The 72,089-nt window shown below is 38.9% G+C and overlaps 2 long non-coding RNA genes across 2 annotated transcripts; one reads left to right on the top strand and one right to left on the bottom strand.

The window, feature by feature from the left end:
• Positions 1-29,196: 29,196 nt before the first annotated feature.
• Positions 29,197-39,865, bottom strand: LOC115418069 (uncharacterized). Its single transcript, XR_003935243.1, has 3 exons — positions 39,852-39,865; positions 38,568-38,572; positions 29,197-29,570 (listed from the first exon to the last, which is right to left on the bottom strand). It is a non-coding gene; the product is annotated as an uncharacterized LOC115418069 (long non-coding RNA).
• A 7,263-nt stretch (positions 39,866-47,128) lies between these two features.
• On the top strand, positions 47,129-65,905 carry LOC115418072 (uncharacterized). Its single transcript, XR_003935246.1, has 5 exons — positions 47,129-47,140; positions 49,904-49,913; positions 50,199-50,203; positions 61,870-61,873; positions 65,750-65,905. It is a non-coding gene; the product is annotated as an uncharacterized LOC115418072 (long non-coding RNA).
• Positions 65,906-72,089: the final 6,184 nt, after the last annotated feature.

Raw genomic sequence — 72,089 nt, 5'->3', positions numbered from 1 at the left:
CAGTGTCGGAGTGTTGAGCGTCATGGTGAAATAGTCTTCAGCACCAGAGATGTAAAATGAAAACAAATGTGTTCCACGTTGATGAGACAGAACAGGTTGTAGCTGTTGACAAATCACCATCTCTTCACACACACACACACACACACACACACACACACACCCACACACACACACACACAAACACACACTACATTGGAAGTTTCCAGCAGATATGTTGGGAATGACATCTTGTCTTACAAATGTCTGTAGAAAACCAGAAGCGTGTGTCTTATCCAGAGGCAGTTCAGTAAAAAACGATGCCTGATGTTGCGCCTCTGTTTGGACTCACAGCTGTCACATGGTACGGTCAAAGAGACGGATATGTAATAACAGAATTTTTCCTCTGTGCATAACAGGAATATTAGCAGGCTTTTTACTCAACAAAAGCAGCCATTATGCCCATCAGTTAAGCCAATAAACGTCTGGCTGCGTTCATTTAGGTCTTCATTGACTGATTATGGCCATCTGGAGTAGAAAGTGCAGAGCAGCCTCAGGAACATTGATATGGATGATTTTATGAACACGTCTGTGCAACAAACAGTCAAATATTAAAGGTTTTTGCCTTTGGCTAATTTGTTTAAACAGCAACCCAAGGTTCCCAGGGCAGCAGTAATAACTCCATCTGTTGTGTGTGTGTGTGTGTGTGTGTGTGTTGTATGGGGAAAAGGGCTAATCACCACAACATTCACTCTCACTAGAGGCAGAACAGATTATAGATGTGTGAATTAACTCAGCAGTTAACAGTCAGTAAACTGAACAAGTACGTAAATACAGGTCACTTTAAGTCACAAGTTAACAAGGACCCACAGTTTGTCACATGTGTGCTTCTGTTTACAAATTTTGGACCAGAAGCAAAAAGTGCAATGAGAATGTGAAAAAAAATAAAGTCTGCATTCGATCTGAAGCAAATGAGCAAGCCAAAGGACTTTCCAGGTGTGAATATGCCCTAAATGACATCAAAGGGCGGATAATGTTGATTTTGTAGTGTACAGATCACAAAGCGCAAGTTATAGGCTGAATCCCAATACACCCCTTGGCCCCTCCCCCTCCGTTTTGTGCATCCACGTGAAGGGGTAGTGTTGTTTAATTAGTTGGAGGAGAGGGGCTAAGGTGGAGGGGGTGTGTAGCCCTCAAAATGGAGATTTTTCAGGACCACACTATGAATGGAAGGGTAGGAGAACTCTCCCACACTTCTGTTTGAATCATGGGTCAGATGGAGGTAAACACAGCAAAAAAGTGCAGCAGTGACGAAAGAAACACAAATGTACGGATTTTCTTCGTAAACAACTTAATCATTTGATCGTCCGTTTAATGCTGTTTTAATGTGTTATAGATTGCATTTCTGTGGTTTGTGGTTGATAGTCGTAAACCGATGACCAAAGCCCATAGAACAGAGACAGTTCCAGCTGCTGATGACACAGAGAATACTGTCAGAAACAAAGTTGTCGCATCTGTTTATAGCTGCATCGATGACTGATGATGATGTCACAGGTCTAGAAGGGTTGGACCATTTCATAGGAGAATGTTTACCCCACTTCCCCTTGCAGCTCCGTTTCACGGGGTAGTGTCAAGTGCAAGGGCCAAGGGGTGAATAGGGACTGGCCCATATTGTTTGGCCCCAGTGGTACACCTGACACTCTCCTTGCTGATCTCAGTTCCTTGATGCCTTATCTTAAATCCACTGTTGCCAACTTCGGAGTGCAAAATGAACAGTGATCTTAAACTTGACCAACAGATGAGCTTGTCACATCTGTCCCCAGACGTTAGTCTGGTTTTGTCTGTCTTGTTCATCTTGTCTGTCATTTCCTGTTTTATTTTGTTAAGTCTCCTCATGTGTCATGTCTGGTGTCTTTGCTTCCTTTCCCTAATCTGTGTCACCTGTGTGATTACCTGTCCCCGCCCTGATTTGTTCCACCTGTGTCTCATTGTCTTCCCTCCCTTTTGTGTGTTTAACCCCTGTGTTTTCCCCTGTTCGTTGCCAGTTCGTATTTGCCTCCGTGCCTATACTTACCAGCGTTTTTTGGATCCTGTCTGTCTGTTTTTGACCCGGTTTGCCTTCTTTGACTCCTGCTTTTTGCCTGACCCTTGTCTGTGCCTCTGCCTCCAACGATTCAACGTGTGTTCGACCATTTTGCCTGTTTAACTGGTACGTGAGCTAGCCTGTTCCCTATGTCCTGTTGCCCTTCTGTCTGCCTTTCCGTGTATGACCTGGTTCTGTTACTGACTTCCCTCTGCTGTCCCCCAGTCGGATTCCCGACGTGTTTTTCTGGTTCGTACTGTGGGGTTCCGTCACCGGTCCACTTCACAAAGCCTGTGAAGAATCCAGAACTCTGTGTCCTCAAGATTCTGTTTATTAACACTGTCAGAGATTTGTCAGTTAACCTCGTGTTAAATAAACACTGTATATTTTTACGTTTGTCTCTGGGTCTTGCATGTGGGTTCAGTCTCCGTACTAAGATCATTACAGAGCTGTGTTTTAAAAAGCAGCTTTTTCCAGGTCTAACCCAGCTGATAAATAGGGTTCAGAATAGAAACAATAATAAATAGAATAGGTCTTAATTTTGATAAGAAAGTTCATTAGGAATTAAGGTGTCTTAAAAACATCATTTTGATAAAGTAAAACCTTTACTGTGTAACTTGCATATAGGTGCTTTTATTTTGAAACATTGATAGTTTGTGATGCACTCTAGTTGATTTCCTGTAGATGGAAGCAGATGAGAGGAGAAAAATGGACATTTTGAAAACTCCAAGTTTAGCTGTTTTCTGTGAGACTGAACTTTGTTAAAAGTGAGGAAAAAGTTGATAAAAACATTCAGAGTTTTTGGAAAAGAACCTGCAATAGAAGAACTGACCGAGTTTTCTAGTTTTCCCTCATTCGGCCAAGTTTTTGTTGGATTTGAAACTCCTTGAAGATTCACTGATCTCATTAGATGCTGAGCCGACCCAGACTGATTTCAGAACCAAGGTAATTATCGTTAAAGAAAACTAATGAAATAACGAAAATGAGAATTGTAAAAACATTTTCGTTAACTGAAATAAATAAAAACTATAACTAAAAAAAAAAAAACGATAACTCACTGAAACTGTATTCTGTGCTTACAAAACTAAAACGTATAAAAATTGTGGATAAAATTCCCTTCATTTTCGTCTTTGTCAGTGTTGGATGGATACAAAATCGATTTATTTCGCTCAAGCAATTTTAGCTAGTGGCACCATACGACACTTGACGGTCCTTCACTTGTGGTTCACAGTCGTCTTCTGGTCCCCACTCTACCTGGAAACATGGAGACTGAGAAAACAGAGTCCTGTCTGGGATTTATTTGAATACGACAGAGAAGAGAAAAGATACAAGAAAACTAAAATTAATACTAAAACTAAACTAAAACTAAGAATTTACCAAAAAAATGAAAACTAATAAAAACTAGCAAACCTGTTCTAAAAACGAATTAAAACTAACTAAATTAGAGAAAAAAGAGTCGCAACTAAATAAAACTAAACTATAATGAAAAATCCAAAACTATCAGAAGCTCGTTCAGAACACTGAGTCCTCTCCACTGAGGAGTCAGATGTCCTGTCTGTCCAGTGGTGGGACTGTACCAGTCACTCCACTGGTCCAACACAAATGTATGAAACCGGACTCATCCAGATAATTTCAATAACTAACCTAATCTCTCAAGAACAACACTAATGAGGCCTTACACTGTCAGGGGCTGACAGAAGTGGTATACCCCCCCCCCCCATCCTCTGCTATATGAGACTGATCTCATGAAATCGCGTTGTATATCACACCAGTTCTTATGGCATTTGACACATTATACGTACGCATTTTCAACCTTTCGCGTGTTATTCAACTCCATTTGATCATCTGTGAATTTACACCAAGATCTCAGGTTTACATAACCCTGACCCTAACCTTCAGTGTGTGGTATCTGACACCGTGAACATACACACAGAAAGCTTAGAATGCGTACGGATAACACACCAATTAAAAGTGGCGTGTATATTTACGTGAGTCATATCATGTTGGCTGTAGGGATGCACTGATCCGATACCAGTATCGGGCATCAGCTCCGATACTCAGTGTGTGTACTTGTACTCGTCCTCGTAAAAGTAATCTGATACAGCTGCACCGATACCACTTACAGTCGTGTGACATTCACAGTTCAGTGCAACAGGTACGCAGTGGTGGAATAATGTGACGAGTGTGGAGATTTTTCAAAATAAATGATGGTGATAAAAGTAACAGTGACTGCAAATAATGTTAACGACACAGACAGATACGGACGCAGCGTTCTGTCCGTCCTCTGCGTAAATTCCATCCATTTTCCAGGTGCTTGCGGATGCGTACCCAGACAGAGAATACCAGCGGGAACCATGGAGGTAGAGGATCTGTTCAAAGAGCCACTGTGTGAGTTAGAGAAAAACTACTGACACATTTAGGACAACTACCCAGGGCTGGGCCGGTTTCCATCCTACTGATAATACTATGGGGGTATGGAGCAGTGTGGACTGCTGCCAACGGAAGGGAAAATTAAACTTATCACTCATTTCTCTTTTCTCTTCCTGCTGAAGTTAAACTTTTAAACCTTACCAGCAAAAACGCTGCAATATTAACCTCACAGTAGTGTTACCTCTGTCATCTCCATGTTTGTTATTACTGACTTTCTTCTTCTCAAAAAACTTTACTCTTCTTTGTGGTATTTGTCCAGTATGGTTAATTCAGAGCGGCACCCTCTGGTGGATTAATTGAGAAATGTTCATTCCAACACATTAAATGTCAGTAGCAGCACTTTGTTTCAGTCAGACTAATGACAACGACAATAAAGCACATTTACAAAAAGAACTAAGAACTGGAATGGGATTATTAAGTACTTGTATCGGTACTCGGTATCAGCAAGTACTCAGATGTAAGTACTGGTACTGGTACCTAGTCTGGAAAAAAGTGGTATCGGTGCATCCCTAGTTGACTATATATAAGCGTATCCACGATAGTTGTTAGATAATGGATCTGAACTCAGTTTGAGCTCCATGGACCTGATCGTGTCAGAATAATGAACCCATTTAACCCTAAACTCCACCTAGTGAATGAAAATGAGCCCATATGAACTCTGGATGGTAGACAGAACATGGACACTTGGAAGAACATCAATATGAACCACATTTGATCTGAATCGGGCTATTATTGACAATTTATGTCCAAAAACCTGATGTTCAACTACAGCGCCCCCCTGTGGATGACTGATAATACTGATAGAAGCTGAAATCCATAGGGTTCTTCCACCAGGGGTCCACTATGGTGGTTATCAAGGAGAAGAAAACAACACTGCAGTAAGTTCAGGTTCTTATTCATCCATATTTCTGATTCACTCTCCTGGTCTCTTCACATCAGCAGCGTCATCAAAAAAACACACCAGAGACTGTTTCTTTTCTGAAAATATCGTACGTCAATAAAAATACTCATCACCTTTTATTGCAGCACAATAGGATGCCTCCTGACTGGCAGTATACTGGTATGGTTTGGAATATTACATCACACTCCTGATCAGAACAGTAAAATCAGCATTTAAATCATTGGAGCACCATTATTACCATCACTGCAGGACATCTACACAAACTGCAGCAGGAAAAAGGCTCTGGGCATCAAACAGGACACAAGTCATCCCACACACAGACTCTTTCATTATCTACCGTCAGGAAAGTGCTTACAAAGCATCCAAACCCGGACTACTCGGTTCAGAGACAGTTTTTTTCCTCAGGCTACACGTCTGCTGAACAGCAGCTCAGCCACAAGGAGGGAGCTGGAAACCTGCAGTCTGACGAACAGCTTTTAGAATTATATTTATTTATTTAGTGTTTTTGTATGAAAATAGTAGGGCTTGTGTTATTTATGGTTAAGTATTTTTATTGTTGCTGTGATTGTTATTTGTTTGTTATTTATTTTTTGATGTTGGGTGGAGACAGAGCCAGGGCACACTGGGTTCATTACCACGGTACTTGTAATAATACACTTTTCTATGAACGCATACTCAGGGTGCATACAGTGAATCCATTATTCATTCACTCTCACATTCACACTCTGGTGGTGGTAAACCACATCTGTACCCACAGCTGCCCTGGGGCAGACTGACGGAAGCATGGCTGACAATTCGTGCCTATGGCCCCTCCGACCACCACTGAACATTCATACACCAGTGTGGACTGGATCTATTAAAGGTCTGCATGTATTAAAATGTGTGCAAACTCATTGCACACCTAAAAAAATGTACAAACTGATTTACTAACAGTGTATAATACGGGTTGCGTCTTTCAAAGGTGCGTTGGCATCCAGTTAGTACATTTGCCACAATGAATCTGTTATATGGGGCTTTTACATGCAGTTGTGTGTGTGGTGGGAGGAGAAAATGTAAATATATTAATTTAGCACACACAAAGTGATTTATCAAACCTGAAAATACTTTTACTCATTGAAACTGCGTCTATATTTAACACGTCTCAAAGGGAGGTGCAAACGGTTTGGATGCGTAATTGCGCACTGATGGAAGTGGTCGTTGTTTCAAGAAGGAGACATAGAGAACACATTTTCGAATGAATGAGGAAACACTCATTAAAAGGTATCTCCTATCCAGGCCTACCATTTTGGAGCTGTTGGACGAAATCAGAGCAGATTTGGAAGCAGACACAAGAAGGAGTCACACAATACCTGCGATGACAAAACTCCTGGCAAGTTTACACTGTTTTGCATCTGGGTCTTTCCAGTGTACGGTGGCTATCACAGCTGGGATCTCCCAGTCCTGTATTTCAGATGTGCTGTCTGAAGTCCTCAATACCATGTTGCACCGAATGGCCAGGTTTATTAGGTTCCCTCACACTCGGGACTCCTTAAATGAGACCAAACAAGGCTTCAACAAGACAAGCTGGATTCCCCAGGGTTACAGGAGTGACTGACTGCACCAGTGTGCAGCTTGTGCCCCTGCAGACACTGAGCATGTGTACAGAAATTGTAAACACACATATTCATTGAATGTGCAGTGCGTTTGTGATGCCAAAGGAATCAAAACCGATGCTGTGGCAAAATATCCTGGGTCAGTACATGATTCTTATTTTCTGAGAAAGTGTTCTGTTTTCCAAGTTGCGAGATGTTGAGTTAAGAGATGGCTGGCTTGTAGGTGCATCAAATTGTAAATTCCTTTGTAAAAGATTTAATTACATTAAAAACAAGGACATGTCTCATATTGATTCATATATTTTTTAAGGTGATAGTACATACCCCCTACACCCCCTCTCGACACCTGTTCTCAACCCGACCACTGCTGCAGAAAACAGGTACAACGAGGCCCGTATATGCACACAGAATGTTATGGAGCACACCTTCGGAATCCTGAAGAGCAGGTTCCGTTGTTTGGACCACACTGGAGGAGCACTGTTGTACAGGCCAGAAAACGTGGCACAGATTGCAGTGACCTGCTGCATGCTATATAACATCACCAAGCAACACGGGCTGGAGCATGATGCAGTGAAGGAAGAGAACACTTCCATGTGGAGCAACAAGCCAATGCTGCAGGGATGCAGACACGCACCAGTCTCCTTCAAAGTCACTTCACGTGAGGTATTTGGGGTATGCATTCATTTTTCTATTGTCATTTAATAATAGGTAATGCAGAAAAACACTTTGATAAGAATATGAGTGCGAGACCGTTCCCTTTGGCTGGTGTGACCCAATGAAGAGCATTGCAAAGTTAAGCAAATCAACATTTATTGAAAAAGGATGATTTAAATCACTTTCTAAATTAATATAAATATATCATCAAATGAAATTTTCAGTCTCATAAACGTCAAAATATGTTAAGCCCCGCAAAATTGACACATTGCTCCAGTCACAAAACATATTAGACTAACGTTTATATGGCAAAAAATAAATACAAAAAATACAACTCTTTATGATGTAGCTTATGCTACGTTTCAGGCAACCCGTAACTCATGTTTTTCCAACTTTCTACTGGTGAAAATGCACTGGAACGGTAGTCAAACCTGTGACTTCCCACCTGTGAACTCGTACGAGATCAATGTACTCCCAGATCTGAGTACTGACGTCACATAGCAATAGCAGCCCCCATGGATGCAGTGTTTATGCAGATTATTTATTAAAACAAGGTATTGCTCTGACATTATTTATCTGCAAATGTTCTGCATAATCAGCAGCTGCTCTAGTGTTAGCTAGTTTTCAGTCCATTGAGTGCAAGAATAAATTAATACCAAATACGTATCCAAATATACAACTACTGTAACATAAAAGGTAGAACAGCTTCTTTTGCCTTATGCTCTGTTTTTCCTCCTCTGTTTCCCTCAAATAAGCAAAGAACAAACACCTTTGGTGATAGAAATGATTGTAAATGAGCATAACGTACACTCCACCATGCTGATTTGTTTACATCTAACTACCACAATTCCTTGCCCTCAGGCAGTTTGGCGTGACTTGCCTGGAATTTTACAAAGTCTTAAATCGTGGTTTGGAAGTCGTGACTTACAGGCTCAAAAACCAGCCTGGAACGCAGCATTATTTTACAGACAAAATAAATATTTACAGCCAGTGTAAGAAAACTTAAACTTGACAAGGGTGAGTTTTATTTTCCTCTTTTCTTTAAAAACGTCACCCGGCCGTTTTCTTTTGTGCAGGTGGAATTTGCCCGCCTTGTGCACCTCTCCATCCTGCGGCTGCCTTGCTGTTTCTGTAGGACTTGGCCGGTCAGCATTTACTCCTGGATGGAGAGCAGTCATTGCCTGTAGTCCTCTTGCCACAGAATTGACGGCCATTGTCAGGGCAGATACTGCGCTGACCATTTGTCTGCAGTGTGGCAATGGCCTGAGTGCCAGTGATGACGCTGCTCGCATCTCCCACGCAATTGTCTGAAGGGCTAAAGACTGTTTCTTTTGTTCTCTCAGCAACTCCATATCAATGTTCTCTGGGCCCTTTCGAGGCTCTGAAGGGGTGGCGGCTGCTTTGGTGGGATTTGGGGGGGGGGCTGAACTTCTGATGAAGACTCTACATATAAAAAAAAAAAAGAAATGCTTTTTTTGTTGGGGGATTTAACTTAAAAGACATCAAAATGTTGCCACGGGAGGTACATTCATTTGTCATTTAGTAAAAATATATCTTTTCAGATGAAAAAGTGTGTTACTGTGCTCCTACTAGGGATGGGAATTGAGAACTGGTTCTTTTTGAGAACTGGATCCCAGTAGCTCGATTCCTTGGAATCACTTGCCTGCTTATCGATTCTGCCTTCGTTGCACATGCACGATGATGTCACATGTATGCTGCATTGTTTTGGTCAGAACGTGGCCAACATGGCGTTGAGGCAGAAACGGTCTAAACAGACGACACCAGGTCCACCAATGTGGACCCTCACTCAGATTCAGACAGAAGACAGGAATGGACTGCACTTCAAACCAGGGCGTAAAATTGACTTTTTACCTCATCTGCTATTGGTTAGTGACCTCCAAAAATGTACTGGCCAAAAACATTTTTCACCAGCCAAAAAAAAAATCACATACCTTATTTGACTTAAAATAATTACCATAGGTTTTTGTTATGTAAATCCAATTTAAGCATCACTGAAAGGATACAGTTATGTACAGGTAAAATTAGATTATTGCTATTTTATTAGGTTATATTTCATTTCAAGGTGACTGCTGCATCATCATGTAATAAAAATATTCAAATGTGCAATGTTTGACATTGACTGAGTCAAACGTCTGTCTGACAGCTTTGACTGGAACGTTCTGTTTAATCCGCAGGGAAAGGGAAAAGAATTAAAAAAAAAAAAAAACATCAACTGGGACTGAGTCTGAATGAAATGAATTCCACAGATCAGAGACATTTGTCTAGAACGCTCTATGAATGCTAGGGCTGGGTAGAAAAAAATCAATTTGATCGATTTTGGATCGATTTTATTTTAGTTTTGCATTGTGGGGTAATAGTAGATAAGATCGATTTTTCAGAACTGTGAGTACCTGCCCTGGGTACCGCCACACTGAGGCGTGGATGGGTCCATCTCGCTGGCCCCAAGGGGAGATGGGTGTCTCAGTCTCGCTCGTGCTGGTTCTGGCACAGGACGGGTGCAGAGGACGGATGGAAAAACCCCTCTGGGGGAGGTCCTCCAGGCCTCAAACTCCAACCCACACACAGTGCAGAGGAACTGGCCGCCCAATCAGAGGAGGCTCTCCGGTCACGGAAGCCCGTTGTTCTCACATGCAATTGAAAATTTTCCATCGGCCACTGGTGGGTGTGTGTTTTTATTTTACACGCCAAACAAACTTTTACCCACCACTGGTGCTTAATTTTCCCCTGGTTCAAACAGCAAAGCATATAAAAGTACAGGGACCTGTGTTTTCTATCCACATTCATATCATTTCTGGCTGTTCTAACACTGGACTCAAACCTGACCAGTGGATCCATTTATTCTACCCGCTGAGTTTAGACTGTTTTTAATCCAGTGTCTACGGCCACAGTACTGTGGCACCAAATATGGGTGTGTCTATTTCCACAGAGCCAATCAGATGTTCTCATTTGTCCTGTGCCAATCAGCAGTAAGGACATGTTGTTGTGCCAGATCCACTCATGGACACTGTTCCATAAACTCATTGTCCTCTTGTGTCCACAGTACTGTGCTCATACATGGAGTATATGCCGCCCCCCCCCCCCCCCCCCCCCCGTACACACCACAACCACATTATGTCAATCCACTACAGTTTACTATGGTTTGGGCCTTGGGTCACATGACACTACTTTATGGAAATGATGGTGCCATAGTACCACATGACCAGAAGAAGAGGACATAAGTGTGGCATACGTATGACACTGTTTAACCCAGTTTACCCGTTTCCACCTGGACGCAGATATTTATGGAAACCATACGTGTAGGGACACAAAACTTTTAGAATCCACTAAAAACAAATATCAGTAAATCAGTAATATCATAAACATTAGTAACATGGAGGAACCATTATGTGCTGTCTCTGTCAGCTACAGAACCAGGACAAAAGGACTGAATGTCCTGCTTTGTTGTTATTGTTGTCTTGTATTTCATATAACTGTAGTTTTTTGTTACGAAGCATGAGAGGATGAGTCAATTAAACCCCTGAGCCTCCTGAACCTTTGGTAACATTTTATGTACTTGAGCTCTTTCCTTTAATGATCTCAGGACCAAGAACATCACAGTGACTGTGTGACTGTTGTGTAATCAACATGTTCTACTAACACCTTCCTCTGCCCCTTCATATGGATAAACAATTATGTAGAGAACATTCTCTCCTCCTGCACTGCTGCCAGGATGGGGTTAGACATGCACTGCAAACAAGGAATATCTGACTTCGACAAACTGACTTGAATTTGGAATGTTTATTTTGAAAGACCATTTTTTTTAGTTTTTTTTTTCTTATTGAGACTTAATCTTGTTAACAGTATATGACTTGTTCCAAGAATTTTTATCTTGTTGTACCCCACTGAGATATTACAAGTAATTTTAAACAATATTTATAATTAAACCAGCTCCACTGTTGGAGGATGAGTATGGAGGACACAGGAACTGTTCAAGGAACTTTTACTTGTTTTATGCAGTTTTGCTGATACATATACAGTATGTCTGTTGAGTCATTACATCTTCATAAGACCATAATAAATAAACAAATAAATAAATAAATAAATAAATATACCATAGATAAAAAATATCTTACTATGAAGATTTGAAACGTGTATTCTGCTCAAAATAATCTATAATCCTTAGATAATATTTTCTTATTTTAAGAAAACTTGATCAGTGCCATTTTGTTTCTGCACTGGCAGATAATTGTACTTTAAATAAGACATTTTAACCCAATTATGAGTTTAATTTTCTTAGTTTTGTACAGGCTTTTTTTGCTGTATGGATTATTTCTGAATTGAATAATAGTGCAGTTGTAACTATGTCTACACCTGTCCAGAGCTAACTTTAGCGATGTGACAGTTTTTTGTTTTTTTTTTACTCATAAGATCTTTATTTGTATTTAAATTTAAAACAGAAAAAAGAATATTATCTATAGATATTAGTCTTGAACCATCAAATTACATGCATGGACAGATGAGTCAAGTACACTGAATACTGAAAAGGATTTAAGTTGCTCTGTGACATTTTTTTTTTTCAAATCTGGTGTTATCTTTAAGCATCTCTTCTAAGCGTGGACTCCTCAAGGACAATAACTAGAAATTATGAAAAGCAGTTCCTATAACAGATGATTCAAATTCATATTAATAACTGAGTTCTCATTAACCAGGCCTTATGAAGCCAATAATATCTGCTCCATATCATCACAGTTTTAGTACAAAATTAAAAGAATTTATCACAGTCTCGAAGGAAACGGTTGGCAACAAAACTATGCAGATGAAATAATATCTTTGCTGATGGTGCAGAATATGAGCCAGGAGGAGTGTCAAAATATTCCATATCAGTGCAAACATATATAACAGAGGTAACTGAATCCACATCAGATTCAGATTCAGACATTCTTATTCATGCACTGAGAAAGAAAAACATATTGTACATGAGCAGTTTACAACAGATGTACATGAAAGGGAAACCCAAAGAAGTTGGAGTGCTTATCGACATTCAGCGATGGCAGGAGGCTTTCATCAGACTGAAGCCATCAGCAGTCATTTGGTTCATTCACTGGATAATTGGAATTCAGTTCAGACTCAGGGGCATGACACCATGTTCTGAGTTACTGCCAGCAAATGCAAGCACGCAAAGAAAACAGGAATTTATTCAGCGTGTTCTGTTTCATAATTTGCTGCACAAAGTATGAGTTATTGCAGAAGTTAAAGTCAGAAAAAAACGATACAGAAATGACAAAGGTAATATATTAGACATAAATAAATGCAATTAAGTCAAACAGATAAATCATACAACCATTAAGAGACAGTAAAGGTGTGTGAATCAAAACCATTACTAAGTCAAAATAAAATAACATTAAACCAAGAAAACATAAATAAAAATCTGTCATAGTCAGAAGTGAGCGGAGACGCTAAGAGTACACACATAAATAAAGATACAGCTTAAATTAAATTAAATTAAATACAGATATTTGTGTTAAAATAAAAAATGTTACATCCAATGCACTCTAAAGCACAGATACAGGTACAGATTTGGGCCATTTTCCACTTTTATTTGTCCAGTCTGGAATATTCAAATTGTGTCAAATTAAAAACTGTCCTTGATGAAGAACCTGGACCAATAACGTCAGCGCCTTAAATCCAGATCAGGGAACAAACAGAAAACAGGAAAGGCCACAGTCATCATGGTGCCGCTTTGAATCTGTGACATACGTCCTTCATCATATCGATGACTTCATATCAAACCAATATGAAAACATTTACACCAGTTTAGAGCCATAGAGAGAGAGGGTTGTGATGCACTTTGGTGTCATTGCTGTGGTGATCACATGGTTCATGTAAGCCTCAATAGTTCCAAACAAACCATGCCCTGTCATGTTCTTCTACAGACAACAGCGGGTATGTTAATGCAGGTAAATATCCAAATAAACCACACACTAGTCTATTTATGACTGTTGTGTCACTACTGTGTGTATGTTAGTGTCAGTTGTGCTTTTGAGCAGTGGGGTCGGCCCAGGAGCACCACCACCAATTGTGGGCCCCATGAAAGCTAAATGTTGTGGGCCCCTTCATAAAATTCAGCATCTTGTCCATCTGTCGGAGTGTGTGTGGGGGGTATACAGGGGTGCGTCCATATATAACATCACTTACGCTAGCGTGAAAACAAAACTGAAACTTAACATACTTTCAACATCCAATTCCCGACTTCTGTGCCTCTATTCTACAGCGGATTTTACACGAAATTTTCACAACTTCTAGCTTGTATCCACTGCAAGGTTATAATAGTTTTGGATTTTTCATGATAGTTTAGTTTTATTTAGTTTTGACTTTTTTTTCTCTAATTCAGTCAGTTTTAATTGGTTTTTGGAACAGGTTTGCCGGTTTCTATTAGTTTTTGTTTTTTCCTAAATGCTTAGTTTTAGTTTAGTTCTAGTATTAGTTTTAGTTTTTTCATATCTTTTCTCTTCTTCACTGTCGTATTCACATAAATCCCAGACAGGACTCTGCTGCTTTAGTCTCCATGTTTCCGACTCTAAACCAAGTGATGAACTGTGAAATACCGTATGGTGCCACTAGCTAAAATTGATGGAGTGAAATAAATCAATTTCATATCAATCCGACATTGACCAAAATGAAAACAGAGGGAATTTTATCCGTAATTTTTTTTTTCCGTTTTAGTTAGTTTTGTAAGCACACAATACAGTTTCAATTAGTTATTGTTTTTTTTCTTTTAATTATAGTTTTATTTATTTCAGTTAACGAAAAATTTTTCAATTCTAGTTTCCGTCATTTCGTTAGTTTTTGTTAACGATAATAACCTTGATCCACTGAACCCCCTCCACTGTTCTATGGGCCCCCCACAAATGCTGGGCCCTATGAATTTGTCATGTTTACCCCCCCTTATCAGCACCCCAGGGTTGACCACTGAAAGGACGAACTTTATTACTCTGAAAACTTTTACATTTAGTCGTAGGTTTACAAAACGAGCTCAGGACAAATCAAACTATTTACAGGCATCACATGAAACCATGATGAAACATTAATAAATGACAAATAGAATCAAATCAGTGTCAAAGTGGACCCATATTTGTACCACAGTAAATGACACTAATGATCACATGACCTCAGCTGACAAACTGAACCCAACAGCACCAGGTTCAACAAAACAACTCCAGTCAAACCCACAGAACCACATTTGGACTAATGGTACCTTACCTTAGAACCTCCATCATTCTAGTTCTAGTGGTTCCATGTGAACAGCTGGATCAGTCCAACTATGGAACTATCGGATTACAGCTGAAAATCCAACAGAACAGTTGGATCAGATAGAAATGGATCCAAACGCCAACATAGACCAAAGAAAACAGAATTTACAACAGAAATGTCACTAATACAGGAAATATATTGGATCAGTGGGAAGATGACCATATTTGATGAACTTAGAGCTAGAGTTGATAGATGAGCACAAATAGAAATGAATGTGTTCAGATGGCACCATACTCAATATTTGGAACTATTGCCCCCCCCTCCAAAGCCCGGAAGTAGGTCCAGTGGTGTAGTCCAGGGTATACACCATTATATAGAGTATACCTACTTATTTTTCAGTCATTGCGTTTACCCTCTTCTAAATCCCCCCCCATGTGCTCCATTCAGTCGTATCTGAACCAGATTGCCCATTTTTTCCCCTCTGATGGTGAAGCCATGACCCGCCCTACTCTGCCTCCAATTGGCTAGTAAGTAAGTGAGTAAAGCTTTATTTATATAGCACTTTTAAAAACATGTTACAAAGTGCTTCACAAAAAGGAGAGATAGATAAGAACAAATAGGAAAGACAAGAATAAGAAAACAGTTTCAACATGCAGATACAAACTTTCTGGCACAAGCAACACATACTGAATGAACACCATGGCCACATGTCACAAACAACCCCTAAGACAGACCCAGAACCAACACTGAATACACCGATACACAGACTACACCGATACACAGACACAATATAGATGTAAACAAACCTCCAAACACAAATATATGCATACGCACACACACTACACTGTCCTGATTTAATGAATGCTTGTTTATAAAAGTGAGTTTTTACGAGTTGCTTGAAGGTGTCTGTAGAATCTGATGATCTGATGAAACAGGGAAGACTATTCCAGAGGGTTGGGGCCAGAACTGCAAAAGCACAGTCACCTTTTGTTGAGTGGTTGGAGCGGGGGATGGATGGGAGGTTAAGGTTTGATGAATGGAGTGATCATGAGGGTGAGTAGGAAACTAGGAGGTCAGAAATGTAACTGGGGGTGAGGTTGTGTAGGGCTTTAAAAGTAATTAGGAGTATTTTGAAGCGGATGCGGAATTTTATTGGAAGCCATTGTAGGGATGTGAGTACTGGAGTGTTCTCGCTGCCTTCACTGATTAGATTGGTTAACATTAGGCTTGAGGACTGATGAGCCAATCAGAGGCAGAGTAGTGCGGGTCATGCTGAGGAAGATATTGCTAAATAGCGATGGTCTCCTCTGGAACCTGATTGGACACCTCTTCAGGTGCCAGTGCCACCCCAGTTGATTGACAGGTCACTGCACGTCTTGTTGAAAGATGCGTGATTATTTAAAATGCGAATGAAAAAGGCAGAATAAACATATTTCAAATGAGTGACACACATTGAGAGAACCTACTTTCATGGAATACATAATTCAGAGGGAAGTTTTAAAGTGGTTTCAGAATGAGTCACTGTTTTAAACTACTGGACATATGACTGCACATTTAGACAAGAAGAGATGGTGTCAGCAATAGTTCAACTGTGTGAGTAGGCTAACGTTATGAAAGGCTAACATTATGAAAGGCTAACGTAATGAAAGGCTAATGCTATCCTATGTTTTCCTCATGTTGAATCCATTTCCATTCATGCAGCTGCTTATGTGTCCAGTAAAACCTACAAACTGCTCCTGAACATGTCATGATCATTTAGTGAGCAAATACTACTGATGGATTTTTGGGTAAACTAAATAGCGTAGTCTGTCATGTCACTGTTTCTAAAACAGGGCATTTTTCTGGACTGCTTAAAAAAAAAAAGGCAAAATTGAGGGTGTACTCACTTCTCCAGGGACCACTAGACCACTGAGTAGGTCCATGTTTCATCCACCATTTTTTACACCAGGAGTCTATGGAAGTGTCGTAACTGTTTTCTCTACCGCTCAGCACCAGTTCAACTCCTGATCTAACATGGTGAGATCAGAAGTTTGTACAATGATGAAACCATGTGACTTTCTCAGTTCAGTCTTGAGTTGTTGTGCTGGTGATGGATGAGGAGCTGTCACTGCTGTGCTAATGAAATCCCATTATATAAAATCTATTGTACATTGTGTAATTACAGCACTGCTTATTTATTTATACTCTACAGGCCGGTTCAGTATTGATTTTAGCTTTCATGGCGCTACAATTGCAGACTGTGACATGATGAGGGGGGTGTTTGGGCTGGAGCAGCACTGGACCCCCACTAATGGGAACACAATAACTACAGTCAGTGGCCTGTGCACCAGGCCAGCGCTCTGTTTTTAATGCAATTGGGTTATGATGTACTGAAACCTGGCAGTCACTTACAGCCTTATACCTAACGTCTTCTTATAGAAGACTGTTCTCAGCTCAGCACCAACTCTAATAGCCTTTCTATCACAAGTTGGACGTGTAGGTTCTATATAAGAGTTTATTGATTTATCGAAGTAGCTCAAATCAAGATTCCATTTGAAAAGTCAACTCACATCCACATGTAGTAGTCCAACCTTCAAAGGCTGAACCAGTGGTTTTCAACCTTGGGGTCAGGACCCCACATTGGGTCGCCTGGAATTCAAATGGGGTCGCCTGAAATTTCAAGTAATTGATAAGAATAAAATAACTAATAAAAAAAACATATGGTGAGTTGAGAGAGACAATGCCAATACATAAAAGACATGACAAACTCTGAAGCTGAAACTGCAGCAGTGCGGTTCTGTTTATCTGTCAAATGTTCATTGTGGTCAGTTTCAGATGCTGCAGCTCCTTCATAATTCATAGTTTGAGTTCTTGTTTGTTCAGTATTAATTGTCAGCCTTGTAAATCCAAGCTGGACTGACTGTACATATCCTGACCAAGGAAAATCAAATTGTCCTTTTGTTTAGTAATCTACACTTTCTGCCTCCATCCACATTATATGGCCCTAAATGTCGTCTAAAATTAGCATTTATTTGCAACATAGTATAGCAAACTATTACATGATTAAAAACAAATTAATTTTAGCAAAAAAAAAAAAAAAAAAAAAAAGTCCCAGTTTTGAATGTCTGGGGTCGTCAGAAATTTGTGACGTTCAAATGGGGTCATGAGTCAAAAAAGGCTGGAACCACTGGGCTGAACTGTGTCCTCTTAACATTGGTTGCCAGGATAAACAGGGTTACTAAGTGAGGCTCAAGTCCAACAAAGTACAAACATTGTCCATTAAGGCCACGTTCAGTTAAGCCTATCTGTCCGTACAGAAATTATACTACCATTCCTGCTTATCTTACTGTGCTAAATGGGTCCATTGACAGTCAAATTTTCCTGCTCTGGGAAATCTCAGCAATCTCCAAAGTGACAAATGGTCTCTGATGCTAGACTTTTCCACACCGCTGAAACAGGCTACGGAGGCTTTTAATCTGAAAGATCAGGAGCCTTTTGTACAAACAAAGCTTCAGTCTGTGCAACAGTGAGCAGAACATGCAGCAAATGATAGAGGGAAATAAAACATTCTTCCAGGAATTCCAACCTCAGAACCTGAGCTTAACGTAAAAGAGACTCCCCTCTTTCCCCACTCCCAAAGAAGACCAGTGTTACATGAGTTTGCAGACCAACATAAATCATGTATTTACAACATTAACCCTTTCATGCATAGTGGTCACAACAGTGGACAGCTGTTCAAAGGTGTTCTCTCATATATTCAAGTGTTTTATTGTTTAAATTCCATATCAGCCAACACAGTGGACACTTACACATCATCCCATACACTGTAATTCATACCATTACTGTAACTTTTCTGTTCTAGATAAACCTGATCTGCAGTAACATGTTTGAACGTAAAAAAATAAATAAAATAAAATTGTTGGTATTGTTATTATTATTATAAAATAAGATATAATTATTATTATTATTATTATTATTATTATATTATATATTATATTATTATTTTATTATTATTATTAATATTTTATATTATTATTTTATTATATTATTATATTATTTTTATATGATCTTACTGATACGATATTATTATATGATTATTACGATCGTGAGATCATGCAATGATTCAATGATTGAATGAATGGCTGTGAGTGTTTGTTTTTATTTTTATAATTATTTATTTACTATTGTGATGTTTGTGTCTGTGTTGTTGTAGTTTTTATTATGCACTGACTGGTGGACACTTTTTAATTTCGTTGTACATGTTACAATGACAATAAAGACTATTCTATTCTATTCTATTATTATTAATATTATTATTATTATTATTGTTATTATTATTATTATTATTATTAATTAATTAATTTTTATTTATTTATTTATTTATTGGCATATCATCTCCATGAAGTGAGTAATAACCAGTATTAGACTATGTTAAAATGTGAGAAAACATCAGATTAGCAGCTTTAAAAATGTTTTTATTTCATAGTTCACACACAGTATATGCCTGTTTCTTTGCTTCTATAATTAAGCGCATGATGTCCAGCGGAGTGGACATTTTTGTAACTCCGTGAAAAATAGGTTCTTAAAAAAATTCAATCGCATTGTTTTTTTTTTTTTGTTTTTTTTCATGCCTAAAGAGGAATAAAACACTCAGGAAAAAAAATCATGTTTATGGTTTTCCTAATTCCTGCATGAAAAGGTTTTAAAGAACAGCTTCAGCGTGAGCACAGACAAAACACTGTTTAAACTACTTACTTGGACCAAAGGGATGATTTGCTGCCATGTTTACGCGAATGAAAGAAAAACTATAGTGCATCCACTGTGATTTGCTTCTAGTGTTGCTTTCGCCAACGAAAATTCTAACGAAATACCTTCGTCAACAAACTTTTACTGCGTGACGAAAACGAGATGTAACAAAAATGGCGGTCAGGTGACGATAACTATAATTAAATATGTAACGCAATATTGTTGACTAATAAAAACGAGACTAAATGTAGTTTACAAAACAAAAACTGTGATAAAATGAATTAATTTTCGTTAACGAGACAAGACAAATTGACGTTCTAATCTTTAGTTGCATTAGTGTAGGTGTGTCTGAAACTGGGAGGTCCACAGGTTAGCAGATGGTTCGCCTCCTCCAGTTCACACCTGAAGTCTGGATGGTTCTCCTTCCATCTCATGCTCCAAACGTCCAGGGTTCATAAAGACCTGCTCAATGCTTCACTATGTAGTACCTGACTGGCTCACTTCAGCAAAGTTCAGTAAAGGTGGTACTAAAAATAGTATTTGACAGTAGATGATATCATATACTGGAAATGGAAAAAGTGCAGAGGAAATTTGAGTGGAGCTGATTCTGTCAGTGGAAATGCACTTTTACTCATTTACACAGACTCATTAACAGTTTCCACTGCTGCAGTCACATTATATTTGGATCTATGAAGCACTTATAAATCACCCTGTCAGTGTCAGGACTGGTACCCAGGCAGCTCTGGGCCCAGAAAAGGTTTGAACTCACCAGGACTGATGCAGGGCAGTAAAATAGTTTGAATACCTGATTAGCTGATTGAAACATCTGATGGGAACAAGTGAAAATTCTTCCATTACTGCATATGAGAAACAGATTTCACATTTGAGTTTTTAATTTTATAATGTGTTGTACATGTTTAACCCTATTAAACCATTTGTATCGTATTTGCTACATCAGGTTCTGAGACCTCTATCTAATCAACAAGATGAATACTTGAGTAAAAAAAACTATTGTATATGACCTGATACAGTGGAAGGGCTTTTTTTTTTTAACCCATGAAGACCCAGTGTTACTTTTGTGGCAGATTCCTATAGATTTTTCTTTCTCAATTTTTGCCCTTTCTTAAGTAATTTTTGACCATTTACTCTAATATTATGTTCTGTATTTTGCATTTTTAAGTGAAAATCAGGTATTTTCCGCTATTTAATTCACTGATCATGTAGATGTTCATTAAAGCTCAGACTGAAGTTGAGGGTTATTACATCAGAAACAGAGAAAACTGAAGAATTTTTTTTTTTTTTTCTGCAAAATATATCAACTGAATATAACATTTTTATTTTATTTTTTTTAATTTAACCTTTATTTACCCAGGCAAGTAATTAAGAACAGATTCTTATTTACAAATTTACATCTTCAACCGGTGAATCAGTGTTGTAGAAGATGATGGTGTTTCCACAGTAACTACAGAGCCTCTGAACATCCAAATGTGTCATATCTGATGACTATGAACAGGTGACAAACTGCGTTTTACACCAATTATTTACATGTACTGATAGGATTCATGGATCAACAGGTATTAAACATTTTATTTCAGTGAATGATTTTGGTCACCGGTGGCTGTTTGGGTCTTTATGTGTTAAATATGGCTGCTACTGTTAAATCGTCCACACAGTTTTTGCAGGAAGGTCTTTGGTAATTTTCAAAAAGTTACATTTAGAAAAACCTTTATATTGTTCTTCTTCTTTTTTTTTTTTTAACAAGTACTTCATATACTGAAACAGTGCATAGTTACTTGATAAGTGATTCTTTACAGTACAGTTAAATCGTGTTAAAAACGTGTGTATCAAATTTTATACTACAGGTGCAGATGGAAAAAATCAAAATCTGACCAAGTGTATTTTTCTCATTTCTAGTCCAAATATCTCATCACACTTAAAATAAGACAGAATCACCTAAAGAGTAACTTTTCACTGAGATATAAGAACTGATTTATAGACAATCGAGCTGGAAAATCTGATTTAAAGAAATCTGACCAAGATAATTTTTATTTGTTTCATTGGCAGACTTTTTTTTTTGCTTAATTCAAGATTTTTTTGCTTAATTCAAGCAAAATTAAGCACAATTATCTCACTGAAAAGTTTCTCTTTAGACTATTATGTCTTATTTTAAGTGTGATGAGATATTTGGACTAGAAATGAGAAAAATACACTTTTTAGATTTTTTGCAGTGTATATAAGGTGCTTTAGAAGAACGCCTAATGTATCAAATGTGATAGAAAATTATATCGTTAAAATGATGTGGCAACATGTTTAGCTTGGGTATTGTTAAAAGGTCTAACTTCACCATTTGAATTTGACTTTTGTGTCTGGTTTTTCACGGGTCAGGTTTTACAGGGTTAAGAGGTTTGGAAAGCTTCTGTTTCATGACATTTACTGATTTCAGTCTTCATGAAGAGTGGTTGAATAACACATACACATGACTAAACATCTGCCCATTTTACCCTCAGTCAGGAATTTATGTATGATCCAGGCCTGCTGGTCTGGGGCAGCTCAGACCAGGTTCTTACTGTTTCAATATGAGGCGTAGCTTTTCTGAGAAAGAACATCCCAGCCCTGCACCGTGGACTCAGAGCAGTAATGACCACATGATCCTCTGTTGATCCCAGGAACATAAACTCAGGTAGGTCCTCCCTCTCAGACATCAGCTGTGGCATATACCTTGTTTCATCCAACAGACTGCTGTGTTTAGGTCCAATATGGCAGACTGTTCCAGGTTTAAATCCAGCCTTGTTTGCGATCACAGGCTGTTCAAACACATACGGCTCGTTACACAGAAATAATCTGTTCCCAAACATTTACATTAAGTAAACCCCTGGTTTAACGACACAGCCCACTGAAGCAACTAACACACCGCTGTCTGTTACACTGTTCTACAATGTCTGAGAAAATATCTGCTTCAGGCTTTCAATGTGCTAAATCAATAATTAATAATAATAAAAATTAATATGATGAGTCAGAAAACAAATGAAATGTTGTTACCTTCACCAGGAGGTATTGTGATCACTTTGCTTTGCGTGTTTGTTTGTTTGTTTGTTTTTTAGCAACTTTACGGGAAAACTATCATAACCAGCTTTACCAAATCTTCCCCACAGATAGGCCTAGGCCCTGGGACCAACCCATTAAATTTTGGGCCAAGTAGGCCAAAGTTCAAGGTCACAGCAAGGTCAGAAAATCTACAATTTTCCTATCTCTCATCATTGAGCAATTTTCAAAAATTCATAAAAAATTCAAAACGATTCCAATTAGCCTCTAATTTGATCCACCTGTAGCTTATAAAAATATCTTGTATCCGGCACAAAATTGTCCACATTCACAGTGGACGGTGGACTCTGTGGACATTTCAATTTAACATTGAAAATCCCACTTACGACACATTTTAACATTATAAATAAATAAATAAATAAATAAATAACAGACCCCCTGTACTGAAGACCTATAGTTCAAATCTTTTAATTCAATCAAACTATAACTATAAAAATTTAAAACCTATAAAAATGTATTACCATGTTTGACTGCAGTTTTTCTGCTGTGTGGAACAACTTTGAAACTGTTTAATTTAAAAAGAAATAGTCGATCGACACATGTACGCCGTTTGGGATGCTTGGTGGAGGTTTGCGTTCTCTGAACACTTGTTTAGTTCATGTTTTCATTATACATGATGGTGTGTTCTTACACATATATGTTGGTTTACGTATATTTATCCAATAGATGTGTAAATGTTCCACTGATAGAACCTGTTCAGTCCATGTATTGTCATGTGCAGACAGTGTTTGATGTAGATCTGGTAGATCTGACACTAATATTCATCTAGATTTAAACCCATTCTATCATTAATTCTACAGTTTCACATTTGGAGCCCAGACTGTATCTGTGAAACTACAACCAACCAGCATTTAGGACTAGTCTTTATTAGTAACTCACATTTGGTAATTATTCTGGAAGCCTTTTACCTGAAGACCAGTGTTATTTAATTTTCACTTTCCAAAGTTAATGAATAAAAAAGGGATATTTATTGATTCATTTATTATTCATATTAATTTATATGACAATAAAGTCACACAGGGGTGGTTAACACTGATGCCTCACAGCAACAAGAGCCTGGTTCCATTCCAACCAGGGACCTTCCTGTGTGGAGTTTACATGTTCTCCCCATGGTTGGCGTGAGTTCTCTCTGGGTACTCTGGCTCCTCCCACCATCCAAAGACATGCACTGATAGGTTCATTGGTTAATCTTTTTTTTTTTCTTCCGTAATCTTTATTTTGAACATGTAGACAGTGAAATCAAAACAAAACCAACTAACAAAATATCAGTAATCATACATAAAAGGCTGATAAGTAAACAAATTGAAAAGAGATAAATAAATAAATAAGTAAGTAAGTAAGTAAGTAAGTAAGTAAGTAAGTAAGTAAGTAAGTAAGTAAAAATAAACATGCTCAAAAAGGAGTGGGAAAAAGTAAAAACTTATACACTCCTACCCCCAATCTCTATTCCTTAAGATCTCTATGTAAATAATAGCAATTATTTTATATGAATATAATAATAATAATAATAATAATAATAATAATAATAATAATAATAATAATAAAATCCATCCTTATTCCTTTATCCACTAATATTATAATACCCATTTATAGATTATCATATCAGTATCAAATCACCCACAGGTGTGAATGTGATAATGATTGGTTGTTCGTCTCTATATGTCGACCATGTGATGAACAGACGAACCCCGCCTTTGCCCATAGGTAGTTACAATAGGCTCCGCCCCTGCTACGATAGGCTCCACCCCTGCAGGTAAAGCAGGTTCAGAAGATGAATGAATGAATAAAACCACACAGTGTCTCAGTATAATTTACAGAATAGTCTCTCCAGGTCAAATGGATTAAATTAATTCGTAATAAGTAGATGATAATTTTAACGAAAACTTTAATTTGTCAGCCATCCATGAGTTTGATACTCGGTTTCATTTGTGATTCTGAGGTTTATGACCTCAATCTTTTTGTAAATACCCCTGATTTCACCGTGACACTGCCTGTCCTGATGGAACACATGCATGTCTAATGGAAACTGAGAACAGCTTCACACAACAGACGCCAGCACAAACACATGAATATGAATGAGCTGTGCATATTTAACCTTTAACAGTGCAAATGGTTCAGTGGGTTCATTAACTAACTTAGTTGATGAATTGTGAATGCAGGACACAGAGGCTGAGCTGTGGTCTTAGACTTTATTCGTCCCAGAAGGGATATTTGTTTCAACCAAGGTTATTATCATTAACAAAAGCTAACGAAATGACAAAAACTAGAGCTGAAAAAACATTTTCGTTAACTGAAATAAATAAAAACTATAATTAAAAGAAAAAAATGATAACTAATTGAAACTGCATTGTGTGCTTACAAAACTAACTAAAATGGATAAAAATTATGGATAAATTTCCCTTCGTTTTCGTTTTTGTCAATGTTGGATTGATACGAAATCGATTTATTTCACTTGAGCAGTTTTAGCTAGTGGCACCATACGACACTTCACGGTCTGTCACTTCTCATCACTTGTCGTTTAAAGTTGTCTTCTTATCCCCAGTCTACCTGGAAACATGGAGACTAAAGTTGGGAGAAAACAGAGTCCTGTCTGGAATTTATTTGAATACGATGGCAAAGAAGACGAGAAAATTAAAATACTAAAACCAAACTAAAACTAAGCATTTAGAAAAAAAAGAGAAAACTAATAAAAACTAACAAACCTGCTCTAAAAACGAATTAAAACTAATCAGAGAAAAAAAAAGTCAAAACTAAATAAAACTAAACTATAATGAAAAATCCAAAACTATTATAACCTTGGATTCCACATGACTGTACATAGAAATGATCACAAAAACACACAGATCGACATCAAAACAGACACATGGACATCAGATAGAAAAGAAAAACATACAAAAAAAGGCAGACGTATCACAAAAACACTTAGTTGTAGCGGACACAGCGACCGATATGGGAAAGAGGAGAAAGTCAGCGGGGTCTGTTGTTTAAAGTGGCTATGGGTGCAGGGGTTGAACTCCTTCCCAAGCGAGCTCTTCTACATAAGGTCTAGTTAGTTATCTCCCTGGTCAGTCAGCTGTCCAAATAATAATACAAAAACACAAAACATCCTGTTGTATTCCAGCTATAATTTGCTTTGTGACAATATGTTTTCCCGTTTGTTCCTCTGAGAGCTGACTGATGACCCGTTTGGACTCTGATGGTTCTCCAGCTGTTCCCTCGGACCGTCTGCACACTCACACACATCAGCCTCTCCTGTTACACTTGGATTTCTCCCGTCTGTTCCTATATGTGGGTTTGCCTCAGGCTGTTTGGTTTCTTCCTCTCCACCAGGTTCACTGAACATAAGGCTCTTGATCTTTGTTTCCACATTTCAAACTGGCTCCAGAAGAACACATGCTGTGCACAGTAATAATTCATACTTTGAACAAATGCCAACATTCTTCGCAGCCAGCAGGAGAGAAGGAATGAGCAGCACAACAACACCATAGACAGAGGAGGTGGGATCAGACCCCCAGACTGACAGAGGAGGTGGGATCAGACCCCCAGACTGACAGAGGAGGTGGGATCAGACCCCCAGACTGACAGAGGAGGTGGGATCAGACCCCCAGACTGACTGAGGAGGTGGGATCAGACCCCCAGACTGACAGAGGAGGTGGGATCAGACCCCCAGACTGACAGAGGAGGTGGGATCAGACCCCCAGACTGACTGAGGAGGTGGGATCAGACCCCCAGACTGACTGATGTTTCACCTCATGATATCCCAGTTCTCTCCAGACCCACTGGCCTTAATACTATGGAGTAGTTCCTTCTTGTCAGTTTATTCTGGTGAGTTTTCTCAGTGTTTACGCTACAACAAATATCCTGCTCTCTCTCTCTCTCTCTCTCTCTCTCTTTTCTCTTCCTTTACCTTCTCTCTTTAACCCAGTGGTTCCCAACCTTTTTTGCCCCGTGACCTCATTTTAACATCACAAATTTCTGCAGACCCCAGACATTCAAAATGGAGACTTTTTTTTTTTTTTCGCTAAAATTAATTTGCTTTTGATCATGTAATAGTTTGCTATACTATGTTACAAATAAACGTTAATTTTAGAGGACTTTTAGTCAATATAATGTATATTATTATGAACGGAGGCAGTAAATCCAGGTGTAGATTACTTATAATGTGGATGGAGGCAGAAAGTGTAGATCACTAAACAAAAGGACAATTTGATTTTCCTTGGTCAGGATATGTACAGTCAGTCCAGCTTGGATTTACAAGGCTGACAATTAATACTGAACAAACAAGAACTCAAACTATGAATTATGAAAGAGCTGCAGCATCTGAAACTGACCACAATGAACATTTGACAGATAAACAGAACCACAGTGCTGCAGTTTCACACTCACAGTTCATCTTTTATGGATTGAGATTGTCTCTCTCAACTCACCATATATTTTTTGTTAGTAACTTTTTATTTTTTATTTTTATCAATTACTAGAAATTTCAGGCGACGCCATTTGAATTCCAGATGGCCCCACATTCGGTTCCGACCCAAGGTTGGAAAACACAGCTTTAACCCTTTATCTGGTCCTGTCAGTCGTCCATCCTCCACAGTCTGGTTCTGCTCCAGGTTCTTGCTGTTAAAGGTGCTTTTTCCTTCCTCTGTCTCCACTCATTACTGTTCACTCCTGCTGGTGTCTGCGAACTGGCCTGAGTCTGCTTTATTCCAACTCTATATGTAAAGTGTCATGAGATAACTTTTGTTATGATTTGGCACTGTATAAATACAATTAGATTGATTGATTGGATGTAATACATCAGATTATCGCTCACTGAGGTTGACAGTTTTTCCTAGTCTAGTCTATCACTAGTCTGTACGTGTAATGCATACTTTCACATGCACTTTGCCCTTTTTATTTGGACAGTTTGATCACGTTTCTCTCCTTTTGATGGGATCTTACTTCAGGGCGGCCATTTTTCAGAAGGTAGAGCGGGCTGTCGGTTGGTGGTTCGAATCCTGCTCCTGCTCCTTGGGCAAGACACTTCACCCTCCTAGCCTTCAGTGTCACTCACACTGGTGTATGAATGCATATGGATGTTTGGTGGTGGTGGGAGGGGCCGTTTGGTGTGAATTGGCAGCCACACTTGTGTCAGTCTGCCCCAGGGCAACTGTGGATGCAGATGTATTTTACCACCACCGGAGGGGGAATGTGAGAGTGAATGACTAATGGATCAATAATGTAAAGTGCTTTGGGTGTCTTGAAAATAGACAGCTGTAGAAATCTAATCCATTATTATTATTACACTGCTCTGTTGGCCAGGTCTCAAACTCCATCCTGTTACTATACGAGAAAACTCATTAAAAGGTTGGTGCCACATTTATGTTTAGTTTAGTCTAATATTAACATGAAATTAAGTAGAAACAGGCAGTTTAGTCATTTTCAGTTCTGGTTCATGGTTATTATTAGAATCTTACCACAGGTGTTTCCACCAAACTCACAACATTAAACGCATCATTTGTACCATTTTCTGCCATTTCTACTTCTTATCACTGGAGTTGTCATGTGGTATTTACTACATCATTACCTGTGTATTTCCAGTGTTTTACTCCATCTTTATCATATTATTACTGAGCTGTAAAGTGCTGCAAAAAATTCACTTCAGGTGTGTCGTTACTTAAGCTGTGGTGTTGAGTGCTAATGGACCAAGAGGATCTGAGCAAACAGTGTTAAAACAACACCTTAAAAAGACAACTGAAGATGTAAGAGTCATTTTCTGTGAAAAAAAAAAAAAAAAAAATCATAGGTTCCAGGAATTTCATGTGTAAATAACAATGTCTGACATTTTCATGTTAACATGGGAAATGATACATGAATATGGAGTCGAGTGCAATATAATAAAACTCCACTTTAACATCATCATTAATATTTCAATAAGTGTTACATCTTTTACACCAGTGGTTCTCAAACTTTTTACAGTGGAGTACCCCCTGAAATAGACTTTTTTTTATCCAAGTACCCCCAACTCTCGCTTCAGCATTTTGATTGAAAAAAAAAAATTTGGCAAAATTTGTTCCTGTGCCAAAGGTGTCTGTTTATATTTTCAAAACTTTGTAAACAAAGGACATATATTTAACTGTAATATATAAAAAGTGACAAATTTTTTTAAAATGCAAAATATAAACTGAAAGTGCATTCTTTCATTGATAAGAAAAATAAAAAAATTGGTCATTAATTAATACATGAACATTTCATCAACATAAAATAATTCCTTATCTACTCAAATAAACTCATTTTGAATCATATAAAATATAAATGTTCTTCAAATGTTACCAAAGTTTCAACAAGATGATTGACAATAAAACTATTATATGAATATATTTATAGTGTTTTATATTTCAGCTTTAATTTTTATTATTTGTTTTGTGTTCAGCACATGATGACTTATTTTTTTACAAAAACATTTTTGACCCAAGGAAAAATAATACAGATGTACAGTATGTCCTACCCACAATGCCATTGCAGAACTTCTACATGAATGAGGGGCTGATCTGGGTCCAGTCACAGGAGTCATGAGTACCTTCTATGACTAAACTCCTCCTACAGTACATTTACATCTGGATCATTCCACTCACTGTTCCCATTAGTGCTGGTGTATCCCAGAGCACTCTTTACAGTGTACTGTCTCCATGACGACAACCAGTAGCACGTGCAAACTCCTCATTTAAATAGGGCGGTCTCCAAGACTTTGACCTGTTGACATTTGTGCAGGAAATCTGAGTAGATCACCTGTGACACGCAAATTAATAGCACATGCATTTTTTAGCTCGAGCAAGTAAATTTGTGTCCATTATTTGTGATCTTCGTAAATCAGGCCCTAAGTCTTTGCATGGTACTGAAGCTGGAGTACCTGGACAGAACCCATGCAGACCCAGTCCAACACTGGCTGATTTTCCCACAGTACTAACCACTGCTCCACTCATTCCATACTAGTTAGAATTATTTCATAAAAGGCTTGTTTTAAGCGTGTGTTATTACATTTTAGATTATAAGTCTTTCTGAAGGTCGCACAAGAAATATTATGGGGGCGGCCATGGCTCAGGAGGTAGAGCAGGTCGTCCAATAATCGAATCCTGCTCTGTCCCAGGCAGTCCGTTGTGTCCTTGGGCAAGACACTCCACCCTCCTATCCTCACATGAATGCATATGCGAATGTATGAATGTGTATGAATGTTCAGTGGTGGTGGGAGGGGCCGTAGGAGTGAATGGGCAGCCACACTTCAGTCAGTCTGCCCCAGGACAGCTGTGGATACAGGTGTAGTTTAACACCACCAGAGGGGGAATGGGAGAGCGAATGAATAATGCAGTGGTTTCCAACCTTTTTTGGCTCATGACCCCATTTTAACTTCACAAATTTCTGGCAAACCCCAGACAGACATTCAAAACTGAGACTTTTTTTTTGTGCTAAAATTAATTTGTTTTTGATCATGTAATAGTTTGCTATACTATGTTTCAAATACAGGTTAATTTTAGAGGACATTTAGTCTATATAATGTATATTATTCTGGACAGAGGCAGTAAATCCAGGTGTAGATTACTGCACAAAGTGAGAATTGGATTTTCCTTGGTCAGGATATGTACAGTCAGTCCAGCTTGGATTTACGAGGCTGACAATTAATACTGAACAAACAAGAACTCAAACTATGAATTATGAAAGAGCTGCAGCATCTGAAACTGACCACAATGAACATTTGACAGATAAACAGAACCACAGTGCTGCAGTTTCAGCTTCACAGTTTGTCATGTCTTTTATGGATTGTGATTGTCTCTCTCAACTCACTATAAATTTTATATTAGTAAGTTGTTTTTTTTTTGGTTTTCCTTTTATCAATTACTAGAAATTTCAGGTGACCCCATTTGAATTCCAGACGACCCCACATTTGGTCCCGACCCCAAGGTTGAAAAACACTGGAATAATGGATCAATAATGTAAAGCGCTTTGAGTGGCCAAAAAAGCACTATAGAAATCTAATCCATTATTATTATTATTATTATTATTATTATTATTATTATTGTTATTATTATTATTATTATTATTATTATTATTATTATTATTATTATTATCATTATTATTATTATTATTATTATTATTATTATTATTATTATTATTAAATATTTCTTTAAGGAAGCGGGGAAAAAAAGTTGAAAAGTGATTCAGCTTTTCAAAAAAATGTATCGACTCAAATGCTCCATATTTCTGTCATCATATGGATGTAATGTGTGATTTTGCCTGGTCCATTGTGTCCTACTGTTTCCTGCAGCTGTGTTGAAGCTGCACCTCGGGAACAACCAGTGTCTGGTTTGTGTCACTGCTGACTGCCGCTGACAGCTCCTTGGCTTCGCTCGCTGAGATAACGAGCTGCAGGCGGCCGCAGTAGCCTGGTATGGCCCTAGGGCCGCAGACATGACAACATGGGAAACGTACAGAAGCGTTTCGACTGCATCTGTCTGAGACGTTCATAAAGGGTTTAAGGAACGTACACAGCCACAGAGGGTAAGGCAGAAGGATCAGAGGCCTTCTGTTATGATGAAGTAGAAGGAAGGCTTTTTGTGCTGCAGCCAAACTTGAATATTTGTTAAAGCTGCACAAAGGCTGCCTCATCTATCACTGTTACAGACGGAGAGGAAACACTGGCATGAACCTAGATCAATATCTAAGTCTTTGATCTTTTGGCTGTGGATGATTTGAAACAGAAATGAACAAAGATAAGATTGCCACCGTTTTCTTACTGCGGTCTCACCTTACCTCACCTCATCAACCACATCTGCTTCACCTGTTGTGCCCAGCTGTCCTCAGTCAGCTGGGCAGATTCATCCACCCATTGTCAGATTGTCTTTGGATCCTTCCAGACTTTCCAGTGTTTTCTGGTGCCTGTGTTCCTGTTTCCGACCCCGCCTGTTTTGACTACATCTCCTCGCCCTAGCCCTGGTAACCCCACCTGCTTTTCTGTCTGTGATAGTCTGCTTTCTAAGTAGGTAAGTAAGTAAGTAAATTTTATTTATAGAGTATTTTTCACAGACAGAGTCACAAAGTGCTTTACAGTGCAAAGTACAAATAAACAGTACAAATAAAATACAATTAAAATACCAGTAAAACACACAGGGGCCTGGCCATGTAAAGCCCGGAAAGTTAGCACCAGAATTTTAAAATGAAAGCGATATAAAATAGGGAGCCAGTGGAGTGATTTAAGAACAGGAGTGATGTGGGCTCTCCTGTTCGTGTGGGTCAGAAGCCTGGCAGCAGAGTTCTGGACAAACTGTAGACGGGCCAGCTCCTTCTGTTTAAGCATGTGAACAGGCTGTTACAGTAGTCTAAGCCAGAAGACACAAATGCATGGATGATCATCTCAAGCTCATTGATGGACACCATAGACCTGAGTTTGGAGATGTTGCGAAGTTGAAAGAAGCAGTTCTTCACCAGGTGTTTGGAGTAGTACTCATGTCCTGGTCAAAGATGACACCCACATTCCTCAGTTTGGTCTTCACCGAAGAGCTCAGGTCACCGAGGTGCTGTTTAATCCCTGGGATAGCCCTGTCTGGGGTAATAATGAGGGTCTGTGTTTTGCTGGAGTTCAGTTGGAGGCTGTTATCATTTAGCCACTGCTTTAACTCTGACAAGCAGTTGGTTAAGGAACTCAGTTTGTGGGGCTCAGAAGACTTAAAGGAGCGGTACATCTGGATGTCATTTCCGTCTGCCTGTGACAACCTGGCATCATCCTTCACCACCAACATCCTCATTAGCTGCATCACCTCAGTGAGAGATCCACTCCCTTCCCTGTGGTTCTGACTCCTAGAACCACCTTTGAACCTGAGTTTCCACCCTGCCTGGTTCTGCTGGGGAATACTCAATAGTTAAGGTTTAGAAGTGTTTTGTAAAACACTGTAAAATGACAGACAGAGAGCAGTATTAGTAAAAGCACCTGAGAAAAGGACTGAAGGACTTTTTATGAATGGACTGTGTGTTTTTTTATTGAGGCCAAAAAGAAATTGCTTAAATAAATGTATTGTATAAGTAGAGAATGAGATTAAAAACAGATGTAACCCTTTCATGCACAGTGGTCACTACAGTGGAAAGCTGTTCAAAGGTGTTCTCTTGTATATTCATGGATTTTGTTGTTTCAGTTCCATATCAGCTAACACAGTGGACACTTATGCACCGTCCCATAAACTGCATTTCATACCATTACTGCAACTTTGCTGTTCTAGATAAACCTGATCTGCAGTAACATGTTTGAGTGTAAAAAACTGTGATTTGTTAGACAAATTTTTTTTTTTTGCATATTATATACATGCAGGCATGTTAAAATGTGAGAAAACATCAGATTATCAGCATTTATTTCATAGTTTTCTCACAGTAAATACAGTAAATACATGTTTCTTTGCTTCTAACATTAAACGCATGGTGTCCAGTTGAGTGGACATTTTGGTAACTCCATGAAAAATAGGATCATAAAAAATCAATCGCATAGTTTTTTTGTTTGTTTGTTTGTTTTTTTATGCCTAAATGTCTAGAATAAAATCTTGATTAAGGTTGTCATAATTCATGCATGAAAGGGTTAATGAAAAAAACAAATAAAAATGTTTCTGATTTAGTGTTTATTAGGAATAAAACCATCCTGTGTCTAGACCAGATTGAATCTCACCTTCTTTTTCAGTTGGTTTCATTGGTTTGTTTTATAGAAAACTATCAAGTATTAAATCCATCCTTCACAGGGACAGACAGAGGACAGAAGAACTGGGATGTTTGGAACTAGATGTGGACTTGGAAAATCTTTGTATTGTGTTGAATCATTTTAAATTGCGTCATATTCAACCGAATCACATTGTATGAAGTCAAATCATTGTCAAATCATTAATGAATGTCATCGTGAACAGGGGTGAATTGTATCTCATCATATGGGCAGGGGGCTTCACTGTATGGTTAATGTATAGTGTCACTGTCAGCGTATCCAGATGTGTATGGAATCGGCCTCAGTGGACGGGACTCACATCCCTAAATACACTAAACCTCACAAATCTTATCACCATGAGCATTTGAGATTTTTCTATCATATTAACCATTATTTCTCCAGGAAAAACTCATTGGGATTAAGAATGTCTTATAGAAGGTCATCCTACCTAGACCATGAAACATCACATACAGTCAGTGATATACTTATGCATTTAACTTATACATGTACGATTATGTCATTTCAAACAATGTACATAAATTCAAGAATGAGAAATCCCCTGGTTTTGTTTCGTTTTCCTTCATCATTTTGTTTCCTGTACTTCCGTGGGCGTTTGTGGGCGTGGCCTGCTCTTGACACCTGTTCTCTTCAGGCTATCCGCCCTGTCTTCTTACTCAGTTCTTAACGTATTATTCCAGTGGTTCCCAACCTTTTTTGGCTCGTGACCCCATTTCAACATCACAAATTCCTGGCGATCCCAGACATTCAAAACAAAGACTTTTTTTTTGGCTAAAATTAATTTGTTTTTGATCATGTAATAGTTTGCTATACTATGTTGCAAATAAACATTAATTTTACCCAACATTTAGTCTATATAATGTATATTATTATGGATGGAGGCAGTAAAGCCAGGTGTAGATTACTGCACATAGGGAGAATTTTATTTTCCTTGGTCAAGGTATGTACAGTCAGTCCAGCTGTGATTTACAAGGCTGACAATTAATACTGAACAAACAAGAACTCAAACTATGAATTATGAAAGAGCTGCAGCATCTGAAACTGACCACAATGAACATCTGAAAGATAAACAGAAACCACAGTGCTTCAGTTTCAGCTTCAGAATTTGTCATGTCTTTTATGTATTGGGATTGTCTCTCTCAACTCACCATACATTTTTATTACTTTGTTTTTTTTTTAATTTTATTTTTTTCCCAATTATATTTATTGAACATTTTCAATGAACACAACAGACATTATATCAATTCGTAACAGTCAATGCGCAATCAAGAATGACATATCTGACTGTCAACACCCATCCCTTCCCACCCACCCAACCCACAGGCCAAAAAAAATAAATAAAATAAAATAAAATCAATCAATCAATAAATAAAAAATAAGGAAAAACATAAAAGAAAATCAAAAACAGAAACCATAAATAATGATAAAGGAACTCAAATCATAAAAAAAGGTAGTATAGTATACAGAAATAAGAGAAGAAAGGAAAAGACTACACATAATTTCTCATTCCCTCCTTTTCTCTCCTTTCCCCTCTTTCTCAATGATGTTTAATCATCTATATTCTGAGGAAAATTTAAAGAATCAAAATAATGTAAAAATGGATCCCAAGTGGTATGAAATGATTTAATTGAGCCTCGAAGAGAGAATCTCAACTTTTCAACCTTAAGATTGTAAAGTGCCTCACGTACCCACCGGACATGTGAAGGGGGATGGGAGACCTTCTAATTAAGTAGAATCAACCTTCGGGCTAAGAGTGTGGTAAATGCTATAGCCCGCTTCAGCGCTTTTGGTAGAATTGAAGCAGGGGAGACACCAAAAATTGCCGAGATAGGATTGGGAGCAACAAAAAAACCATATGCTTCAGTTAGTGTGTTAAATATTTCTGCCCAAAATGGTCCCAAGTTAGGACATGCCCAGAACATATGTGAATGATCGGCAGGAGAGAGATGGCATCGGCCACATTCGTCACTTACAGAGGGATAATTCTTGGCTAATTGTGACTTAGTGTAGTGAATCTTGTAAATAACCTTGTATTGAATTAATCTATGCCTAGCAAAAATCGAAGACAAGTGAACAAGGGTCAGTGCAGAGTTCCACTGTTGCTCTGTAATTGCAATGCTAAGACTCTCTTCCCAGCTTTTTTATTTATTTATTTTTTTTAAAATTATTTTTATCAATTACTAGAAATTCCAGGCGACCCCACGTGGGGTTCCAACCCCAAGGTCGAAAAACATTGTATTATTCTATCAACTCCAGTGACAGCAGATGCTCTAAGGCCAACAGTTCTAAATTGGATTCTTTCTTGTGATCTAACCTTTGTTTGACCTGTTGTGGACGTTTTTATCTGCAAGAACTCCAGACCAATGTTAATGAGAAAGCAAACACTAGTCACTGTTCTATTGGATATATGTGCAAAACTGTAACAATATTTACTAAATGTTGAAAAAACCGAAGTGCGTAATGTTGGTTTTTCCATTAAATCACAAATGCAATGGATTGTTTATTTATCATCGCAAGATGTCACGAAAAGTCATTCCATAAACATGGTGACGAACATAAATATCTGTTGTTAAGTTTAACCTTAGCCAAAGTGTCAGATCTGCATGAACAGCCTTCCCCTGTTCAAGCCCCTTCCCCTTCTTCTCCTGTTCCCACCCCAGCGAAGACTGACTTCCACAGCCAGGTACCACCAGGTGAGGACCTGCTGAGTGACAAACCTAGAGGTACGTATACATGCACCTTAACCCTATTTGTTTTCCTTCTTCAGAGCGGAACTGTTATTTGTCTTTTTTTTGCAGGTCAGTAGTGTGCATGTGTTACTGAGGACGAGGTGATACTGGTGTCTGAGACAGCGGCCAAGGCTCAAAGAGAGGTCGTCTGTCTTTGACTGAGGTTTCCAGTCGTCTGAAGGATTCATCACACTTGCTCTCAGGTTTCTGCTCCAGAGATTGGCTGATGGATGAACACATCGACCACGTCCAGGCCCTGCTACACAAGCAGTACCTAGACGTCTGAGGATTTCAGCCTGTCTGCACCTGTCAGAGCCACGGATGTCAGCAGGAACACCTTCAGGCAAGTTTGTTGAGGTTTTGAGCCTTGGGGGTAATCACTGGATCACTTGATCATGATGTTTCTCATGTTTCTGTACATGATTCTCTGTATGACCGTGTTCCACAGAGCAGTGCACCCTTACTGTTCCAGCAGATTTCTTTTCTTTTTTTCAGATGCCAAGCAGATCCTCCTCCAGTCCATGAACGTGGGGAAGCTCTGACTGCGGTGTATTTCATAGCCTTTACAGAAGGTCTCTGCTGTGACATCTCACCATGTGATCTCACATTCGATCAGACTGTGATGGAAGAACACCTGGTGAGATGTTTTGAGGGGAACAGGATACTTCCCTTCCCTTTAGCTCCGTGCCCTCAATGTGGACCACCCCAAGTTCATCCTATAGCTATGTTCTGCTGCTGCCGCCAACCCAAAGATGGACGATGGATGATAGGGTGCAACAAGTGGTATCAAAGAGGATGCAAAAAGAACATTTCCTGCTGTGGGGAAATGTTCTTTCTCCATATTTACCACATGAACACATGCTTTGCACATATGGTAGCTGTGGCTCTGTCCCAGTCATGTGCCGTTGTGTCCTTGGGCAGGACACTTCACCCACCTTACCTCCGGTGTCGCCCACACTGGTGTATGAATATTTGGTGGTTTGGTGTGGGATGGAAGCCATGTCCATAACACCTTCTTCCAGTCTTCAGTAGTCCACTGGCGGTGTTTCATGACCCAGCCAAGCCTCTTCTTCTTATTCTGAAGTCTCAGCAGTGGCTTTCTGCTGCAACTGGACCCATCAAACCTGCAACTGTTCAGTCTTCTCTTCACAGTTGAAACTGAGACTTGCTTACTATGACCACTATCTTCTCTGTGCTTTCAGCTGTTGTCCTGTCAGTCTCCTCTCACTCCAGCTGTTGACTCTCATAAACTCTACTTCTGATTCTGTTGTATCTTTGGTTCTGCCAGACCTCCTCCTGTCAGTATTTCCCAGTCCAGTTTCTGAGTGCCGTTGGATGGTGAAGGAAACTGGACTTACTGACACCTGGACTTTTTTGGACATTTCTCTGTAGGTCAGACCTACATTTTTCAGTGTTCTGATGGGTTGTCTCTCTTCTATTGTTAATTGCCTTTTCCTCTTTTCCATTTTTATAGTAACACGCTTTCTGCAGTACAATACTGTTCAAATAATGCTCATAACGGTATGGTACCAAAGTGTGTTCCAACACTACTTTTCTGCAGACACAGGGGGTTGAAGGAATTCAGAAACGTTGGGACACTTGGAGGAACTGGTAGCACCAACTTTCCAGGCTTGATCAACCTCCACTGCTGCAGAACTGCTTTCAGTTGTTAACCCATTTCTTGTTCGCCTTTTTGTATAATTCTGAAATGTACATTATTTTTCAGTTTTGTGTAACCTTACCTTTTTTTTTTTTTTTTTTTTTTTTTTTTTTTTTAAACTCTGGCAGTTCACCACTTACCTTTGTACCATTTCAAGCTGTTCATTGGACTTTAACTGCTTGAATTTCAATACAAAACTGGAAAAATTGGGGTGTTCTAAAACTTTTGGCTGGTAGTGTATATTTATATCTTATGAAAATGTAAAAAGATGTCATGACTCAATAGTAATGTATAGACAAAACTGCAAAAAACAAGTAAAAAATGTCTTATGGGTAAATACTTCCTGTGTCCTCCATACTCATCCCCAACAATGGAGCTTGTTTTTTTTTTTTATGAATTTTGTTTTAAATTAGTTGTAATGTCTCAGTGGGGTTAAGCTCAAGATGAAAATTCTTGGAACAAGTCAAATAATCTGAACAAGCTTAAGTCTCAATAAGAAAATAAATCTAAGAAAAAAAAAAGGGTCTTTCAAGATAAATATTCCAAATTCAAGTCAGTTTATCTACGTCAGATGTTCATTTTTTTGCAGTGTTGAAAAGTCTTAAATAATTCCAGTCCATTATTATGATCATTCTACATCACATATTGAAAGGTTGCATCTGTGTTTTGTTTTTTTTTGCACATGTGAGGAACCTGACGTCCATGTCTGTGGGTGGTGCATCAGTCTGTGATCTCCACCACAGCTGTGATGCACCAACCTCTAATTCAAACTATAGAGCTCCAAGGAGACGGAGGCAGCTCCAGTGGCTCGGTGCCATGTGAGCTCATCATCCTCCTGGAGTTATTGCACACAAAAAAAGCCCTGTCATCTGTTCCACTAGAACATTTTGCTAATGGATCCCAAGCCTTCAGAGCTTTAAAAATGCACCACAGGGCCAGACATTCTCCAATATGAAGTATTACCATTAAAGAAATATTGGAGTTTTTCCCTGAGCGAGAGATTCATAGATTATTTAGTTCTTAGGCTCCACTGATGTGAAATTTAGATTTAAAAACAGAAGGATGACAAAAAAAAAAAAGTTTTTTTGTCTATTGTCCCTTAATTTTTCTGTTTTTTCTCTGTCTAGTCTCTTTGTTTTCTGTCTACTGTCTTCTAACGTGTGTGTGTGTGTGTGTGTGTGTGTGTATATACATACATGTATATTTTGGCTATTGTGTTTTGCTTTGTTTTTCTTTTTCATGATTTTTGTCGATTGTGTTGGTTCTTGTCTATTGTCATCTCTCAGTTTTTTTTGTTTGTTTTTTTTCCTTTGTGGCTATTGCCTTTTTTTGTCTAATGTTTGTTTATTTCTGGTGACTTGTAGTTTGTTGTTGTGATTTTGTAAGTAAAAATAAAAATGACTAATAAAAAAAAATAACAGTAGTATGCTGTTTGTTTGTGAACACTGAATACTGAAATGTATCTTGTATTCAGAGGTTTTGACGGGTGTGAGGGCTCTGTTGCACTGATGCACTGAAAAAAGAGGTGTCTAAAAACAAGATAAAAACACTAAATCTGAGGAAAAAGGTCCTTAAAACCAGTGAAATATCTGTCCATGCAGCAAGAGAATTTCACTGGACAAGATTTCTTGAATTTAGATTGTTAAATCTATCAATAAACATGTGTACAGATGTATGAACACTTAAAATAAGAAATTAACACTTAAGATATATTATCTAACACTTTGAAATCTAAGTTTTGTTTTGTTTTTTTATCTTCGTAAAAAAAAACCAAATAATTTTTAGTGTATGCACTGATACTAATGGTATGGAAAATGAATTCTGCACCAAAGTACCTGCACGCTGTCGGAACATTGCTGAGTTTGTAATCAATAATCCTGTCAACCCTGGACACATATATTATGTGTGTGTGGCTGCTGGGCAGTAAATGCTTCTTATTGTCTCGAAAATCAAACAGGGATGATTAATCTGTTTCATCTTTTGCATATGTATCTCATAACATTGTATCCAATAATGTCAAACATTTGTCAAACATGTCTGACAAAATAAATTCCTTGAAAGTGCCAAGAAGTGAGAAATGATCCTTGATAACAGAACATCCACCTTGAAATACTAATGCTGTTCTGCTGCCGCTCCATTTGGCAGCTGCTGACAAAGTGTGAGCAGTAAAAGGGATCAGGACAGACCCGGTCCTGTTCTTTCCTTGACATTTAGTGTTTGTGGACCAGCCCCTGTGGCCTGTGTCGTCAAGCTTCCAAACTCCACAGCCATTTAAAATTTAATCACAGCGTTCGACCTTAAATTACTCCGCGTTCTCGACTCCACTGGCTTTAACATCAGTATAATGTGCAGAATAAAAAGGACCTGGAAACCAGACAAATGTGCTTCTAACTTTCTTACAGATTGCCAGACATAGACTTTAAAGCCTGTGATTGGATTGGTTTGGTACGACCTATTAGAAATGGAGGTGCAGGGAACTGTATTATTGAGACGTGGTCTGCACATCTGAACAGGACAAACAAATGAAAGAGTCATTTATTGAAAAAGAAGGTATTTAGGTCAATGTAATCAGTCCATACAAATCAGTCAATCAATTAAAAACAAAGGCTTTCAGTCAGAACAACTCTGGATCGATGACCCTGCAAAATGTCATTTACTAATTAGCCTCATGTCTGTGACGTACAAAACATAGACTACGTTCAGACTGTAGGGAGATGTGGCCCAAATCTGAAGTGTTTGTCTATATGTGACCTGGGTGTGATCTGTTAAAGACAGTTTGAACAGCACTAATCTGACCCAGGCCACTTTCAGATGTGGTCCTAAATCTGACCCAGACCACTTTCAGATGTGGTCCTAAATCTGACCCAGACCACTTTCATATGTGGTCCTAAATCTGACCCAGACCACTTTCATATGTGGTCCTAAATCTGATACAGATCTGATATTGTCCAGTGTGACTTCAGTCTAAACGTCTGTTGTGCTCTCCGCCTGGACGTTCGAGGGAGATGGCTGTTTTGTGTGTGTTACTGAAAAGACCACCAACTTGCTACGTGTCCTCACTCGTCCATGGTTTATTCAACAGCCGCCATTACAACAAATTTCTCAACGACGCACATGCATACAGCAACTTCCTCCTAGACAGCATCAATCGACCAGGCATGAAACATTGAACAAAACAGTGTATCGCTTGTTTAAAATAAAACATTTGTAAATGCATTAGGTTTTTAAACAAAATATGTAATGATTTTATAAACAATTTTAAATGTAATATTACATTTATATAAACCTGTATTTTCTCTCATTAATTAAATATAAATGTAATTATACTTAACCTGTACCAATTTATATAAAGCTGTAATAATACCTGAGAACAAGTAGACCTATTAATGACCCATGAAGAACATTTCAAAGAAATAATGCGCTTTTTAAATTACAAAAAACAAGGCATTTAACCTGTCACACGTCCAGGTCGCATTTATCCGACCTTTATGTCATTGAAATGTGACAAACGTCACAGTTGTTCGTCCCAAGAGGAGGAGTGGAGGAAAACCCTATTTCCTTCTGTAAACACAGTGTGTGTCTGCGTGGTCTCATATTCCATCAGGACCTCTTTAGTGCATGTGGGTCACTTCAGGGTCACATTCAGTTCAGACTCAAAACTGATAGAAGTCGCATTTAATGTGGAATATGAATGAACACACAAAAGAATCAGATTTCACCCAAAAATCGGAAAGGTGCATTCAGACCTGCTGTGAACGGAGCCGTACAGAGGACAGACAGTGTAGTTTGTTGTCGGAACACTGGGGCTAATTTTCATCCCATGACCTTATTTTAAAAGCAAAATATGCAACATTTTCTTAAACCAACAACCTGTAGACTGTGTGCAGACCAAATGAGAGGAAAGTTTACTGATGACATACAAAGACAGTGTTAAGACGTGAAAATACACATTTATGTTGGCTAATGTGACTGGATTAAAGCACACAGTTGTAAATGTTTTAACCTGAAAGAAAACCTGCATGAAGCCACTTTGCATAAGTCTGTCAGAAATAACTTTCTCCGGTTCTATGAATCATGAACAGAACCATTAGTTGGGTAGAAAATGTCATGACAAGTATCAGTTATATCACTTTAGCTGTTCACCAGCTGCAGGAAACAAAGGGTTTGTTATGTGTTCCACTGTAGCTGATCCAACACAATAATAAACTGGAAGCACTCGGAGAGCGCAGACCTCCGCCAAGGCTGATCAGTGCCCCCCCCCCCCCCGATCACCACCAAAATTTAATCATTTCTTCCTTATCCCATTTCCAACAAACCCTGAAAATTTCATCCAAATCTGTCCATAACTTTTTGAGTTATGTTGCACACTAACGGACAGACAAACAACAAACAGACAAACAAACAAACAAACCCTGGCAAAAACATAACCTCCTTGGCAGAGGTAATCAAATACATGTGAACTGATGAACTTGTGAAACAGCTGTAAACATAATGGGAAAAAGAGGATTTTAGCTTTAATTAGCTAAAACTGAAAATCTGTGACTACATAAAACAGGAGCAGACTGAAGAAAAGGGAGTCAAACTGTTGGACGATGTCATAAGCCCTGAAAATACACATACATAATACACACAGTGTAATGCTGTGTTTCTACTATGTGGAACCGGCTCGACTCGGGTACCAGGTCCTATTCCTGGAGACCGTTTCCATTACAGGATACTACCGACTTTACAGTACCTGGACGTCATAGCGATGCGGCATGTTACTTCCGTGTTGTCTGCTCAGAGATCGGTGATAAACTCACTCGTTGCGTGTCGTCTCGTCAAGCTCATGCTGAATTTTTACGTCTGAACCTCCTCGACAAACCATGGTGTAGTTTTACAGGCTGTCATCATGCTATATTTACTGTCAACTTTCACATCGGTTTTTTTAAAATGGTGGGTCACAGAGACGACTCTCTGACCAATCGGTGGTCTGCAGTGTTTACACGTCACCTTTTAGTATCTGGTCCCCAGTCCTGGAACCTCGGCGGAGGTGATACCAAAAAACTAGTACCGGGTACCAGATTCCAGGTCTTTTTTCGTAATGGAGACGCAAAAAGGCCGAGTTGAGTCAAGCCGATACCACGTTGTGGAAACATGGCATAACTGGATTCCAGTTAATGGTTGGACTACACTATGGACCGGGTTAGCACTAGTGTTAACTCATCTAAAATCATCATCTGACTTTGGTCCCACATGTTTGTCCAAATGTGTCCTTTACCTCCATCCACCGACTAGACTCATTCTGGAAAACAACCCTGGTGGACTGGAGGAGTTTAAGGTGGAACCATCTGGAGCGATTAATACCTGAATCTGTGAGAAACCACTTCCACTTCCCACAATGCACTTTGTGACAAAATTTCCAAAAAAGCCAAAGTGACATTTGGGTTTGTTCTGTAGCGCACCGAAACATATTGAGTTCATAATTTCACATTTCTTGCTGATTTGATATCATGGTGCCAAGTGAAATATAATTTACTTCAAATAAGAATGTAATTCAATTCATGTCTTTTTGGTAAAATGGTTAAAAACATTACCTACCTTATTTTTTTTGAAGGGAGAAAATTCGTTATACTTACCCTTTAAGAAAAGCAATGTCGCCGTCAGAAAATATAATAAGGAAGTGACGAAAACGTAATGTATTCAGGCTTAAGTTAAATGTGCTTGTGCTGAACTGGGACGTATTTTTTAATAAAAGTTGCAAAACAAAGATGGACATGTTTCTGGATGTTTATTTGAGGGTGCAACAGTTCTGTAAACAGACAGACTGTGGTTATGATGGAGTCATCTACGAAGTTGTTCACTGTGAGGGAAGTGATTCAGGGGCAGAAGCACAGACAGACGAATGGAGTAGAGAGAATTAGGATCTGACTGGGGTTGGACATATTTGAACAAACATGTGATGACAGTCAGACGCTGCTTTAAGGGTAAATATTCACATCTAATGAAATTCTCCATAGTTTGTGTTAGAGTTACAAGTGGGCTCTATGGTCGGTCTGAACGTAGCTGTCCAATAGTATTCTGTCCAGTCTTCACTTCATTCTGTCAGTGTATGGTGGTTTATTTATCTGCATAAACCTTGTCTTCTTTGATATTTTTCTCTTGTACTGGCATTGTGCAGCATGAGTAGGAGGAATAAACAAAAATACAGCATGTTCTTGTCACTTACTGTATCGCCAATGTGGAACCGTTGCCTGAGAGACAAAACTCTGGGCACAAACCTACACAGTTGTACACAGACAGAAAGAGGACGTCTGTAACTTGGTTATATTATTTTTAGTACATCCTGTAGATTTACACATACCTGGTGGTGTCATGCATTCCCTTACCTTAAGATAAATGTAACCATTACTCTGACACCAAGGGCCTGATTTACTAAGATCACAAATAATGGGTGCAAATTTACTTGCATGCACTAAAACTGCATATGCTGTTGTTGTTTGTGTCACAGGTGATCAACTCAGATTTCCTGCACAAATGACAATGGGTCAAAGTCTTGGAGACCACCCTGTTTAAATGAGGACTTTGCGTCTGCTACTGGTTGTCGTCATGGAAACAGTATGCTGTAAAAACTGCTCTGGGATACATCAGCGCTGATGGGAACAGTGACTGGAATGATCCAGACGTAAATGCACCGTAAGTGGAGTTTAGTCATAGAAGGTACTGATGACTCCTCCTGTGACTGGACCCAGATCAGCCCCTCATTCATCTAGAAGTTCTCTAATGGCATTGTGGGTAGGACAGACGTCTGTATTATTTTTTCTTGGGTCATTCCATAAATGTTGATGTGATCAGAACAGATTGGTTCTGTGCGTTGCCTTTGGTTGGGCCTAAGCCCCGCCTCCTCAGCCAGTTTAGGGTGAAGCTGTTCCAGTTCAAACCTGCCTTTAAGACCAGATAAATATAGACAGCAAATCAGCCACCGCAACCAGTTTCAGGTTTAGTCAATCACATTCTACTCCTCCCAATAATTTTGCGCCTTGTGGCAGGAATGCCCGTATTGCACATTCATCAGGGCAAACATGCTAAATGGGTTGGACAAGATATTTTGCCCATTTGCACCGTAAAAAATCTAAATCCTATTAAGTGTACTTGTCTCATTTCTAGTTCAAAGACCTCATATCACTTAAAATAAGACAGAATCACCTAAAGAGAAACTTTTCAGTGAGATATATGGGGGGATGGGGGGGCTGAAAAGTTCATAGCCTGACTAAGAAGGAGTTATTCCACAGCAATGAAACTGTGCATATATTAAATTCAACCTCTCCTGATACTAAATGCATGGTGTCCTTCCAGATAAACCCACACTGGATAAATAATTTAGGTCTTTGAAAAGTAGTACTACAGACATTTCATGAAATGCTTGCTTTTCACCCCTTTCTCGTTCTCCCTACCCCTCTTGAATTCCTCTTCCCAGTTTTGCACAGTTGATAAAGCTGGAGCATCATCCATAGCAACCATGTCAGCATGAATGTCCTTGGGGGCTAAGCCCTTTTTCTGCAGACATTTGATAAGACCACAGTGCCACGGATGGTTCACCAAATGTCTCTGGTACTACTTTTCAAAGTCCTAAATTATTTATTCAGTGTGGGTTTATCTGGAAGGAAACATTGCAACTAGTATCAGGAGAGGTTGAATTTAATGTATGCACAGTTTCATTGCTGTGGAAGAACTCCCTCTTAGTCAGCCTATGAACTTTTCAGCCCCCACCCCCCCACCGTAAGAACTGATTTTGTCAATATATCTGGAAAATCTTATTTCAAGAAATGTTACCAAGATAATTTTAACTTGTCCATTGGCAGATTTTTTTTTGCTTGAATTAAGCATGTTATGCTCGGTCTCGGGGTTGCTGAGATGCAACATGGTGTGAGACTCCCCTCCCTCCATGTCCCTTAACAAACAGGAGCAAATTAAAAGAAACAAATGACCAGCAGCCACGCCACTGCAATTTGAGAAATTTATTGACAAAAAAAAGAAAATTAAATCAGGTAGGGAATCAAAATAACAAAGAGAGTCATACTTCAAACTCGGCTGATCTACAAACACAAACGAAGGAAACCAAAATACATCAATCTTACCTAAACTCTAACAGAAAAACAGGAGAAAAGTGAAAGAAACTGATTCCCTCCTTTTGTATGTGACTTTACAAAGTTCCAACAAAAATTACAAAAGGCTGGTCTGAACAGAGGGGGATGGGACGAGAGGAGTCTCCTGGGAGGAAGGAAGATGTGGCTTTTAAATTTCCCAGCTCATCAATGAGGCACCAATCAGAAGCAGCCAGCAGATCAACATCACACCTGCAGCTCATCCTCCATTAACCGCTATCTGTTTGGAGGGAAAGACAGAAATCACCCATACACGGAAGAGAACAGAAAACTACAAAAATACAACAGAATCACAAATGACATGGCTCATTACAGAATAAAAAAACCCACTAACCTTTAACAAGCAAAAAAAAATTGCCAATGGAACAAGTGAAAATTATCTTGGTAAGATTTCTTGAAATCAGATTTTCCAGATCTATTGTCTCAAAATCAGTTCTTATATCTCACTGAAAAGTTCCTCTGTAGGTGATTCTGTCTGATTTTTTAAGTGTGATGAAATATTCGGACTACAAATGAGAAAAATACACTTGATATTTAGATTTTTGCTGTGTGTCCTGTTTGTGGAAAAGCTTCAACGTATTGCGTACGCAGTCAAGTTTGTTCATATTTATACACACGCAAACCTTCAGTAAATCAGGCCCCGAGTCTTAAAGTTAAAAACATTGTGAGGATGAACCAAAATGTCCTCAGTAATATAGTTAAATACTAAACACAACCAACGCCCAACTGTAGAGACACAAAGCCTTACAGTCACTAGAATCAAAGAAACTGAAGTAAAAACCACTTTATCCAGGACTGAATATGTGAAGTACGAGGCCTCACATCGCACATTCCTTTTAACTGGGCTCATTTTTAAAGAAAAAAAAAAAAAATGTTGGAGGTAAGTTCAGTCCATTTAACACCTGTTCAAATACCTGCTTTGAGCCAAATGACAATAAAGACAAAAGCATTTCTGTCCATTTTTTACTTCTGCATTGGAAAGGATTAAACTCCCACTAAACTTTTTAGATTCCAGATTTTAAAAGCCCTGTGGAGCTTCGTTGTACAAGCAGTACTTTAACTTTTGAGCACTGTATGCATCCTTGAGGTCACAACACTCTTTAATACCATCCACATCCACAGAATGCTTCTACAAATTAACCATGTAAAACTTTCCTTTTCAATGGGGTAAGACAACACAGAAAAAAGTTGTTCTTGTGATACTATGAAAAAAAAAAGGAAGCAAAAAGGTACGAGTGTAAAATCATTTAAAAAATAAAATAAAACAAAAAAACAAAAAAACAAAACAAAAACGCCATGTTACAGACAAATTATCACCAATGAGATGAGCTGAATATTTGTACCTTCTTGTAATGAACTGGTCTGGTCTCTGCTAAAAACCTGTATATCCTTTCATGTATATGTGTACGTTTTGTTTTCTTACAATCTGTTTTATTTCTAGTAGGATTACGCTTGTTTTGTTGCATCTTCAAAATAAACTAAACTGAACTGAAATGACAACAGGGTAATTGGACAACACAGTGCATTGTTTCCATGTGTCCATTGTTTCTTCCTTTATTCTCATTGCCAGCTCGTCTGTTCCATCTTAAAATCGCTGGTGGTTCATCAATAGAGGACACTAGGGTGCTGCCCCACCTGTTCACCCTGAAGAAGACACATGCCCTTGGTCCAGCCCCTATCAACTAATCTACAGGCCCTCATGAAATAAAGGTATTTAAATTTTTTTCTATCTAAGTGAGTGTCTGGATTTTGGTCTTTTTTCCAGTGGTTCATGTCCTCTCCATGAGCACCTGTGGTTTGTTGAGTCCCAGTAGATCCCTGTGAATTTGAACCAACTGTTCCGTCTTGGGTTTTTTTTCTCCTCATATTTCCATCCAGAGGGCCAACGTCCTGTTTGTGATCTTCCATCTTTATAGGTTGGTTCTGCTGCCTGTCACTACTGGACCAACTGACCATTTGTTCATGTGCGTTAACGCTAACTCTACTGGGACAAACTGACCCACATGTGTTGGAGGAGACGTTCACAGTCAGTCTGGGTTAATGGAGTTAAAAATTTTAATCAGATCTGCGTTTTTTGACAGCCCTCATCTATCTATCTATCTATCTATCTATCTATCTATCTATCTATCTATCTATCTATCTATCTATCTATCTATCTATCTATCTAGATAGATAGATAGATAGAGCAAGACATAGATCACAGGTGTCAAACATGAGGCCCAGGGGCCAAAACCGGCCCACCGAAGGGTCCAATGTGGCCCATGGGATGAATTTGTGAAATGCAAAATTTACACTGAAGTTAATAACCATCAATGAAGTTAAACTCATTTTAGGTCAATTCAATCTAAAGTGGGTCAGACCAGTAAAATAATATCATCATAACCTATAAATAAAGAAAACCACAAATTTCTGCCCCCCCCCCAAAAAAAAAAAAAAAATTAAATAACTAAAATATTAAATATATATTTAAAGTGAACACCGGCCCTCACGGCCTAAATATTATACCAGCCCACAGGGAATTGTCCCAGTTCTCCCAATTAGCCAGTCCAGGCCTGTTCAGAAACCGCATGTCATCACCTCCTTCTATGTCTGTCAGATTCACATCCACACATTACAGTATTCATGGGTGGGGCTTGTGCCACAGTCCATCCATGGAGCTCAGACTGTTAGTGTACAGTGTACACATCCGCAAATCTGCGGTGCACGTTAACGTGGGTCTGAAGAAAAGGAAAAACTTTACCCAAATAAATGGTAACACTTATAAATGAGAGTAAAAATATATTTTATTGAACGGATAGAATTTTATCAATATTCAATAACCAGTGCATCACAATATCATTCCAAACTTTTCATTCACTTGCAGCTTCTCTACCGGTGCACTCGGATCGTGTCGGCGTATCAATGCGTATTGGATGATCTTCCCATCCCTTGTGCACACGAAACCACCTACTGGTCAGGTGTATAATCACGGGCAGCTGTATCTGAACCACATAATGTGTGATGCATTGAATTTTTGTGTCTGTTATGGCTCTTGGGGATGACTATGAATTACAAAAAATGTATGACCAAATAATTTCTCTACATAAATTATCACATGCGTATAATAAAATATTTTTTGAATGTATTCTGTTTGTGTAAATTTTCCCAAAATGGTAGTATCATATGATATGGCAGGTTGTGTAATATTGTTTTTCTGTCACTTTTGGATAATGGCATGGGATTAAGCAGGCAGAGATCAGTAAAAGTGTGTGTGTGTGTGTGTGTGTGTGTGTGTGTGTGTGTGTATTTTGTTCACAGATGATACAAACTTTCTTTGTTCAGGAGATGATTGAAAAATGTTAGTACAGAAAATAGAGAGTACAGATAATAGAGAATGAGATGGTTCAACTCAAAAGATGGTTTGATATAAACAAACTATCTGTGAATTGGAATAAAACTGAGTTTATGGTGTTCACAAAGAAAAAAGGAAGAACATGTTTCATTGTCTATTAATGGTGTTATGATTGAGAATGTTTCAGAAATTTGTTTTTTGGGTGTAATAGTGGATGATAAATTAACATGGAAGCCACATATTGCTTATGTAAAAGAAAAAGGTGCCTAGAAATATTTCTGTATTGAGCAAAGCAAAATATGTGTTGGATTATAAAGCAATGAGAATTTTATATTGTTCACTTATTCTGCCATATTTGAGTTATTGTATTGAACTATGGGGCAACACATATGAGTAACAAAAAGCCATTGTTTTTATTACAGAAAAGAAAAATAAGGATAATATATAATTTCAGGGAACATACAAATGAGTTGTTCATTAAATCAGGATTGCTTAAATTTAAAGAGTTAGCTAAATTAAGGACATTGCTGATTGTGTTTAGAGTGAGAAATGGACTTTTGCCTGTAAATTTGCAGAGATTATTTGTTTTAGTATCACAGGATGAAGAACGTAAGAAGGAGGTTTAATTTTAAACAGCAAAGGGTTCAGGCTAATGTGAAGCAAATGTGTATTTGTGTTGTGGGTGTCAGAATGTGGAATTCTTTGGCAATGGAAGAGAAGAGCTGGCCAAATATTTTTCAGTTTAAGAGGTTGTATAAGGAAAGAATAGAGAAGCTTTATAAAAGCATGAAATGAAATAATTTAACTTATGGATTTTGGATTTGTTTTATTTGCATTGACTATCATGTAAACGCTTTACTGTGATAGCTGTAACGACAACCTACCTGATGTAAGCAGATGTTTTAAGAAAGGGGCAGGTATTGTAAGTTTTCATCATCCTGCTCCTTTCCAATCATTTAGATTGGAATGAATAAATAAATGAAATGAAATGAAAATGGCACTGAATATGCTTGTGTAACCAGGACAATGATGTACAGGACAGGGTAGATTTTATTCATTTTTATTAAGAAATAACAATGTCTCAACAGTTTTTGGTTTTAAACAATATCTCTTTTTTTTGATACAACTTCTCCGGCCTTTGAAAACACCCTTTCACATGGGACAGAAGACGCTGGCATGCACAAAAACGTAAGAGCCAGATTATATAAATTTTGGTCAAATAGTTTTGGTCTCTCCCAATACTCCAGAGGGTTTTCTAGCTGGCTTATATTTGGCTCTGAACGGTAGCGCTGGACCTCCACAGTGGCATCTGCAGTTACATTTTGAGTTTTTCGCGCCTCCATGACACTGGTATCAAAACGATGCCACAGTTTGCTACCTAAAAAGAAACCACAAATCATGTTAGTAAGTGTTCCCATAGGAATAACTGATCTCAAAATGTAAAATAATAGATTACTTCAAGTGACATCATGAGAGGTGGAAGCCTGGGGAATTTCCTCTGTTTTGTTTTGACCTTATAATTGTGGAGCACTCGGAGGTCGGTACTTTTTGACTTCTGTGGCTTTTGTTTGGCTGAAAAATCCTATGGCTTTAAATCGGGGGTCCAGGAGTGTAGTGAGGGACATGATGCTCATAGACTGCGAAGTATTTACCCTCTGCACCGACGTCACAGTTATCACGTGACTAGGGGAGCAGTGCCATGGTGGACAGCAAAAGACACAACAATCAAACGAATGAGTGACGGATTATGGCTACCAGCACTGAAAACAATGTTTTGGAGTTTTCCTGCGAAGTGACTCACCGTACTGAATGGCACAAAGAACGCTATTTGGAGAAGCTAGCGATAGCAGGGCTAGCTACCAATCCATACCTTCTCCCTCCTGATGTGTTTACAGACCTAGCAAAATCCTCCAGTCTACCGGAGTTTAAAGCTCACGGTCTGTCCCATTCTGTTCTAAATGGAGTGTCCCCATACACAGGGGCTGATCTAAAAGCAAACTAAATTCTGGATGATCCCAGTTCTTAGTCTCAGGTTAGATTGCCGAGTTGCTGTGCTGCGCTCACGGCAGAGGAATGTATCTCATAATGGTAAAGGTAAGATACAGCTAACGTTGGCTAGTTGTGTATGTTTTTAACATGTTTCCCCAGCATGCATCCAAACTCAAACAGACTGGAACCAAAAGCAGCTCTAATGAACTAACACTGCGTAATAATGTTAGTGTGTGTCATCAGTATCCTACAGTATTAGCTCTGTTGTTGACGTGTCTGCCTTTCTACTATCTACACACAGTCATATGTACAGTTCCACCACTAGAACATATGACACAGCATAATGACAATAACAGTAGGACATATAATGTAGTGTAGCTGGCAAAAAAAAAAAAAGGCAGCCACTACAACAAAGCTAATATTGAAGGCTACTTATGACAGCCACTGGAACTGAGTGGCTTATAGTAGTTAACCCAGTCTAGCCACCTAGCTAGCATTTGGTGGAGCTAATGTGCTATGGACACAAACAGAGCCTGTTTAATCTGTAATATCAGGTCCATCCTAGGCTCTGTCTGGAACCAGCTGAAACCATAGGTGTCTGTGAAGAAGGATGGAACTGTTGTGTGTGACTACTGTACGTGTAAAGCAGGGTTAAAAAAGAACAAAAATGAGAACGTTCAGATCATATTCTATATTAGCCGGTTTGCCGTCCAGTGTGCAGTCCGGCATGTCCGCCATCCGTCATGGCACTCGTTTGCGGCACGAACAGAGCGTGACGTGACGTAACGTGCAAAGGGTCACGCAGACACATTTTCCTCTGCTGACAGCTCTACGGTAGCATCATAGAAGAGAGACAGCAAAGAAAGGCACCCTCCAATAATGTTGAACTCATCTGGGGTCAAGAAGGGGATGTCATGTTGCAACCCAGCTAATGCTGCTCCTACTGACTCCCTTAGCTCAATCAAATGTTGCAGCATCAGATATGTGCTGTTCCATCTGCTCTCCACTTCTTGCATTAGCTTCAATTTATCCATCCCCAGATGAAGCTGCACTTGTGTAAGCTTCTCCTTTAAAGACTAGAAGCACTCGGAGAGCGCAGACCTCCGCCAAGGCTGATCAGTGCCCCCCCCCCCACGCCAAGGAGGTTATGTTTTTGCCAGGGTTTGTTTGTCTGTCTGTCTGTTTGTCTGTCCGTTAGTGTGCAACATAACTCAAAAAGATATGGACAGATTTTCATGAAATTTTCAGGGTTTGTTGGAAATGGGCCCCCCTGTGGGCCCCCCCACCCCCGATCACCACCAAAATTTAATCATTTCTTCTTATCCCATTTCCAACAAACCCTGAAAATTTCACCAAAATCTGTCCATAACTTTTTGAGTTATGTTGCACACTAACGGACAGACAAACAAACAGACAAACAAACAAACAAACCCTGGCAAAAACATAACCTCCTTGGTGGAGGTAATAAAGATGAGTAGGCCATTAAATCACTACAGTAGGAACACGGACAAACTGTTAGCGTTATTATAAATTGGAATAAATCAATCAATCTTTATTTATATAGCACTTTTCATACATTAAGGATGTAGCACAAAGTGCTTTACATATAAGTTTAAAAATCAGTACCACCACACACACACACACACACACACACACACACACACAAGCTCACACATACTTAAAAAGACTGAGCACGGGAGGACCAGAAAGAAAAAGTAAAAGAGGAGGCACTGTCTCAGGGACGGTTGGCCCTTTCGTCAACGGTCGTTATGTTCCAGGTCTCATCTACGCATGCGCATTGCATGCGTACCTGTCAGAATGGCAGCTAATACGAAGCAGAAAAAACAAACAGGATGGAATATATTCATGAAAACAGTAGCGGTAAGTTGACATTCATAATATTCTTTCATATAATAACTTTTATCAATTTAAATATTTTGAACCCAGCGATCATATAGCCTGTCATATAAGCAATCAGTGCAAGTCAAGCCGAGGGGGAGTAGATGGAAAAAGATGTGAATATTTTATATGTATGATAATAATACTAGGAATTTAAATTTAAAGCTGATAACAACTCGAACAGGACAATAAGTTCTGATAAATTGTCATGAATAACAGACTCATAATTCAATAGACAGGTGAGAAGAAGTCACAAAGAATATACCTACCTGTAGTAGTTTTGGAGAACGTAGCCCCTTGTTTCTTTCTTTCGATTAAGCAGACGAAGGATCATATTAATTATTTGAAATTCAATGAGCCACATATCCAGGCTCATCCTGGAAATGTCTCGTGTTGTTGCGGTTAGCTTCATAGCGGATTCCGTCCTGAACAGGTTTAGATTCTCGTAGTTAGAATCCTCTGGCAAATGTTCAACCACGGATTTATGTAAATCTTCATTCTTGTCAACTTTCCTGTATTCGTCATTCTCCTCGGCCAGTGCCGATTCCATTAATTCTTCCAAGGATAACATTTTGCTGATGCTAGCCCACCGGTGACAGAAAAAAGGATACGCATACATACGCTATTCTGACAGGTATGCATGGAATGCGCGAGCATCATTCTGACAGGTACGCATGTAATGCACATGCGTAGATGAGCGAGTCTGACAGATACGCAATGCGCATGCGTAGATGAGACCTGGAACATAACGACCGTTGACGAAAGGGCCAACCGTGTCTCAGGGAGCCATCCACACCAGGAGGCAGCCACCGACCCCGGCAACCAGGCGCCAGCGACACAGCGCTGCATCCTAACTGGGACCCCACCCTCCAGAAAGGAGCAGACCCCAGTGAAAGAAGGCGCCACAACCACCAGAGTCCACAGCCACCCCCCGGCACGGAGGGCTCCCTCTGATGAAACACTGGAGAATATAGAAAAGAAATGTTAAAAGATATAAAAGAATTGATTAAAAGAAGCTAAGTGTAAGACATATATAAATATAATATACATATTAAACATTAAAATGATAAAACAGAAGCACTGGTTAAAAGAATCTATAGATAGATAGATAGATAGATAGATAGATAGATAGATAACTATAAAACATCAGAGTGGATAAAACAGAGGCATTAGTAATAAAGGCAAAAAACATACCTTAACAGTGGTGCTGCTTCTAAAGTAGCCAACCAGCTTCCTTGCTTTGGCCTGGATGCCAGAGAACACAGGTCGCTGGTCAAGCACCTTCTTTACAATAAGGTTCAGTGTATGGGCTATGCAGATATGGTGCTGAATCTTCAGCTCTCTCACACAGGCAGCCATATTGGGAACACCGTCAGTGACCATACATGTCACCTTATTAGTAATTCCCATTCCTCCATCAGGGAGGCTTTCACACGAGCTATATTTTCAGCAGTGTGAGACTGGGGGAATGCTTGCACTGCCAACACCACTGAGCTGAGCCTTGTTTTCTCATCCACAAAATGCCAGGTAGGCATCCATGATGATGGATGTCCACAAATCAGAAGTAAGGCTTACAGCAGCCACCTTTTCCACTTTTGCCTTAGCCTTCTCCTTTGCTGACTCGTACTTGGCCTCCACCATGGCCTTCAGAGCCTAAAGCAAAAAATACAGTGTTGAATTGTGTAACGTAAGTACTCATTCGTTTCATGCATGCACCCGTACATACCTGCCTTGTAGGGAGAACATAATTGGGATCCGGTTTGGACACCAATGTGCTGAATCCAGCATCATCCACAATACTGAAGGGCTGTGTATCCTTCACTATCATGGACACAAGGGCTTCATCCAGCTCTTGTTTTCTGGTGGCTGGTTAAAAGAGAATAAATTCAGTGTCTGTTACAAGTCTTTATTTGCACCAGGGGCGTAGAATTGCATAGGGACGCGTCCCTACCAATCTCCATCCACTACTGTGTACTCACTATCAATCCAACCACTGTCCATAGTGTTTAGTCAATGATTCTGGCACACAAAGGGTTAACAGTAGGTCTCTGCTAGAAGTCCCGCCTCTAACATAAATATCGCTCTCTGATTGGCTCTGCGGTTTTGCTAATGTACATGTGATTGGCCGTCCCCGCTGTCACTCCATCTACTTGTAAATGGAACCTGGTAGTTAGAGCGCTAACACAAGTTTTCAACATGTTTGTATTTGTTCTGTCTGGGTTGTGTCAGCTAGACGGATTTGAATATCAGTGGTGTCATTTACATGTACATTTCTAGATGTGTTTGTTTGCGTGCACGCACATGCACCTGTGCTTGGTAATTAGGACGTAAAGGATGTCAAAGAAAAGAAAACTGGTCATAAGACACTTCTTTAGGAGTCAAAGTGTAAGTTAGTTCAAGGGTCTAGCACCCCTGGCAAAAATTATGGAATCACCAGTCTCGGAGGATGTTCATTCAGTTGTTTAATTTTGTAGAAAAAAAGCAGATCACAAACATGACACAAAACTAAAGCCATTTCAAATGGCAACTTTCTGGCTTTAAGAAACACTAAAAGAAATCAAGAAAAAAAAAGATGTGGTATTCAGTAACAGTTACTTTTTTAGACCAAGCAGAAGGAAAAAATTATGGAATCATTAAAAAAACCAACAACAAAAGAACACTTCAACACACCACTAGTACTTTGTTGCACCACCTCTGGCTTTAATAACAGCTCACAGTCTCAGAGGCATGGATTTAATGAGTGACAAACAGTACTCTTCATCAGCCTGGCTCCAACTTTCTCTGATTGCTTTTGCTAGATCAGCTTTGCAGGTTGTCATGGACCATTTTCTTCAACTTCCACCACTGATTTTCAATTGGATTGAGATCTGGACAATTTGGAGGCCATGACATTAACCATATGTGTCTTTCTTCAAGGAATGTTTTCAGTTTTTGCTCTATGGCAAGATGCATTGTCATCCTGAAAAATGATTTCATCATCCCCAAACGCCCTTTCAATTGATGGGATAAGAAAAGTGTCCAAAATGTCAACATAAACTTGTGCATTTATTGAAGATGTAATGACAGCCATCTCCCCAGTGCCTTTACCTGACATGCAGCCCCGGATCATCAATGACTGTGGAAATTTGCATGTTTTCTTCAGGCAGTTGTCTTCGTAAATCTCATTGGAACGGCATCAAACAAAAGTTCCAGCATCATCACCTTGCCCAATGCAGATTCGCGATTCATCACTGAATATGACTTTCATCCAGTCATCCACAGTCCACGATTGCTTTTCCTTAGCCCATTGTAACCTTGTTTTTTTCTGTTTAGGTGTTAATGATGGCTTTCGTTTAGCTTTCCTGTGTATACATCCCATTTCCTTTAGGCGGTGTCTTACAGTTCGGTCATAGATGTTTACTCCAGTTTCCTCCCATTTCTTCCTCATTTGTTTTGCTGTGCATTTTCTGTTTTCAAGACATATTACTTTGAGTTTTCTGTCTTGACCCTTTGATGTCTTCCTTGGTCTACCAGTATGCTTGCCTTTAACAACCTTCACATATTGTTCGTACTTGGTCCAGATTTTAGACACATCTGACTGTGAACAACCAACATCTTTTGCAACATTGCGTGATTATTTACCTTCTTTAAAAAGTTGATAATCCTCTCCTTTGTTTCAATTGACATCTCTTGTGTTGGAGCCATGGTTCATGTCAGTCCACTTGGTGCAACAGCTCTCCAAGCTGTGATCACTCCTGTTTAACTGCAGACTAACGAGCAGATCTAATCTGATGCAGGTGTTAGTTTTGGGAATGGAAATTTACAGGATGATTCCATAACTTTTTCCTCAGATTTGAGTGATTCCATAATTTTTTCCTTCTGCTTGGTCTAAAAAAGTAACTGTTACTGACTACCACATCTTTTTTACTTGACTTCTTTTAGTGTTTCTTAAAGCCAGAAAGTTGCCATTTGAAATGACTTAGTTTTGTGTCATGTCTGTGATCTGCTTTTTTTCTACAAACTTAAACAGCTGAATGAACATCGTCCGAGACTGGTGATTCCATAATTTTTTGCCAGGGGTTGTAGAACCATAGAGGCTCAGTGCAGATACTGAAGAAAAGACACTATTTAATGCTAAACAGACACACTTTTTAAAGTTATTTTACTCATTATTTTAATGCATTTCTATGGAAGAGAGCAACTGTTAAAAAAACATACAAAGAAAATTTGTGGGGAAAATACAATAAAACCTCAGATTCTAAATGTGATTCTAGATGTGATTATATCCATATTTTTGGGGAATAAATTACATGTAATAATTGAAACTAAAAGCCTTTTTTGCTCAGGCAGTAACTGTACCATCAAACTCTATGATCACTGTATCCCTAATCTGTTCATATGTCATGAATCAACATATTTTTGTCAGGTAACAGACAGGAATGAGGAGGAAGAGGAGGAGGAAGAGGAGGAGAGGCTGTAAATTCACAGATGAGGTTAAATAATAATGCATATGTTAGTCATGAGAATAACTTTGGAGAATGCATTAAATTCTTGTATTGTCCTTAGATATTTAGATATCCATTATAAACATGTCAATTGCTGAATTTTTTTTCTGACTATGATTGCTTGCTTGTTTGATCAGCTCTACATGACGTGAAATTATGATTGCAAATGGAAAAAAAAACTTTGCTGCCTTGGATCACTTTTGTGTCCCCACCAATGTCAAAATCAAACCTACTACCTTGATTTGCACAATAAACAAAAGTCAACATGGAAAAATTGTGATAGTGTGTTTGTACTATTGTAATGACTTACCTTGGCTGGGTGAAGCTCCAGTTCCCTCCTTTTTCTCATGCAAGGCACGGTAATGCCTTAGCATGGATGAGGTGTTGTTATTGTACCCCAGCTCCTTGGAACACAATAAACACCTCACCTTTGGAAAAAAAAAAAAAACTGTGAAAAATACAGTTCTTCACAAGCAAACCTCATGCACCTGAAATAATGTTAGCTTTAGCTTACCTTATTAGGGGTGATCAAATCAAAATGTTCCCACACAAATCCTCCTCTTCTTCACTGGCTCCATCCTCTTACTTATCCTCTCCTCACTCTCCTAAATCTCCAAACTATCTAATTTTTTTTTTTTTTTTTTTTTTTAACCCACCACCACCACCCCTCTTCAGGGGGAAACTTTATTTTTTAATTGCAGCTTGTGCTTAACAAGAGACCAGTAACAATTTCAAGTTTACACTCATATTGTCATCCATTCCTTGCTAGTATACAAATACATTGAGGGAGGGGTTCATATAAACAAAAGTGCACAGGGACAGGACGTAACAGAGTGACAGACTGACACATGACAGTGGGACAGAACAGACATAAGACAAGTCAAATGGACAAACTAAGTGATTGTGCTCAGAGATACTAATGTGTGTTTATATTTGTTAATGATGAGTGGGAATAAGGTGTGGAAGTTGAATGCTGAGATAGAAAAGTTGGTGTTGGGGGGGGGTGGGGTGGGGGTAGTAGAAGGGGCAAGGGGGTATGTGTTCTGTTCTGAAAAGCTGTCATGTGCTTCTTCTGGAGGGCATTATTCTTTTCCATTGAAATATATTCAGCACTGAGGTTGGTCCAGAGAGTGATGTGACATGAATTCTTGGATTTCCAGTTCTGGAGGATTACTTTTTTGGCGACAGCTAGAGAAATGAGTAATGGGTTTTTGAATCTGGATGGGAGGTGTACACTGGATATGTTGCCAAGAAGACGAGTGGTGCTGATGCTGGGATTCTGGAACTCAGGATGGTGGACAGTGTTTCAGTGACCTTCATCCTAAGGGTGTGTACTGGTTGGCAAAGCCACATGGCATGAAAGTAGTTGTCTGTGCTCCCTGATGAGCAATGTGAACAGATATCTGAGTGTAATCTGAGTATGATATCTGAGTGTAACGATATATATGCTATCCAAACTCTAGTATCCAAACTTTATGCAAGCCAAGGTTATAATAATCTTGGATTTTTAATTATAGTTTAGTTCATTTAGTTTTGACTTTTTCTTCTCTAGTTCAGTTAGTTTTAATTAGTTTTTAGAGTGGGTTTGCTAGTTTTTATTAGTTGTCGTTTTTTCTGAATGCTCAGTTTTAGTTTAGTTTTAGTATTAGTTTTAGTGTTTTTCATATATTTTATCTTCCATCCTATTCAAAGAAATAAGTGAGGTTACCCTGGACACTTTATTTGGAGGTGAGGTTAGGGCAGCTCTGACTGAGCACAGACACAAACATATGTACAGTACCATGTATAAATTCACTATAGCAGGATGGAGGGGGTAATGTAGGTGGGGGTGTGATCCATACACAACGTCGTTTACGTGAAAACAAAACTGAAACTTTATATACTTACACCATTGGCCTCCCAACTTCTATACTTCTATTTTCACGTTCTATCCTAAATCAACATTGACAAAGATGAAAACTAAGGGAATTTTACACATAATTTTTATACGTTTTAGTTAGTTTTATAAACACATAATACAGTTTCAGTTAGTTATCGTTTTTTTCTTTTATTTTAGTTTTTATTTATTTCAGTTAACGAAAATATTTTTTCAATTCTAGTTTCGTCATTTCGTTAGTTTTCATTAACGATAAGTAAAGTAAAGTAAAGTAAATTTTATTTATAGAGCACTTTTCACAGACAGAGTCACAAAGTGCTTTATCAATTCAAATCAGAATCAAATTAAGTTTACAGAGACCCAACAGAATCCTTCAGGAGCAAACACTTGTGATTGATGACAGTGGCGAGGAAAAACTTCCCTTTAACGGGCAGAAACCTCGAGCAGACCCAGACTCCTGAAGGATGGCTGTCTGCCTTGACCAGATGGGGTTAAAGAGAGAGAGAGAGAGTAAAGGAGGAGAAAAGGATAGTACAGTGTACACCTCCCATCCAGTAACCTTGATCCAAACGCTGAACTGACTGCAACTCCTCATCAAAAACCCACATTTTGAACGGAGCCTGAGGGGTTTATATTGCTGTCAAACCTCGCGGCAAAATCTGAACCACTTCCCGAAGCAGTCACATGGTACAGCCGGGCAGCGAGGCTTCGGATGTCACCATTTTTGGCTCCCCTAAGTGAACCAAGCCTCGATACGCGCTTCACAGAACCACCCCCTCCATTACTCAACACATGCTCCAAAGCCTCGGCGCATCTCATAACATCAGTACAAGCGTCCCAGCCAGGTTTTTCATGTTTGTCAGTTTTGGTTCAGTTTTCTCTAAGGGTTTTTTTTTTTTTTTTAATCAGTGATTCTTTTAAGTTGTATTTTATATCCTCCTTGGGAGTACCTTTTGTTTCATCAGTTTTGGAATATTAAAATACTTTTGTTCAATCTCTATTTTTGGTGAGTCATGCATTTGAGTCCACACAACAAAAACTGGAGAGTTGAAATTTCAGGGTTAAGCATTTGAGAGTCATTTTTCACTCTCAAAGTGTAGTTTTAACTCACTGTGATTTAAATGTCATTCAGAGTTGGGGTTAATGAAAAGAGTTAGTCAAGCCCATGGAAATTAACTCAGAAGTGTTGTTTTGCGTCTCTCCATAGTTAATTTGCCTGGCCCTTGCGTTTCAAACCAGGTGAACTTGCGCAATTTCTATCAGACTGTCACTGTCAGAGAGAAAAAAGAGGAAAAATTAATTTTCTAAAAAACATTCATCAGCTTTCTTTGAATCATCCTGTTCACACTGAATTTTAAGTCATTTTTAATGGATTCACTTTATGATTAAAATTAACACTACTTTCAGAGTAAAAAGTAAGTAAAATGAGTGTTATTTTTGTTACTTTCATGGTGTTAATTTTACTCTGAGTTAAAGGAGAAACTCTGACAGTGTCAATAATAAGTCCATATGGGTTAATTTAATCCAGGTCAGTGAGATTATGAAGGGCGGCTGTGGCTCAGTTGGTAGAGCGGGTCGTCCAATGACCAAAGGGTCGGCGGTTCGAATCCTGGCTCTGATTATCCAAGTGTCCTTGACACTGATGTCACTGTGTGTGTGAATGGGTGAATGTGAGGAACTGTAAAGCGCTTTGGGCACCATGAAGGTGTAGAAAATGCACTATATAAGTTCAGCCCATTTACCGTTTATGAACTCTTGTGAGTGTTGGTAGTTAAATTAGTCAGTGTTAACTCAGGTTTCTGAGTTAAAAAGGACACTCTGGCATAGTGTTAAATAATTAACTCCAATGAAAATGTTAATTTAACTCTGTAAAGTGTGGACCTATATAAACTCTGAAAAAGAGTTAAAATCAACTCTGTGGGAGTTGATTCAACTCTCCAGTTTTTGCTGTGCACCAGTTTTGTGTCATGGACATTACACAGAAAACACATGCCATCACCCAGTTCCAATCATGTCTCAAAATGTGCCATGAAGAGAAAGGTTGGCAACGAGCACAGGCAATTTCAGTAAAAGTGGGAGATGGAATATTTTTTTGTGGAGCACAGGGGCACCCCTACGTGTCTCATATGCACAGAGGAAGTTGCGGTGTATAGGGAATACAATGTCTGTCATTACTCAGCTAGCCATGCTGAGGAGTTTATAAAATACCAGGGAGATGAGAGAAAGAACCGGGTCACCAATCTGAAAAAATGTCTATTGAGGCAACAAGATTTATTCAAGAAAGCAAACAAAGAGAATGAAGCAGCAGTCGAAGCAGCTACGTGGTGAGTGAGATGATTGGTAGGAGCGGAAAGACGTTCAAAGAAAGAGAGTTCATCAAACAGTGCATGTTTCTAGCTGCGAGTAAAGAAAAGAAACCCTTTTTTTTTTAGTGGAATACTTAATGTGGCCCAGCCTGACCCAGACTGGACCTACAGCAGACCCCAGGTCAGTGGAGTTTGAGACCCCTGGTTTACAGGGTCCTATGGTTTCATAAAAGGCACTTTCAAATTAAAATATATTATTATTATCATTAGTAGTAGTATTAGTATTAGTAGTAGTTGTAGTAGTAGTGGTGGTGGTGGTAGTAGTAGTAGTAGTAGTAGTAGTAGTAGTAGTAGTAGTAGTAGTGGTGGTGGTTGTGGTAGTAGTAGTGGTAGTGGTAGTAGTAATAGTAGTGGTAGTAGTAGTAATAGTGGTTGTAGTAATTATAATAATAGTGGTTGTAGTAGTGGTTGTAGTAGTAATAGTAGTGGTTATAGTAGTAGTGGTTGTAGTAATAGTAGTAGTAGTAGTAGTGGTTGTAGTGGTAGTAGTAGTAGTAGTAATAGTAGTGGTTGAAGTAATGATAGTAGTAGTAGTAGTGGTGGTGGTTGTTGTAGTAATAGTGGTAGTACTAGTAGTAGTAGTAGTGGTTGTAGTAGTAATGGTAGTGGTAGTAGTAATAGTAGTAGTAGTAGTGGTAATGGTAGCAGTAGTAGTAGTAGTAGTTGTATTATTATTATTATTATTATTAGTAGTAGTAGTAGTAGTAGTAGTAATGGTGGTAGTAGTAGTAGTGGTTGTAGTAGTAATGGTAGCAGTAGTAGTAGTAGTAGTAGTAGTTGTATTATTATTATTAGTAATAGTAGCAGTAGTAGTAATGGTAGTAGTAGTAGTAGTAGTGGTGATGAACCAGCAGCAGACTAAAGCTTTTCCTGCAGCCTCTATTTTTAGGGCAGTGGTTTTATGACAGGTGTCATTTTGGAACCCATGTTTTCACCTAATTAATGGATCACAACTCAGTTTTATTCTAATTAAATCAAGTTAATCAAGTAATTATTATTTTTTATTGACCAGATTCTGTACAGGGTCTGCTCAGTGTTGCAGTGGTTAGCGCTTTCATTTTCATCTGAACTTGAATCTACTTGAACTCATAAAAAAATCTATCAAACTCTGTTCTAAAACCATCTGTATGCGACACCACCAGCCAACAGGAGTGGAGCTGAGACTGGTCAGTTCACATTAGTGCAACATCCTGAAGCGTTTTCATCTCATCACCAAATCTGTGGTGTGAAGTGACTTTTAAAAGCACCACTGACATCTTTCCACTTAGAGCAATAAATATGATCTATGGAGTTAATGACGTCTGAGGAAACAACAGAGTAACACGATTAAATCCATTAGAAGACCAGATCGAAACCCCACGGCGGTGTTGTCTAAGGTTATCCTCTCTCTACTGCAGGGATGTCAAACGTGCGGCCTGGGGGCCACATCCTGCCCACCAAAGGGTCCAGTCCAGCCCACAGGATGAATTTCTGAAATTCAAAAAATATACTAAGATATTAATAATCATTTTAGTTCAGGTTCCACATTCAGACTAATTCAATCTGAAATGAGTTAGACCAGTAAAATACTGTCATAAAAACCCATAAATAATGACAACTACAAATATTTGTCTTTGTAAATGCAAAAAATTTTCATGTAATTTTACTGTATTTACACTAAAACAAACTATCATTTCATCAAAAATGTGAATAACCTGCAAAAAATATGAACCTGAACTGTTTTAAGAGAAGTCAGTGCAATTTGAACAATATTCTATCTGTTGTTAAATGTTTGATGTATTTGTAGATCCACTGTGATCTAAGTTGTAAAGCTGTTGTAATATTGTTAAAACTCCACTTATTTTTCACAAGACATTTTAGTTTGTTATTCGTGTTGTTTTAAAGCAGTGTTTTTCAACCTTGGGGTTGTGACCCCATGTGGGGTCGCCTGGAATTCAAATGGGGTCACCTGAAATTTCTAGGAGTTGATAAAAATAGTTTTAAAAATTACTCATAAAAACTTTTTTAAAATATGTATGTCATTCTAATTAAAACACCTCACACTTTTCCTAATAAAAATCCAGTTCAAATAAAATGCAGGATATAATATCTGAGAGGGCATATCTGGATTGACCTGATCATGTGACCACATGCGTTACACTTCAACCTGCTAAGGCATCTAAGAGAAAAATGTCTGTTTGGAATAACTGGGGTTTCCAGAAATTTGTGAGGTTAAAATGGGGTCATGAGACAAAAAAGGTTGGAACCACTGAGTTAAGGATCATTTGTAGATGTAGACATTTTCATAATGTAATTTCACTTTTTTCACTCTAAAATGCAGAGGAAAGTTTGGAGTTGCCATGTTTTCTTTTTCTTTTCTTTTCTTTTTTTTTTTTTTTAAATATAATTCAAGTTTTGGCCGACACGGTGGTGCAGTGGTTAGCACTCGTGCCTCACAGCAAGAAGGTCCTGGGTTCGATTCCAACACCGGTCCATGGGGGTGGGACCTTTCTGTGTGGAGTTTGCATGTTCTCCCCGTGTCTGCGTGGGTTCTCTCCGGGTACTCCGGCTTCCTCCCATCATCCAAACACATGCACTGATAGGTTAACTGGTTAATCTAAATTGCCCATAGGTGTGAATGTGAGAGTGATTGTTTGTCTCTATATGTTCAGTCCTGTGATGAACTGGCGACATGTCCAGGGTGTACCCCGCCTTCACCCGTAAGTAGCTGGGATAGGCTCCAAGCGACCCCCATGACCCTAGTGAGGATAAAGCGGGTTCAGATAATGAATGAATTCAAGTTTTTAGTTTACCGGCCGATAAGCTGTAAGCTGCTGTCATCATACAGCCTCCAGCGTTGTCGTCGTTGTCTGTCGTCCGTTACAAAACTTTCAACCATCTTCTTCTCCGAAACTACAATTCCGATTGACTTCAAACTTGGTATACAGCTTCTTTATGATGATGTCAACAAAAGTTAGTGAAATTATTTGGATCCAGCTCTGATTCTGGATTTGGTGTGACTTTGAAAAATGTCCCCATTATAAGGGATAGGAAGTGCCGCTAAGCTACAGGGTCATTAGCCCTATTTTAATTAGAGTTTTCACTTGGTACATGACAATCATCCAATGTTGCTTAATGTTAACAATGAGGGCTTCTATACAAACGTGAAAAGTATCAAAAAATGCTACTAAGTGCTACCATGACTCCCCCCCGCTCTGCAGTATGATGCTGCACTGTAACAAGGACACTGTGAAATGTACAGTAACTTGCTGGCAGCAATTAGCAAGTAAGTTGCTGTATTACATTCTACAATATACTTTTTGTATATTAAATTACAGTACCTGTAAAATACTGTAATTGTCATTACAGTACCATTCACAGTACTGTAATTGCTATTACAGTACTGTAATATGGTGATGTATTTTGTATCACAGCAAATAGTAGACTACTGTGAAATGGGAATTCGGGGTATTTTATTGAATACTCCAAAACAAAAACAAGCACTAAACTTTTTGTATGTGATATGCGCATAAATTTTGGACTTACATTTCTCATGGAACCAATAAAAACCGTTCTTGCTTTTCTATCTTTTGCATGGTGAGTAAAAATAAAGAACTGCTGTTTGAGGTGATAGTTTGGATTTTTTGAAGTAATACAGTTGAGAACATGTTATGGCAAAGGAATGGGCTGTCTGATGGCGATGTAAAAAATGGGAATATCCTTTATTTAGCGTACTCTTGAACCAATATTGATTTATTTAGGTGGGCTTTGTTTTTTGGGGGTTAAAATTCGCTTTGAGCTGAAAAGAAAGCTTGAAAATACAGTTAAAGGTGAAAGTGTGGCTTGTTGAAGATTTCTACAATTTTACAATTTCATTTCGCAGACACTTTTGTCCAAAGCGACGTACAACATAAGCAAGAATTTAGACTTGAGGAAAAACCCTTAGTAAGTGCAAAAAGTGCTTCAAGTTTGATTGGCTGCAGGCGCTGCCATCAAGTACTAGAAGAAGTGCTGATTTCTCCATAAACCATTAAAAATTTTGGCATGAAAAGCTGAATATTTAAGAAAAATTTAAAAATATACATACAAGCACTAATGTCCTGAAGAAGCTGAACATTTTAAAGTTTGAACGGTGAAAATCTGTGAAAATTGGACACATTTTGAGTAGTATTTTACTTGTAGAGTAGGTGGTCACATAACAAATACTTGCTCCCATCCCTAGTGAAGAACATTAAGAACAAATCTGTGCTTACCTCTGGAGAAATTCCAGTGATGTGGCTGCCTCCTCTGGATATTCAATGTTGAACACGTAGTATGACCCGAAGAGGGCAGCTAAAAAAAAATCCCACTCAAAATTACTGTATTTTGATTTACAGTAAAATATATTTTACTGTAGAATTCACCCGCCAATTAATTTTGCCCATGATGCTTTGCAGATCTACAGCAACATACTGTATACAGGTTCTACAGTAAGCATTTGGGTCATTATACAGTAATAATGCTGTGAAAACTACAGAAACTTGTTACAGTGTGTGTTTGTTTGTCCACCTCCAACACCGTGTAACCTTAACTCGACCTCAGCTGTTCTGCCTTTGTTTGTGTGTCATGGAAAGTTATTATCAGCTCCCACACAACCTCCTTGATGATTATGGATTTGTTTGTTAAACTAATCTCAGTGTAACACAACTAACCACGACTTTGGCAAAGGATGGATAGATGGATGATAACAGATTATGCAGGAATGTGTAATTTATATAACAGCTTCCAGAGCAGCGGTGTTTGGGAAAGACAAAGTCACTGTACAGATAAAACATGTATCATTGGAAATGTACGAGTAATAAAGTCAGTCAGTACTAAAGTCCACATCCAGTAAAATCTGTAAATGAAAGCGGTGTCACTCTTTGGTCTTTGTACTTTGCTCTTTTACAGCCTGTCATGTCTGAGTTCTGACCCAGACTTCTGAGGAAATCTTCTTTAAAACCAATCCAATCAACTCTGCGTGAAAGTACAAATTGGCAGCAGATACTGTAGATCCATAAAAAAAAAAACAGCACTTAGAAATCCCATGTGGCAGCCACTTTGGCAGCCTTGAACCAATCTGGCTGTATCTGTGCAAGGAGATGTTTAATATGCTGCTCTGTTTCTATATAAGGTCACTGTACAAGGTCAAAGCCCCCCCCCCCCCCCCCCCCCCCCAACACATATAATTATACACCCACATGCACAGACACATACATATTAAATCATACATATGCAAATCATGCTTCTTCCTGCACAGCGACCACAAAATGGCTTTTTTTTTGTAGCTATAGCTTGTATTCCAGAAGAGTCTGAGGGCCATAGATGTGTTTGAACATTTGACTGGATTCACATGTTTCTATGAGTGATCACTGGTCCAGGTGATTAAAGGTCTATTAAAGGATGTGAAAGATTGACTAAACTAGATGTTTGTCACAGGACAGGGCAGTTTTCATCAGTCGTGTGTAACCGTACATTAATTGCACTCTTGACAGATTTTGTGATGCTACACCACATCTCCATATTTATCTAAATATCTAAATTTGACTAGAGCTATGTTTTATATCTTGTTCCCATCTTAACATGTATATATATTATATCAAATACTTCAAACTATGTTCATGTCAGATAAATATGTTGTTTTTTTTCAGTGTAACATTCCAGGTCCTTCAGTCGTCTGTCAGTGGGCTCATATCCCACTTCTTGAGGTGCTTTTATTTTCAGTCTTTCACTAAAATTATAAAATTCAAAGTGACTATACTTCACTGAGTGTGATGAGAATAAACCTGAAAGATATTAAACCTCTTGGTAAAATGCTCTGAATGGCAGAGTTTGTTATGAGCTATCATTATGAAAGTGGTGGATCTGCAACATACTGCAAATGATGTCTTTTTCTATTATTCTTAATAAGAAATGACATACTGTACTTTTAATTCTTATTGTACTGTAATTTTAAAACTTAATGTTGCTAAAAAAAAGAAATTGTAGATCTAAACCATTCCATGCCTCCAATTTGCAATGTTCAGCCTCAAATGTATCTTTTTGCCAAGGTGTCCCTTTTTTTGCCCTACTTGCAGCCAAGTACAATTATCTTTATGGGGAAAACACCATTCGGAAGTGTTGAATAAGGTACACAAAGATTTAAATTTTTTTAAATGCAAGCCGATGAATGCTACCTAACCTTACCTCTCCTATCATTAGACTTTTCATGTACTAATTTTATCTGAACTTCAGGACAATGTTATGTTTCCCCCAAAACAAATTCCAACAAAATATAGACCGAGGTCGCAATTTGGGAAACTAACAAACAAAACTGCACACAAACCAAGAAAAAAGTGGGTGAAACAAAAGTAGGGCCATTTATAAGGGGTTCTAAAAGAAGACAGAATGAAATTCTCAGTCTATCAAAAAGATAGAAGAAATGAAAAGATGTGCCTTAAAACCTGTAGTGTGAAATTGGGAGTCAGTGGTCAGGATGGGGGGGGCAAAAGGGGTGAAATGTGGCCTGCTGAAAAACTAAGTGGGATGTCAACCAAGGGGACGTTGTTCTCTGGACCGTTCAGCTCCAGCTCCTTTTAAAGCCTACCTGACTAATTCCAGCCATGTGAGGGCACCATGTTGGGTGAACCTGAGAATCCCAAACATCCTGTGGCCAAGCTCTTAACACAGAGGGGAAAAAAAAAAACAATTGTAGAGTAGGGTTAGGAGCTCGCAGCTCGCCTCCAACAGGTCAGTCAAGGACCTCCTCCTTTCTACCATTTCCACCATTTCCAACAGGGGTCCCCAGCCCCAACCCCTGGTCCCTGGACCAGTACCGGTCTGTGGATCATTGGTATCGGGCCGCAAAGAAAAAAAAAATTGTGGTTAATATTAAAGCATTTTTTTCCATTAGTCTTGCGGAGATTTTATTTTGAAAAGCGACCGTTTCCGCCCTGGCCTCACAACCATCTGATGCCATTTCATGAATCAGTAGTAACACAAGCTAAAGAAATGAGCCAAAAACAAAATTCACTGGAGAAGTTTTTCGGGAAGAAACGATGAGGCTGCAGAAGGGTCACAGACTGCCTGCAAACAGAAAGCTGCATTTAGAAGGAAATATCAGGAGTCCTGATGAAGTTACAGGTTCATCGCAACAGGTGACACACAAGCACCTCCAAACTGTTCCGACACATCCATCCATGTTTGAGAAAACTTCAAACCTCTGTGCATTCTGGATTACAGTCAAAGCAGAATATGCAGATATCACCACAAAAGCCCTGAAAGACCTTCTTCTGTTTCCAACCTCATATCTTTGTGTGTCTGGGTTTTTTATACGGAACACAACTGGAGTGTGTCTCCATCAGCCCCAGATGGGACTGTCTGGTTGCAGGGAAACCAGTCCAGGGTTCCACTGATTCTGCATTAGGGTGAGTTGATATTCTACTGTAGAATCATTGTAATTGTCTGATATACAGTGTAAGTGTTTCAGATCACATGCTCTGAACTGACAAAGGTTTTTGTTATTGGAACCCCCACACCTCTACCCAGTCCACAGAAAATTTTCATGCATGAAACTGGTCCTTAGCACAAAAAAGGTTGGGGACCACTGATTTACACCATACCGGCCCTACCTTGCTAATTTGCCATCACACGGCTTTTAAACCACTTGTTGTCTTCTGGTTCAAGATCTAATCACTATGAAATCAGTATTCTCTGAGCTTGGTGTTTCTTTATCAGAAGAGAAAACTTTAGGCCATCGGTCATCCACCCTGGTCCTTGAAAGCTACTATCCTTTAGATGTATCCCTCTTCCAACACACCTGATTCAAATGATCAGCCTATCATCAAGCTCTGCAGTAGGCTGATAACGACCGTCAGGTGGACTAGAAGAGAGAAACATCTAAAACATGCAGGATAGTAGATCTGGAGGACCAGGGGTGGTGACTCCTGTTGTAGGCCCTTCAACCTCTCTTGACTGCATTGCTTGAATGCATTGTCCTCAACACTGTCCAGAAGTTCAAAAGCACACCTCTTCTCCTCCAAACTTTTTTTTTTTTTTTAATGTTGCCACCTCATGCACCAAACAGTAATGCTCTTACTTTGGGGTCACCTCAAATCCACAGGGTCATGCTTTCATTTCACATCTGCTCTCTCTCGCTCCATCCAGCTCTGGCTAAACTTGCTCACCAGTTGGAACAGCATCATCTTCTTTTATGACGGCCAGCTGTCACACGCAGGTACTTTCCAAATGTGCACAGATGCTGCTCTTCCACTGACTTTGGGGATTTCTGCTCTGTCAGGGGGTTCTCCATTACTTGGCCTGCTGAGTTTATTCACATCACTCACTCTCGTCTTCCTTCTGTAGTGGTCCAGGAAATGTACAGCTGTCATCCCTGATCTCTGTAGGGACACGAAGGATCAAATAGAGCCATCCTCACCCATTCCACTAACTCAGTGGTTCCCAACCTGTTTTGGCTTGTGACCCCATTTTAACATCACAAATTTCTGGTGACCCCAGACATTCAAAATGGAGACTTTTTTTTTTTTTTTTTTTTTGCTAAAATGAATTTGTTTTTGATCATGTAGTAGTTTGCTATACTATGTTACAAATAAAAGTTAATTTTATTCAACATTTAGTCTATATAATGTATATCATTATGGACAGAGGCAGTAAATCCAGGTGTAGATTACTGCACAAAGGGAGGATTTTATTTTCCTTGGTCAGGATATGTACAGTCAGTCCAGCTGTGATTTACAAGGCTGACAATTAATACTGAACAAACAAGAACTCAAACTATGAATTATGAAAGAGCTGCAGCATCTGAAACTGACCACAATGAACATCTGACAGATAAACAGAACCACAGTGCTTCAGCTTCAGAGTTTGTCATGTCTTTTATGTTTGTGATTGTCTCTTTCAATTCATCATATATTTTTTATTGGTAAGTTGTTGTTGTTGTTTTTTTTTTTTTATCAATTACTAGAAATTTCAGGTGACCCCATTTGAATTCCAGGTGACCCCACATGGGGTCCTGACCCCAAGTTTGAAAAACACTGCACTAACTTCTCCATGGTGGACATCGTAATCAAAGACATACGGAGCCTTGGCCCAACATGCAGAAGTCTGACTCCAGTTTTTCCATTTTCCATTTGATCACAGATTTGATCTACATTTCACATTAAACTGCCTAGCTCCTGGCACACTCTCCACCTAGTGTACAGCTTGGATTTATTTTCATTCCTTGGATACCAGGTTCAACGTACCTCCCCCTTCCTCTGACATAACCACTCTGTCCAGGTTTTTCTCCTTTGCAGATGAAAATCCTGCCAATAAGGTCTACCTCAGTGGCAACAACTTCTTTACCAAATTTCTGGTAACTATAATAATAATAATAATAATAATAATAATAATAATAATAATAATAATAATAATAATAATAGTGGATTAGATTTATATAGTGCTTTTCTATGAACAGATACTCAAAGTGTGCACAGTGGATCTATTATTCATTCACTCTCACATTCTCCCTCTGGTGGTGGTTGACTACATATGCATCCACAGCTGTCCTGGGGCAGACTGATGGGACCGTGGCTGCCAATTCACGCCTGCGGCCCCTCCCACCACCACTGAACATTCATACACCAGTGGGAATAGCAGCACTGGAGGAAAGGAGGGTGAAGTGTCTTGCCCAAGGACACAACAGCACATGGCTGGGACAGAGCGGGACTTGAACCTCCAACCCTTCGGTCTACCATCTGAGCCATGGCTGCCCACCCTACTTGGACAAACTGACCCAAATGTGTTGGAGGAGACGTTCAGTCATTCTGCGCTGCTGATGGGTTCATGGAGTCAAAGTATTTAATCAGATTAATCATGATGGTGGATTAATCCTTGTTAATGCATTCATTTTGACAGCCCTATCTTTTATATTGAAACAGGGAAGGAGTCGTTGCACCCACTGTGTTGGAACACCATGTTTCAGTGGCTCACAAAAGACTGCTTCTTCTTCTTAGGAGTCACATAAAATGATTTTACAAAAACATGAATATTTAACTAAATGAGCTGTACATGACACAGCCTGTGAGTACTGGGAATAATCTGCATTTAAACATGTTTAAACATGTTCTTGGCCATTTAGTGAGCAGTCAAGTGACGCATTTCCTGTTTGGGGCAAAAATCTGCACCCGAGGCTCTG

The sequence above is a fragment of the Sphaeramia orbicularis genome, chromosome 4 (genome assembly GCF_902148855.1).
Source record: "Sphaeramia orbicularis chromosome 4, fSphaOr1.1, whole genome shotgun sequence".
Taxonomy (NCBI): Eukaryota; Metazoa; Chordata; class Actinopteri; order Kurtiformes; family Apogonidae; genus Sphaeramia; species Sphaeramia orbicularis.
This window is presented reverse-complemented; position numbering and strand designations above follow the sequence as displayed.